Genomic DNA, 72089 nt, shown 5'->3' on the forward strand with positions numbered 1-72089 from the left:
AAAGGATGCGTAAGATATTCCAATTTCTAACTTTTAAGAAGATTTGAATGGTATATTTTACAAGGAATGTTAATGTCAGAAAAGATATTCATAGGAGTTGATTTGAAATGGACACATTGGTAAGGATAATATAGATTATGAGAGCATACATGAAAATCATGGATCTAAAGATAAAAATGAGGTCAATGATATAATTTTAGATATTGTGATGTCTTATAACTGGGTTATCTAGAATATTTTATAGAAAAAAATTAATAACTTTTAAGGTCAAGTATGATAAAAGTTAAATAAATTTTAACTAGGAATGGCGATGGTCTATTTTGTAAGGATTGTAAACATATAGTCCTAGTATTGAAAAAGAAACGTAAATTAACACAAAAGGACTACATGGTGGAGTTTGAAGAGAGACAATATAGTGACATTCAAAATAAAGTAATCAAAGAGTGTGATTGGATAGTGGGAGATAAGGTAGATGCAAATATTGTTTAGAATAAAATTGCTAATTCCATGGCAAGGATAGGAAAAGATGTTATAGGTGAGTCCAAAAGAAGATACTTGAGTAGTAAATAAATTTGATGATAGGATAAGTCCAAAAAGTTTTTTTTTTAAAAAATTGATATAAAGTATGGCAAAATTGTAGAAATATAAAAAATCTTCAAAAATATAAAGAATGGAGAAAAATGCAAAAAAAAAAAAAATACTATTAGTAAAGCTAAAGATTGAGTTAAAGATATTTTATATACTAAATTAGATACAAAAGAAGGAGAAAAAGATATTTATAAACATACTTAAAGTTAGAGAAAAAAAAATACAGAGATTTAGGTGATGTAAAATGTATAAAGGATGAGAATAATTGTAAGAACCCGACCCGACCTAAGTGTATTAAATAAATGAGGAAAAGAGAAGGAAAATTTAAAAGGCAAAAATTTATAGCTAGTCAAAGAGGCTTCTTTGCTCTTTGACGAAGCCTCTTGTTTAGCTCCGCGACGAGATTCGGTACCTCGTCGACGAGGAGATGCCGAGAGATTTTGGGAAATCCTGAAATCTCAGGCTCGTCGACGAACATCCTTCTGCGGCCCGTCGACGAGTCTGACCGGGTCAACTTGTTTATAAATATCTTTTTCACTTGCTTAATGGTTAAGAAACCAAAAACCTCTCTCTCTCTCTCTCTCTCTCTAGAACTCAAATCCTCTCTCTTTCTCTCTCTAAGAATTCAAGTCGTCAGTTGCCAGAATCTACAATTCGACGTTACCACGTGGATTAGGAGGGGAATCTCTACGTTTATAGCATATCAAAAATTCGTTTCGAGGATTTTCAGGTTTTGACCCTAAACCAAGGTGAGGGTCCAATTTCATTTTCGTTTCGGTATATATGTAATAGTAAGAATTGTAGTGAAGTATAATTCTTGGATGTTTAAGTTTTGAGAACTCGGTTCGTAGTTTTGGAGCCGTAGAGTTCATATTTTGGTATTCGGGAAAAGGTAAAGGAATTCTGTTTATAATAGTTATTTTTGAAATTGGGATCGATAAACCTTTAGTTTACAATCGTATGTATGTTTTGGCTACTTATTTGGAAAATCTATTATGTGAAAATGCGGGATTTTCAGGTTACATTTTTTGAGAAAATTGGGGGCTTCGGGTATCATCCTTACTTCTGTTGGAAAATTGTATGTTGTATAAAACTGTAGTATTGAGATGATCATACCTGTATTTGTATTAATCTATATTTCTTGAACTGAAAACAATATGATTTTTGTATGCTCAAATAAGTGTGAAATGAACTGTTGTATGTAAAATGTTCCAGGTTTTGTAAAATAGTTAGGGATGGCTAATTATCATACACAGATGAATATAGGAACATGAGTTCCAAAATTGTTTCAAGTTTTGTAAAGCAGCTAGGGGCGGCTAATTACCATACACTGCCACCATGTCTCGGCTAATTACCATGGGCGAGAGTGTCTGGCTTTATATCCAAGGGTGTGAAATATCACTAGTTTGTTCCGGTTGGTCACCGATGGGTGTGAGTGGACACCGTACTGACAATGGTATCTCTATAAGGCTTCGGTTATTGCAGGGTATCGCGTGCTTGAGTGTGACGACACTGACCGTATATTTGGTATCGTATGTACTGGAACTGAATTATGAAAATACTGGAACGGTATCGTGTTATGTTTTATGTTGAAATAACACTTATATGTCACACACTGATATAGTCTGCTTTCTTCCTTACTGAGAGGTGTCTCACCCCAAATATACAAATATTTTTCAGGTCCTTCGGGTAACCGAAACTAGCATCCTAGTGTCCGGAAGCATGGGTGTCGGTTAGCTACGTTTGGTAGCTATGTAAGTACAGGTTTTGTAACCAGGTTGTCAATGTTGGGTTTTGTAGACACCCGAAGTATGTACTTTATTTTGGGAACGTATATTCCAGTTATGTATAGACTCTGGTATGGTATGATGTATGTATGGAAAGAACATTTCTGCTGCGTATTTGATGTGTATGGACATGTATGTAATTGTGTATAGGGTTTATGTGTACCCCACGGGATCGAACCCTCAATCAGTATAGTATCATTTATGTTTTAAATGATATAGATACAGGTTAAGTTACTAAAATCACACCTAGGGCCCATCCGCAAGTTCGGGGCATGACAGCTTGGTATCAGAGTAAAACCAGGTTGTCAAGTCTTGTAGACTTGGTTAGGCATAGTTATGTGTACATACTAGAGTATAGGATATAGGAAATGGGTAGAGTAGGTCGAGGATTGTTTTGTTGCTATACGGGGACTCATTGGCGGTGTTTCGTGTTTTTTCTGGAATGACGATTTTAGTAAAACCACGTTAAACCATTGATGGTTTCGTGTTAGTGTGGTAGGACAAACCTGGACCCGTGAGAGCAGCAGTTGACATGATTAGTTTTCAATGATTGTGTTAACTGTGTAGGATATAGGAATTCTAACTAATTCCTATCTTATTTTCAAAATGGAGCCCAAGGATAACAACTTGGATAGTACTTTTGAGGGCACTGCGAGTGATGGGTCTCCTTTTGTGCCTCGGGGTTTGACGAGGCGGGTTATGCGGGAGATCAGGCGAAGTGTTAGGAGACGTAAGCACTCTTCTCCTGCTACGGGTTGTACCATAGAGAGGTTCACCCGCATGCACCCTCCGACGTTTACTGGAGGACCCGATCTGATAGTGGCAGAGAACTAGGTGCAGAAGACTGAGAAGATATTATAAGTTTCGTACTGCACCGACCAGTAGAAGGTTCTCTATTCTACCTTTCAGCTGGCAGGAGAAGCGGAAAGATGGTGGATGGCTGTGAGTCTTCTTGAGAAGCACAGAGTTGGTCCATTTGGTATGACTTGGAGCCGCTTCAAGGAGGTATTTTTAGAGAGACACTTCCCGACTTCCACTTGTGATGCGAAGGCTGATGAGTTCTCGAGCTTGACTCGGGGAATCCTAACAGTGCAGAGATATGCTGCCAAATATATTGAGCTATCTTGTTTCACATCGTATTTGATCTCGGGCGAGTAGGAGAAGACTCGGAGGTTCGAGAAGGGTTTAAGGAAGGACATCTGCAGGCTTGTGGGGATGCTGCAGATTCGAGATTTTTCTATTATGGTGGATAAAGCCACCATAGTTGAGGCTGACCTCTAGGGGGATGAAGTGGTATAGGAACAAAAGAAGAGACCAGTATCTTTTGGTTCTCAGACTGATCCTCGACAAGGACAGTGGAAGAAGAAGAAGAACTATAGTTCGGCTTATCACCAGAATACCGAACGACAGTGTGACGACCTGCTTAATTTTCATACATTTTTTACCTTAAATAATACAAATCAGTATAATAAATCCAGCAGATCATGATCAACCTAAACCCGTGGGTACCAAGGATAAAACAGAACACATAACAGAAGCCTAAGCATCAGGAAACATAAAATCATAATATCATAAACACAAAACCATCCATCTCAATAAAGGTATATACATCCCAAAAGAAAGACCTAGGGACATTTCCCACAAAAATCCAACAGTCCCTACCAAAACTTACCCTTCAGAGAGGGCAGATCAATAGTACTAAATCAGCGGAGCTTTACCCGCTCTCCTATCAGGGGCTCCTGAAATGTTTATAAAATTTTGGGGTGAGACACCTCTCAGTAAGGAAAATAAACTAATACTAGTGTGTGACAACATGAGTATTTCCGTGTTCTATATTAAATCATACATAAACATATCAGTGTAACTGTCTGTATCATATCTGGGAAACATATATTCTCATATCATGGCAGAACATACATGATTTTCATAAGCATAACTCATCTCATAAAATATAATACAAAGAAAAACCCTGATAGGTTAGTTGGCTATTGTCATGTATTACCCTCACATGACTGAGTTGTGTGGCCCGAGGTGGGACCTGACAATGGTTGGCCGACCACTGCCAAGTCAAAAGTACAGTCTGTAAGTCTAATGGGTCTGCCAGACCTGGTCCGTACACCAAGGGCGCTCACACTTCATAAAACCACATCGACCATCCAACCTTACGTTATTCCGTATGCAGCGTTAACACAAATATCATAATGAATCATGAACACATAGCATCGGTACCGTACAAGTGCTAGCCTAGACCAAGTCAATCAGGTTCTGATAACATATAGCATATACTGAAACTGTGATACATGGATATTTCATACCATTAATTATCAAATCAATCATATCATTTTGCATATATACGTATATCATGAAAATCATCGGCTTGTACGCCAATATTTCATATTTTACCATAACTCAGCCCGTACGTCGGTAAATCATATCCATAGCTCGGCCCTTATGCCGACAAATCATACATATAGCACGGCATGTACGCCAGCAAGCATATTCATAGCTCAGCCCGTATGCCGGCAAACATATCCATAGCTCGGCCCGTACGCTGGCAAACATATCCATAACTCGGCACATATGCCGACAAACATAATAGGTTTCATACATATGTCAACATACCATCTTTTACAGCAGTATTTCCCAAACATAAAGCATATATAAATATATTTATTTTCCTGAAATCAGATGTTGTAATAACATACATATATTTTCATAAAATCACTAGCTTAGTTTATCCCCTTACCTAATTCCTGAAAAAGCCCCCTAAGAAAACAGTCTTGCACCCGCAGGGTTCCCCAATCAACACCCTAAAAACGACTTTCCCCATAACTAAACTTCAGTATTTCTACGCGTACTACACTTTCACTTTCTACAGTTGTCAAAAAGTTAAATACTGAGTAGAAAGTCTTGCCCTGAATCTAGAATGAATTCCAAACTCGTCCCACCAACGATTCGCTCCGGCAGACTTGCAGAAAACTTTCCCAGGAGCGTCGTGGTGGCTTCAGATCGTCGAACCAGTAGAAAATCGGCCTGAGATCTTAGAGAGAAGGTAGGAGGGGCGTAGAGGAGAGAGAGAGAAGTGATTTGTGTAGGTTTTCGACTAAAAATGAATTTCACCCCTACTTATACACTAGCCTTCGTCGACGAACTCTCTCCTCGTCAACAAAATTCAAAATCACCCAAAACCTCTCTCGGTATTTTCTCGTTGACGAATTACACCCTCGTCGACGAAGACCTATTTACCCCCTTTTAATTTCCTTTTCTCCCTTCCTTTTATTATTTCAATATTATAAATTCTCTAGGTCACTACAAGCAAGGTTCGCAGGGGGATCCGTCTTCCGCACCATACACCAAATGTCATAAATGGCACGATGGTGAATGCTAGTCGTTTTTGGGTAACTACTACAACTGTGGCAAACCGGGCCACATATCCCGAAACTGTCAGCCGCCGAGGAGCGATATGCCTGCACAGAGTCAGAACCATAGGAGTAATCAAATGCATCGGGGAAACTATTAGGCAAACACGGCTCTGGCGAGAGTGTACTCTCTTACTCCAGCAAATGCGGAACACGCTGGGAACGTGGTAACAGGTACCATGTTATTACTTTTGAATAGAGCTGTTGTTTTATTTGATTCGGGAGCAACTCATTCGTTTATATCTGCTAGTTTTGTGAAACTGTGTGGGGTTGAAACCCAAGTAATGGATGAGTGGTTGTGTGTGGCTACACCAACTGGGAGTGTAACGATCTGTAATAAGATGTTGGGAAACTGCCCAGTGGTTATTCAGAGAAGGCTGCTACTAAGGAACCTAGTAGCATACGACATGTGTGGATTTGACGTCATACTAGGGATGGATTGGTTATCTTTAGTTATGCGGTGATTGATTGTTGTAGGAAGGTAGTAGTGTTCAGACCTCCTGGGAAGTAAGAGTATGAGTTTGTGGGATTATGTGTGCGTTCGACGTCACAGATTCTATCAGCTATACAGGTGAGAAGGTTACTCTTAGAGGGTTGTCAGGGGTACCTAGCTTGTGTGAAGGAACCACCTAGGGATGATTTGAGACTTGAAGCTATTCGAATGGTTAACGTATTTTTGGATATATTGCCGGAAGAATTACCCGGTTTACCTCCTGATTGTGAGGTGGAGTTCGCTATTAATCTGCTGTCAGGTAAGGCGCTGATTTCTAAAGCTCCATACTGGATGGCTCCAGCTGAATTTAGAGAGTTGAAGGATTAGTTATAGGAATTACTGGACAAGGGCTTTATCATACATAGTATTTCGCCCTGGGGAGCTCCAGTATTGTTCGTGAAGAAGAAGGATGGGTTGATGCCAGTGTGCATTGATTACTGCGAGATCAACAAGGTAACAGTGAAGAACCGATACCCGTTGCCTCATATAGATGATCTGTTTGACCAGCTACAGGGAACGCAAGTCTTTTCGAAGATCGATCTATGGTTAGGATATCATCAGGTGAAAGTTAGGACTGAGGATGTGGCAAAGACTTCTTTCCGAACCTGATAAGGTCATTACGAGTTTTTGGTCATGCCATTTGGGTTGACTAACGTTCCAACAGTATTTATGGACCTAATAAACAGGGTTTTTCATGAATACCTGGATCTGTTCGTAGTGGTATTCATTGACAATATTCTAGTATATTCTAAGAGTTTGGAAGAGCACGAAAACCATCTGAGGTTGGTACTTCAGGTACAACGGGAGAAGGAGTTGTATGCTAAGCTGAAGAAATGTGAGTTCTAGCAGAGTTAGGTAGTGTTTCTAGGCCATGTCGTGTCGAAGGGTGATATTTCAGTTGATCCTGGTAAGATAGAAGCAGTGGTTGACTGGGTGAAATCGAAGAATGTGCAAGATGTTCGGAGTTTCCTTGGACTGGTTAGGTACTACTAGCGATTCATGAAAGGATTCTCTAAGTTATCTTGCCCTCTAACACGGTTTACCAGGAAAGGTGTGAAATTTGATTGGAATGATGAGTGCAAGTAGAGTTTCCAGGAGTTGAAATACCAACTGGTCATTGCTCTGGTTTTAACCATCCCATCTGGGGACGATGGTTTTGTGATTTACAGCGACGCATCGCTAAAGGGGTTCAGATGTGTGCTGATGCAACAGCGGAAGGTAATTGCTTATGTTTCTCGACAACTCAAGGAGTACGAGAAGAATTACCCTGTGCACAATCTGGAGTTGGCAGCGGTAGTATATACGTTGAAGATCTAGCGACACTACTCTTATGGTGAATAGTGTGAGATCTTCACGGACCACAAGAGTCTCAGATACTTTTTCACACAGAAGGAGTTGGATATAAGGTAGAAAAGGTGGTTGGAACTGATGAAGGACTACAATTTCACGATTAGCTATCACTAGGGGAAAGCTAATGTGTTAGTTGATGCGTTGAGTAGTCAGAGCACGCGTCAGTATCTGCAGTAGTAGGTCAACATCATATCAGACAGGATCTAGATATTCTTGGTGTGGAGTTGGTGGATGGTGATCATCAAGCTTTCATTGCTAGCTTAGTGATCTAGCCGACATTACTTGATAGGATTAAAGTCGCACAGGCTAATGATGCGGAGTTAGTCGAGGTTATAGAGAAAGTGCAGCAAGGGTTGGTTGTAGATTTTAACATCTCCGAAGGAGGTGTGCTGAGGTTTGGGACCAGACTGTGTGTTCCAAACGACAAGGGGATAAAGAGGACGATCATGGAAGAGGTGCATCGTTCTTTGTATACGGTACATCCGGGTAGTACGAAAATATATCGGGATTTGCGTGAATCTTTCTAATGGAGTGGCATTGTAACGACCTGATTTTTTTCCATGCCATTTTTTTTCCACTTAAACATATATAGCAAATCACTCTGTATTATCTGCTAAAAACATCTCTAACCCCAAGAGAGCACTAAGGAAACTCTATTCACATTGCATTCCTAAGCAACGATAAATATAAAACTGTAAACTATATTTACAATACCATAAATTTAGAAAGTCCCAAAATATACATTACAAAACTCTCAGTAACATCCATTAAAAACCCTATGATCTACCCAAATAATCAACACCCAAGAAACACTCACCCTCCAAAAAAGGTAGCGCAAGAACCTCTCTACCTGCGAGCCTGATCTGCTCACCTAGTTGGATCACTTGAAAAATGTTAAGTCAATGGGATGAGACAACACTCAGTAAGAGAAGATATGCTATCACTAGTGTGTGGCAACTGAGTTATACATTTAATATACTGATATAATACTGAAACTGTAAAACCGTTAGTCTGGTATACCATACAGATCACATTTATTATAGTTTAAAATGTAGTTGTATGTCTGAGTTTTCTAATTACACATAATTCTAGTATCATAATAAATTTGTTGTTGTGCTGTAAATCTATATATATAGACAATTGTGATAATACCCTAAGAACTGAATGTTATGATTTAACCCCTCGTGACAGGGTTGTGCGACTTGTAAGCGGGACTTAACTCTGGTTGGTCCACCAAGTAAGTCAATCTAAAACTCTACCAATCATCAATCTGACCCAATGCAATCCTTCCGGGCACGACAACTAGTCTCTATCTCGTCAAACCGGCCTCCTCAACCCAAAATACTAGGGAGACTACAATCTCTTCATAGATACGGTTGATGGAATCCACATTCTATCTAAGATATGTGGTTGCACTATTATCTAAAAATAGCACCGGTGCCGTGCTCTACTGTCTAAATCTGACTGAATATTTTCTCAGGGTCTGATACTATTTAGTATTGGTACTTATAATTATCTTACTATTCTTACCATGAAAATAATCATAACATTTTTAAACTTGTCTGCATAATATGAATTTCTGACTGAATAACAAAGTGTTATGGTTCTAAAGTCATGGCATTCTGAAAAATACTATAAATCATATTTTCTGAAAACCGCATATCAATATTTTCTGCTAATATACTGTAAAACATGATATTTATAAAACTGTATAAATACTATACTAAACTGTTATGAACGCATGCCACTCAATTAAGTAATTAAAATATCATGCTCTAAAGTCTGCATCTCCTAATATAATAATAATATTCTAGAAAAAAAAAACTGAATAATAAACTGGTATATACATAATTTTCTGTTAACTTTCTAAAATTCCTAGCATAGCATATTTCCCTTACCTAACTGGCTGAGAGGGTCGCCTCCAACTTAATCCTCACGCTCACGGCGTACTATCATCAAAACCCTGAAAATGATACACATATGCATATTTCCAATAAATCAACGATATTTCTCCAAGCCTACATACTCGTAAATTTCTTAATTATAATTTACTTGGGCTCCTAAAAATACTTACTAGGGTCCCCAACCCATATCTGCAGGCTCCCGAAACACCCTATTCTTGAAAATATAATACTCAAATTTTACTTCACAAAACTCCAGCATATTCTCATATAACTTAAAATCTAAACTCAAATAAGTCTGATACAACTGAAAATACCCAATTATTCAACTTACCCAAATTTTGGGATGGTACCGAAGTTGGCCTAACCAATGATCTACTCCGGCAGACTTGAAGAAAATCTTCCCAAGAATAGCGTGGCGGCTTCCGATCGTCAAACTGGCAAAAAATGAAGCCGAAATCGTAGAGAGAAGGGGAGAGGGTCAGTTTTTAGAGGGAGAGAGAGTTTCCTACTAGACTTCTTGCTGAAAAATCCGATTTAGGCCTACTTATAGACCTATATTTGTCGACGAGACACATCACCTCGTCAACGAGTCCATGGAGGAAGTTCTTCGCCGAACACGAATACCTCATCAACGAACTTCAAGCTCTTCAAAACTCTCTCTCGGTAAATTCTCGTCGATGAGACACGTGTCCACGTCGACGATCCCTAGAAGAATACTCGTCGACGAGACCTTATAAGTCCTCTTTGAAATTTTTGATTCCTTCTCTTTTTTTATTATTTAATTACTATAAATTCTTTGGGTCTTTATAGACATGAAAAGGGAGATTGCTCGATTTGTAAAGCTATGTCTGACGTGTCAGCAAGTAAAGGCCGAACATCAGAGGTCGACACAGTCGTTACAGCCATTGAGTATTCTGGAGTGGAAATGGGAGCATATTTCCATGGATTTTATCACTAGGTTACCACTAGCACTACACGGGAAGAATTTCATTTGGGTAATTGTGGACAGGTTAACTAAATCTGCTCACTTTGTACCGATGAAGGTTAGCTACTCTTTGAGTAGGCTAGCAGATTTGTATGTACAGGAGATAGTCAGAATGCATGGGGTACCGGTGTTCATTGTTTCAGATCGAGACCCGAGATTCACTTCTCGATTCTGGAAGAGTTTGCAAGAAGCACTAGGTACAAAACTTACTTTCAGTATAGCGTTCCACCCCAAGACTGATGGACAGTCAGAGAGAACGATACAGATCTTGGAGGATATATTATGGGCTTGTGTATTATACTTCGGTGGTAGTTGGATCCAGTTTCTACCATTAGTGGAGTTTGCCTATAACAATAGCTTCCAGGCTAGTATCGGGATGGCACCGTTCGAGGCATTGTATGGTCAGAGGTGTCGGTCGCCTCTGTATTGGGATGAGGTCAGTGAATGGCAGATATTGGGGCCCGAACTTGTACAGTAGACTTCTAAGAAGGTCAGATTGATTAGGGATAGGATTAAATCAGCTCAGAGTCGATAGAAGAGTTACGCGGATGTTTGCCGTCGTGAGTTGGAATTCGAGGTTGGGGGTAAGATATTCCTGAGAATCGCTCTGATGAAAAGGGTGATGAGATTCGGGAAGAAGGGCAAGTTGAGCCCAAGGTATATCGGACCATTCGAGGTCCTGGAATGAGTGGGTCCGGTGGCCTACAGGATTGCACTACCCTTAGCGCTCTCTAGGATCCATGATGTGTTCCACGTATCCATGTTGAGGAGGTACGTGTTGGATCCGTCGCATATGATTAGTTACGAATCTTTAGAGATTAGGGATGCTTTGGCGTATGAGGAGATACCCGTTTAGATTCTGGACCGTAAAGTTCAAAAGCTACATACCATGGAGATATTGTTAGTGAAGGTATTGTGGCGGAATCACGCGGTTGAGGAAGCTTCTTGGGAGTTAGAGATGAAAATACACCGGAAACATCCACAATTGTTCTGAGTAGTAGCTTGGTAGCAGGATCGGTATGGGTATGTATGTATGTATGTATGTAATATTCTGCTATTGTAGTAACGTTGTGTGGTTAGTCTCTAGGAGAGTTTTGTAATATTGTGAGCTCCCGAGACAATGTATGTATTGACCACGGTATTCCTTCACCATAAGTGAGGGTATGTATGTATTTGGGACGAGGCTGTTATGTGGGTTGCCACCGGTTCTTTCTAGAGTCGGGTATGCGTTGGGTATGTAGTTGAGTTGATAAGTGGTAGGTTACAAATTTCGAGGACGAAATTTTTGTAAGGAGGGGAGGTTGTAAGACCCCAACCCAAGTTAAGTGTATTAAATAAATGAGGAAAAAATAAGGAAAGTTCAAAAGGCAAAAATCTGCAGGGCTCGTCAGCAAGGCTTCTTTGCTCGTCGTTGAAGCCTCTTGTTTAGTTCGGCTACGAGATTCACCAACTCATCAACAAGGAGATGCCGAGATATTTTGGGAAATCCTGAAATCTCAGGCTCATCGATGAGGCCACCTTGGCGTCGAAAAACGCCCTTCTACGGCCCGTTGACGAGGACATCGTCTCATCGATGAGTCTAGCAGGGTCAACTTGTTTATAAATATCTTTTTCACTTGTTTAATGGTTAAGAAACCAAAACCCTCTCTCTCTCTCTCTCTCTCTCTCTCTCTCTAGGATTTCAGGTCGTCACTTGCCGGAATCTATGGTCCGACTTTACCATGTGGATCAAAAGGGGAATCTCTACATTTATAGCGAATCAGAAATTTGTTTCGAGGATTTTCAGGTTTTGACCCAAAACCGAGGTGAGGGTCCAATTTTAATTTAATTTCAGTATATATATATATATATATATATATATATGTAGTAGTAAGAATTGTAGTGAAGTATAGTTCTTGGATGTTTAGGTTTTAGGAACTCGATTCATAGTTTTAGAGCCGTAGAGTTCATATTTTGTTATTCGGGAAAAGGAAAGGGGATTCTATTTATATCAGTTATTTTTTAAATCGAGATCGGTAAACCTGTAGTTTACGATTGTATGTATGTTTTGGCTACTTATTTGGGAAAATCTATCGGGCGAAAATGCGGGATTTTCAGGTTACAGTTTTTGGAAAAATTTGAGGTTTCGGGTATCATCTCTATTTCTGTTGGAAAATTGTATGTTGTATAAAATTGTAGTATTGAGATGATCGTACCTGTATTTGTATTTAACTGTATTTCTCGAATTGAAAACGATATGATTTTTGTATGCTTAAATAAATGTGGAATGAACTGTTGTATGTAAAATGTTCCAGGTTTTGTAAAATAGTTAGGGGGGGCTAAATACCATACACTGATGAGTATAGGAACATGAGTTCCAAAATTGTTCTAGGTTTTGTAAAGTAGCTAGGGGCGGCTAATTACCGTACGCTGCTGCCATGTCTCGGCTAATTACCGTGGGCGAGAGTGTCCGGCTCAATATCTGAGGGTGTGAAATATCACCAGTTTGTTCCGGCTGGTCACTGATAGGTGTGAGTGGACACTGTACTGGCAACAATATCACTGTAAGGCTTCGATTATTGTAGGGTATCGTGTGCTTGAGTGTGACGACACTGACCGTATATTTGGTATTGTATGTATTGGAACTGAATTGTGAAAATACTAGAATTGTATCGTGTTATGTTTTATGTTGAAATAACACTTGTATGTCACACACTGATATAACATGTTTTCTTCCTTACTGAGAGGTGTCTCACCCCAAATATACAAATGCTTTTCAAGTACTTCAGGTAGTCGAAACTAGCAGCCTAGCGTCCGAAAGCGTGGGTGTCGGTTAGCTACGTTTAGTACTTGTGTAAGTACGGGTTTTGTAACCGGGTTGTCTGTGTTGGGTTTTGTAGACATCCGAAGTATGTATTGTATTTTGGGAACGTATATTCCAGTTATGTATAGACTCTGGTATGGTATGATGTATGTATAGAAAGAATATTTCCGCTGCGTATTTGATGTGTATGGACATGTATGTAATTGTGTATAGGGTTTACATGTACCCCACGGGGTCGAACCCTCAATCAATATAGTATCATGTATGTTTTAAATGATACAAAGATAGGTTAGGTTACTAAAATCACACCTAGGACCCATCCGCGGGTTCGAGGCATGACAATAATAATGTCTTAATTAGATATGAAGACATAAAAAAGAGGTGGAGAAGATAGTTTGATAAGTTGTTTAATTAAAACCAAAATGAAAGATTGAACTTGGAGGTGACAAATGAGGATAAGACTTTAAAAAAGAGACTTATTTGCAAAATTAGAGTCCTTGAAGTTAAAATGTCATTTAAAAAGATGAAATGAAAGAAATCTATAAGATCAGATAAAATACCAATTGAAGTTTGGAAATGTTTAAAGCATAAAAGAATTATTTGGTTAACTAATCTATTCAATACAATTATAAAAACCAAGAAAATGCCAAAAAATTTGTAAAAAAGTATGTTAGTACTTTTATACAAAAACAAATGTGATATTCAAAATTATAATAACTATCGTGGAATTAAGATTATGAGTCATATGATAAAATTATGGGGAAGTGTAATTGACTTTAAAATAAGACTAGAAACGAGGATTTCAAAAAATCAAATTGGTTTATACCTGTGACATCAACAAGAGAAGATATTTATCTTTTAAGAAATTTAATGAAAAAATTTAAGGAAAAAGAAGAGGGATTTGCATATGGTTTTTATTGACCTAGAAAAAATATATAATAGAATACATGAGGAAGTTCTTTGGTGGGTTTTAGAAAAGAAGCGAGTACAGTAAATATACTAAGGTCGTTAAGGATATGTATGATAGAGTAGTAGCTAGCGTTAAAGGCTATAAGAGGAGAATTTAGAGATGTTCCAATCACAATAGGCATACATCAAGGTTCTATTTTAAATCTTTATCTTTTTACTTTAATGATTGAAGAACTTACTAAGCATATCCAAAATGATATCCTTTGGTGTATGTTATTTGCAGATAATTTTATTTCGATTGATGATAATAGGAATAGAGTAGAATCTAAACTAAAACTTTGGAGAGTCACATTGGAGTTTAAAAGGGTTTAAGATAAGTAGGAGTAAAATAGAATATATGAAATGTAATTTTAGTAATATAAGGAGTAGCAGTGGAGAGAAGATTAAATTTGATAAAAAATTAATAGCACTAATAGATTTAAATATCTTGAATCTATTATGCAAGCTGAAAGGGAAATTGAAGAATATGTAATACATAAAATTAAAACAAGTTGGGTAAAATGGACAAGTGCATCAGGTATGTTGTGTGATCATAAAATACACTTAAAATTAAAAGAAAAATTATATAAGACAGCTACAAAGTCGACTATATTTTATGGTTCAGAATGTTGGACAACTAAGAAACAACATATGCAAAAAGTAAAAGTTACTTAAATGCAAATGTTAAGTTGGCTAAGTGGTATAACATTAAAAAATAAAGTAAGAAACGAGCATATATGTAACAATTTAAACATAGCACTAGTCAAATACAAGACAAAGGAGGATGGCTTAGATGGTTTAGGCATTTGAAAGTCAAGCCTAGTAGAGCACCAAGGAAGAGTGAGTTAATTGTTGTATTTGACATGAAAAAAGGTAGGGATAAATCTAAATAAATATGAAATCTAAAATAACTTAAACTGAGATAGTGAAGAAGGATTTAATAGCACACCTAAAATTTAATAGAGGAAAACGGGTGAATTGGCAGAAAGGATTCATATAGCCTACCCCACTTAGTAGGACTTAAGATATTATTATTATTGTTGTATTTTGGTATGTAAAATTTTCTTTTATTAAAAAAAATGTTATTGTAATGCATGAGGTGGGTAATAAAATCATTGATTTGTACTTACTGATTTCACATAATTGTCTTTATCATTTTAATCAAATCTAAAAATATTAAGTGAATCTTCCATCCATTTGTTATGAGCCTAATTTTAAAAAGTCTTAAGAGGTTTTATTCATGAATTGATTATCATTTCAAGTGTATAATTAGATTAAATTAAAGGGTCAAATAATCCAAGTGCAGAGTGCTGTTTTCCCCAATTTTAACTCTCTTATTCATAATATTAAATTAAATCACGTGATAATTTTAATTGACTAAAATTAACAAATCCTAATTTTTATTATACAAACTAAAAAGACTTGAATAATTTGTAACTAATAGTATAAAGACAAACTTATAATGTTCTTATTTATTTATTTATTTATTTATTAGGCCTCACTTAATGCTCCTGTTTATTTATCAAGTTCAGACAGAGGCCTTGTTTTCGATGACACTAAACATGTACAGATTTGGACACGAGCTTATTTTAAGATTTAATTTGTAGGCATAGAGTCTTCATGTTTTGACCCCATCTCAGTTAACTGCAAAAAAATTGGACGAACAGCTCCCAAATGCTTTTGACCAAAGTGGGAAACAATCCTCCAATTCAAATGTAAACAAAAGAGTTAAGCATATTTACATATGAAGAGGAATCTCCCCTTTAAACAGCCTTCATGGTGCAAGTGACATATTTCAGGCTAACATGCCATTTCATTCTTTCACCAACTTACTTGGACAACATTATTAACAAGGCAAATGCATGGGAAGCCAATGTTTCAACTCAATACTCGACATCTCTACAGAGAAGGCAGGAAATGAGAAAAAGACAGTAGTAGTAGTAGTAGTAGTAGTAGAAGAAGAAGAAGATCACCAACCATAGCTACATACCTTAATAACGCCTGATATAAGATGGAGAGGAACAGCGAAGTATTTTATACCTTTTTCCACTAGAACATTACATGAAAATGAACAGAAACCAAGCCTAACTATAACATTCCACAAGCAGCATAAATTACATTATTCCTACATCTTATTATTTCACTCTGCTTAATACACGGCAGTTCACCACAAAGCAAGCATAAATACAAAGGCTCTTCTCATTGTAAACGCTACTCCACAATTGCAGCGACCATATGATCAATCCTCATGATAAGTTTTCATCAATAATGGTGGACAATAGCAGCCCGTGAACAAACTCACACCTCCGTGTCTTCTCTTCCTTATCCTTGGTTGACATTGGAGAAGACTGGACATGCCTGTCACCAAGAGAAGAAGTGTTACACTTGGAAATGGAAATGGAAATATGAAATGGAAAAAAGAAGGATTAAATTCTCAGCCAAAGGTAAAGAGATGCCATATTGCAGTGAATCCAAAATCCATTAACATGAATGGGCTCACCAAAGTTGCAGAAACATGGAATGAACTCAAAAATGGCTTCTGTTGCCATAATCGCTTCCTTTCCCAAAAATCTAACCCTGAGACACTCACAATACCCCATGGTGCAGTATATACATGACCATTAACATTATTCCAAGCTTATGAAATGAGTTCTGTAACAGGAGAGGCCCAGAAACAGCTCACAGAAAATATCTAAAGCGGAGTGCCTTTTCAGCCCTCCAAGCTCAATTTACAACAATCTGAAATTATGTATTCTATGTTGAAATGCCTAAATTACTGTGATCAATGCACTAATGTTCTCATAGGTCCCTCTACTGGGAATCCTTGGTCCTTGACACTTTAGGACCCAGACATGGCTGAAGTGTCTAAGCATCTTGATGGGTGGATGAGTGCCCTTTTCTTTGGGTGGGCATTATTACCTTCATTCAAGCTTGTCTTTATTTTATTCCACTTTATTTTTTTGCCTTTGCTCAGAATTGAGTTGTGGTGAGGGGTAGGATAAAAATCATCATGAGAGATTTTCTATTGTTTAGTATGGGTCAGAGGATGGATCAAGGGCAATTAGCTGTGGAGTGTTTTGCAGGTCAAAGGCTATAAAGTGGGGCTTGGCCTGTGGCTCTTTGGCGTCTTAAAATTGCCCTAGTGGTAAAATGGTTAAGGCAGTTTCTCTTGGAGGTTAATGCCCTTCTGCATAAGGTGATTGAAATTAAATTTTAATTGCAAAAGAAAGGGCGCCAGTGCTAATTCAATAACAGAGCTACTCATGAAAATCCTTGGTGTAAGAGGATAAAGAACTTTTTTATGGGATAAAATAAATCAAATTGAATTCTTATGGTGATAAAAGGTCATTTTTTAAATAATTATACAACTCAAAATTTGATGTTGCATAATCTTTAAGAGCAACTCCACCTGTGATGCACTCAATGTTCAAATTTTTTTTACACATAATCAGTCGAAAGTCTGGGTAAAGGAGGGATGTTGCATTAGGTGGCTGACAATCGGTGTAAAACTTGTTAGATCACTATGATATGAACTCTTACCGATTATTTGCTAGGATGTCCCCTTACGAATGACACGTTGCACTTATGCCATGCAGGCATAGCAAAAAGTGGGCTAGGTGAGCCCAGAAGTGACACACTGCATTGGTGCCTAGGTACGGTGTCAAATATGCAAGGTTCCCACATCATTCTGCACGTGGGCAAGTGAAAAAGTTAAATCAAGGGACTAGGATTAGATTAGTAACTTACGGTTAAAAGCATGAGGATAGTGGACACAATGACTAGAAGAAAAAATTAACATAATCTACCCTCAAGAAACTAAGTGGGTAGGGGAAAAGGCTATTGATATTGAATAGTCAGGTTTTAAACTTTGGTACACTTGAAAAGAAAAATGTAATAATGGGATCGAAACCATTATAGAGAAAGACTTAAAAGATAGTGCAATAGATATCGAAAGAGTAAAGGTATAGAATCATAAAAATCAAGATGGTCTTAGGCCAAAAGATAATAAATGTCATTAGTGCTTATGCTCCTCAAATAGGCTTAGCAGAAAACCTTAAGAGACACTTTTGGGAAAACATGGTGTTGTACCATGTGGCTCATATTGAGTGGAACACATTTGCAGAGAAAGCATGCTGAAGAAAACAAGGAAGTTGGTCTAAAGAAACACCGTCAATGGTTTGATGGTTACATTGATGGTTTCATCCAGAAGCCAAATCAGGAAGAAAATCGTCGACAGTTTGATGAAACCGTCGATAGTTTTGTTTGGTGCTATTTTTGAAATATGAACTGGAAAAATCAATAGGTTGGGGATTCGAGGCCAATCCTCCACGAATTGATACAATCCTTGTGTTGTATATATATAATGTTGTAACCCTGGTTTTGATCGATAGTGAATTTCAGCCGCCACTTGCTCCCCTGGACATAGGCATTCTGCCAAACCATGTTAAATCCTTATGTTGTGTTTATTGCTTTCATTATCTATGTTTGTTTCCATATTATTCATTGTGATTGCTGCACTACACGATCGTTTCCACACACATTATTGCACAACAATTGGTATTAGAGCTATTGTTAACAATGGCTGAAATTTCTTCTACAAAATTCGACATTGTCAAGTTCGACGGATCAGGAAATTTCGGACTATGGTAGAAGGGGGTCAAGGATTTGTTAGCGCAGCAGGGCATAATGAAGGCACTATACGAAAGGCATGGACGACATCAGTTGGAAGGAACTGGAAGCGAAGGCTGCAGTGACTATCAAGCTTTGTCTGGCTAATGACGTGACGTATCACGTCATGGATGAGGAATCATCGGCGGCAATTTGGTTGAAACTGGAAAGTCGGTATATGTCCAAGTCATTGACGAACAATTTTATCTTAAGCAGAAACTATATGGTCTTAAGATGTTCTGATCTGAGCCAACACATCAACGTGTTCAATCAAATCATCAATGATTTGAAGAGAGTTGATGTGAAATTAGAAGACAAAGACAAGGCGTCAATGCTACTGAATTCTCTACCTGCTTCTCCTACATATGAAAATTTGGTTACTACTCTAATGTGCGGAAAGAAACTCTCGAATTGGAGGAGATCACAAGTGCTCTTTTAAGTTTTCATCAAAGGAAGAAAGTCATCGATGAGAATCTACAAGGTGAAGGGCTTGTGGTGAAGGGTAACTAGGAACGTGGGAGAAGCAAGTTCCAGAACGGACTGAGTAACAATAAATCTCTATCAAATTCCAAGAAGATAAAGGACATACAGTGTATTAGTGCGGGAAAAAGGGGCACATAAAATAAGATTATCCAGAGAAAAAGAAATAGAATGCAGAGAATAAAGAGGGTCCATCAAAATCTGCGAATGTAGTGGAAGGAGACTCAGAGAACAGTGCCGGGATATGCTTTCAGTTTCATCCGATTCAAATCATCTCACGGATTCTTGTATTCTGGATTCGGCATGCTCCTATCACATGATACCAAATAAAGATTGGTTTGACACCTACAGGTTAATAAATTCTGGTTCAATTTTGATGGGTAATGATGCGTTATGCAAAATTGTTGGAATAGAGAATATCAGAATTAAAATGTTTGATGGTGTTGTTATAACATTGTGTAATGTTGGCATATACCAAATTTAAGAAAGAATCTGATTTCATTGGGCACTTTAGATTGTAATGAGTTTAATTACAAATCTGCAAGTGAAGTAATGAAGGTGCGTAAATGTGTCTTAATCGTGATGAAGGGATAGAAATTAGCAAGAAATATGGTGAGTAAATGTGTCTTAATCGTGATGAAGGGATAGAAATTAGCAAGAAACATCTATACAGTGCTAGGTACCACAGTTGTAGGTGGAGCTGCAACTGCAAAATCTGAGTCAGATAGTACAGTCTTGTGGCATATGCGGTTAGGTCATATGGGTGAGTGAGATGATGGAGTTTCATAAGAGAAATCTATTGAAGGGTGTCAAAACATGCAAGCTGAATTTCTGCAGGTATTGTGCTTTTGGGAAACAGAATAAGGTGTCGTTCAAGATAGCCACACACAAGACAGAGGAAATTGTAGACTATGTTCATATTGATGTTTTGGGGGGCAGTAAGGGTAGCATCACAGGAGAACATATGTATTTTGTGAGTTTTATTGATGATTACTCACGAAAGGTCTAGGAGTACTTCATGCGACACAAGTTAAAAAAGTTTGCCAAGTTCAAGTTCTAAAAAGCTAAAGTGGAAAACCAAACCAAGAGGAAGATCAAATGCCTCAAGTCCAACAATGGTACTGAGTACACAGATTCAAAGTTTATGGAGTTGTGCGAACAGCATGGAATTAAGAGACACTTCACAGTACGTAAAACACCACAACAAAATAGTGTTGCAAAAAGAATTAACAGAACAATAGCTAAAAAAGCTTGGTATCTCAGGTTGAATGCAGGGCTTGCAAAGAACTTCTGAGCATAGGTAGTGAGTATGTCAGGTTTCTTTGGACGTCCAACCTACGTGCATGTTTCTAGCGAGGAGAGATACAAACTTGATGCAAAGTCTAGACAGTATATCTTTATGGGGTATCAGAAAGGGGTGAAACGTTTCAAGTTGTAGGATCCAAAGGCAAACAAGGTGGTGATCAGCAGATATGTGGTTTTTGATGAGAACGTCATGTTACAACGTACTCAAGAGAAGAGAAACAGGTGCTAGAAAACTGCAGCAGCAATAAGCATGTGGTGCAGGCGGCACTAGAGACTCCAAGTAGAGATGACAATGTTCAGAATGCAGGGAATTCTAACTCAAGAGACCAACAGCATCACAATATAGCTATACACAGGCCCAGACGCACTATCAGGCCACCCCCAGTTATGGTTTTGATGATTTGATTTCTTATGCACTCATTACTAATAGCGGGGATCCTACTACTTTTCAAGAGGTGATGCATAGTCAAGAGAAAAGTAGATGAATGGGTGCTATGATGGAGGAGATGGAGTCTCTGCATAAGAACTAGACATGGGAATTGGTGGAGCTTCCAGAGGTTAAGAGAGCGATAGGATGCAAATGGGTGTATAGGAAGAAAGAAGCAGTATCAGAAAAAGAAAGAGAAAAATTCAAGGCTCATCTAGTAGCAAAGGGTTACTCACAGAGGAAAGGAGTTGACTATGATGAGATCTTCTCCCCTGTAGTCAGACACACTTCCATCATTGCAGTGTTGGGATTGGTAGTGCATTTTGATATGCATTTGGAGCAGATGGATGTAAAGACGGCGCTTCTCCATGGTGATTTGGAGGAGCTGATGTACATGGCACAGTTAGAAGGGTTCAATCAACCTGGACAGGAACACTTGGTATGTAAATTGAGAAAATCACTTTATGGGCTGAAGTAGTGTCCGAAGCAATGGTACAAGCATTTTGATTCCTACATGATCCGGATGGGCTACAAGAGATGTGAGTATGATTGTTGTGTTTATGTGAAGAGTCTTGATGATGGTTCATTTATTTTTCAGTTGCTTTGTGTGGATGACATTTTGATTGCTACGAAGAGTATGAGTAAGGTCAACAAGTTGAAAACTCTGTTGAGCAAAGAATTTTACATAAAGGATTTGGGTGCAGCAAAGAAGATTCTAGGGATGTAGATTCGCGGGGACAGATCTTCCAGGAAATTGTGGTTATCTCAGCGTAGCCATGTTGAGAGGGTGTTAGAGGGATTCAGCATGGATAATGCAAAACCAATGAGCACACAGTTGGCGAATCATTTTTTACTGTCTACAGCCCAGTGCCTGAAGACAAATGATGAAGTTCAAGATGTCAAAGGTTCCGTGTGCTAGTACAGTGAGGTGCTTGATGTATGCGATGGTTTGTACAAAATCGGATCTAGCACAAGCTGTCAGTGTGGTGAGCAAGCTTCTATCAAATCCGGGACGACAGCATTAGGATGCAGTCAAGTGGATTTTCAAATACTTGAGGGGTACTACAGACTATCCCATCATGTTTAATAGACAACAAAGTGATCCATCAGTTATAGGATATGTGGATGCAGACTATGCAGGGGACTTAAATGACAAGAGATCTACTAGAAGGTATGTATTCACTCTTGTGGGGGGACTTTTTTGGTTAAAAGTCCATGGTTCAGTCTCTAGTTGCACTATTTACTCTTTAAGTCGAAGTATATGACAATGGTTGAGGCTGCCAAGGAAGCTTTGTGGCTTATAGGATTGGTAAAGGAGTTAGGTATTTAGCAAGGTGGAGTCCAGTTGCATTGTGATAGTAAAAGTGTCATTTATTTGGCAAAGAACCAGGTATATCATGCGAAGACCAAGCACACATATGAGGAGGTTTCACAGGATCAGGGAATTGGTTTATTCTAGTGAACTATTGCTTGAGAAAGGTCACATTTCTGAGAACGCAGCAGACATGTTGACAAAGCTTGCTACCACAGACAAGTTCAAACATTGCTTGGACTCGATTAACATCTCTAGACGCTAGATAGGAGGCGTCCCAACCTTTTGTCCCAGGTGGAACTCCAAATTATGTTTTCTTCTTTCCTAAGGGGTGAATATTTGCCAAAGTGGAGATTGTTGTAGTATATGGCTCATATCGAGTGGAACACATATGCAGAGAAAGCAGACTGAAGAAAACAAGGAAGTTGGTTTGAAGAAACACCGTCGATGGTTTGATGGCTACATCGACGATTTCAGGCAGAAGCCAAATCCAGAAGAAAACCGTCAACGATATGCATAGTCCATCGACGGTTACATCAACGGCTTCAGGCAGAAGCTATCTAGGAAGAAAACCATCAACGATTTTTTTTCGCGTTGTTTTTGAAATTTGAACAGGGAAGATCAATAGGTTGGTGATTCAGAGGCAAATCCTTCACAAATTAATACAAGGGTATTTGAGGGATTCTCTAATACCTCTGTACGTCTAGGGGTTAGTATAAATACAATGTTTTAACCCTGGTTTTGATTGATAGTGAATTTCAACCGCTGCTTGTAGGGGCGACAAAACGGGTTAATGAACCGAGTTTGAACAAGTCATAAACGAATAGGGGTTAAATGGGTTCGGGTTGACTCATTTATTAACAGGTGGCTAATAGGGAAACTCAAACCCGCCCGTTTAATAAATGGTTATAAACGGGTCGCCCGTTTAAAAATATAATTTATTTATTTTAAATTTTTTAAACATTTCAAATAATTAGAAAAAAAATTACTCCATTTTATTTATTAAAAACATAAATGTAGAAGATTGAAGAAGCTTGAAGGTTGTGAGCTGTCGGCTGAAGCTGAACTGCTGAAGCCTTGAATAGGAAACATCCAAATAGCAGGAGATCTGGAGAAGCTTCCGCTGACCAAGATGATGGTTGATGTTGCCGACTGGCCGAACACTCGAAGTCTCGAACAGTGCCTAGGTTTGGGGGAGACACCGAAACAGCTGGAGAAGCTTCCAAGGGATGCCGCCGATCATGAGATCTGGGTTCACTGGACTTTCTGGGTGCCGATTGCCGTGGTCGAAGCCTCAAAGGCCGACTGGCCGAACATTCGAACAGGGACTAGGTTTGGGGAAAATGGGAAATTGTGGTGAGGGACTAAGCGAGATTGCCGACTGCAAGAGCGACTGCAGAGGTTAGTGCCAACTAAGGGAGAGGGAGAGGGAGAGGGAGAGGGCAAGGTGAGGTGAGGTCGTGCGGCATGAGGATCACTACCGACTGAGGGTGAGGGAGAGGGTGGGTTAGGTCTAAAATATATATATGCAAATAAACGGGTGACCCACCCAAAACCGCCAAATTTGTTTAATAAACAGGTCAAGTCAGCTTCTATCAGACCCATAGTAGTTAAAAGCGCGCCGCAAGGCGCAGTGAGGCAATGAGTCTGCCGCCTCATACCAAGTGGGGTGAGGCGACCCCAGGCGAGACGAGGCGCAGTGAGGCGCGCCTTGTGTATATTTAAGCCATTTAAAGGAGAGAAATAGCCCAAGCCAAACTCGTATCCCTCATTTGACTCAAACGAACAGAGCCCTAGCCCCTTTCAACCCTTCAAAGCCCTTCGTGAGTTCGTTTGCGAGCCTTTGAACCAGCCGAAAGCCTTCGCGACTTCGTCTTCGAGCTTCAATCAGGATCGTGAGTTCATCTTCGACATTTTGAAGAAGCACGACCTGCGCAACTTCGTTTCGAACCAACCGGAGCCCTCGCGAGTTCGTCTGCCTGCCTTCGAAGCAGTCGTGAGTTCGTCTGACTGTCTTCGAGCACGACGTGAGTTCGTCACGTAGCCTTCAACATTTCGAACCAGCTGGAGATCGTCTTTAAGCCTTCGAACCTTTGTAAGTCTTCTTCTTCTTCTTCTTCTTCTGCTGCTGCTTCTCTTCTTCTTCTTCTTCTTCCTCTTCCTGTTGCATGCTTGCTGCGTGCTGCTGACTGCTGCCTGCTCTTTTTCTTCTTCTTCTTCTTCTTTATATGTAAGCTTACTGTTTTTTAATTTATAATATTTAATTTAATTAATGTAAGCTTATAAATTATAACTAATAACAAAATATTTATTTTTTTTACAGAAATTTAGCTACTGTTTTTTAATTTATAATATTAAGTTTAATTAATATAAGCTTACAAATTATAACTAATACATAATATTTATTTTTTTTACAAAAATTTAGCTACTGTTTTTTAATTTATAATATTTAGTTTAATTAATGTAAGTTTATAAATTATAACTAATACATAATATTTATTCTTTTATTGAAATTAAGCTACTGTTTTTTAATTTGTTTGGAAATGCATTATGTAAGTCTTAAATTTTAAATATATGATGCATTGTTTTTTCAGTTAGGATACAGGATACCAAGTCTAAAATCTTAAATGGATTCTAGTTCTGGATGTGAGGCCTCAGCAAAGAAAGATCCCGCATGGAAGTATGCACATTTGGAGGATCAAAAAAATAGAAATAATATGACTTGCAATTTTTGTGCTAAAGTCACAAGGGGAGGACTATTTCGGGCAAAACAACACATTGTCGGAGGATTTCGAAATGTGAAAGAATGCTCTGAGTGCCCTGCTCATGTACATGAGGAGATTAAAGAGTATATGTTGAAGAAAAATATGGAAAAGGAGGAAAATGAGTTATTGCCCGACTTTGATGATATAGATCATTACGGTGAAGATGAAGAAGATGAAGTTCAAGAAATTGACATTCGTGGCAAGAGAGTGCTTACTAGTGATGAAAGTAAAAGATCATACCAATCCAACTTGAAGAAACCAAAACAGAAGGGGCCTATAGACTTGTTTTTTACTCCCGATCCAAAGAAAGCGATTCAAGCTAGGAAAGAAGAAAGATGAAGCAAACATCAATAAACGAAGCGTGCAAAAAAGAACTAAGAAAAAAGGCAATGGGAGATTTTGCTAGGTGGATGTATGATGTTGGGATACCATTTAATGTTGTACATTTGAGCAGCTTTGCAGTGGCACTTGAATCGATTGGACAATATGATCCTAGAATAAAGCCACTTAGCTATCATGAAGTGAGAGTTCCTTACCTAAAGGAGGAAGTTAGTCGAATGAAAGAGTTGTTGAAGGTCCATAAGGAGGAATGGACAAAATATGGCTGCTCAATTATGTTTGATGGTTGGAGAGATTCAGTTGCTAATAAGAACATAATCAACTTTTTAATGAACTCTCCAAGGGGATCAGTATTCATCAAGTCTATTGATGCTTCTAATATTGTCAAGAATGCAGATAGAATGTATAGATTACTTGATGAGATGGTCGAGGAAATTGGAGAATCAAATGTGATTCAAGTGAGAACTGACAATGCATCAAACTATGTTGCAGCAGGTAAGAACTTATTTTTAGAACTACTTTCTATAGTGTATATATTGTTTATTTTAATATTTTAATGGCTTCATTCCTTGATTTTTCAACAGGGAGATTGTTGGAAGCAAAGAGGCCACATTTATATTGGACACCGTGTGTTGCTCATTGCATTGATTTAATTTTGGAGGATATTGGGAGGATGCCTTCAATTCATGCAACTTTGAAAAGGGCAATTTTTTTTAATGGCTATATCTATAATCATGTTGGCATTGTCAACTTGATGAGACAGTTCACTGGAGGAAAGGAGTTACTAAGACTTGCAGTTACAAGATTTGCAACTGCCTTCATCACCCTTCGTTCAATCCATCTTCAAAAGAACAACTTGAGGAAGATGTTTACTTCTAAAGATTGGAATACTACTAAATGGGCAAAGGAGGCGGCTGGCAAAAGAGCAGCTACTATTGTTTTGATGCCTTCTTTTTGGAGTACCATCATCTATGCTTTTAAGTTAACAGGTCCACTTGTTCGTGTACTCCGTTTGGTTGATGGGGAAAAAAAGCCTGCAATGGGATACATTTATGAAGCAATGGATAGGGCTAAGGAAGCCATAGCTAAGGCTTTTGGTGAGAGAGAGGATAAATTCAAGGAGGCATTTGAAATTATTGATACGAGGCGGGGATGCCAACTCCATCAACCGTTGCATGCAGCTGCACACTACTTGAATCCAGAATTTTTCTATTCAAACCCCAACGTTTTGCAAGATGAAGAAATTATGACGGGTTTGTGCAAATGTATTGGAAGGTTACTGCCAACTATTGAAATGCAAGATAAAGTTTCAAATGAGTTGGAAAAATACAATGCCGCTAGTGGCGTCTTTAGCATTAGTTTGGCAGTGAGACAAAGGAAGACAAAAGCACCAGGTAAAGTGGCATTTGTACTACCTTTTTATTTTTGAAAATTATTTTTGCTATTTACCTAGTAGGTATTCATTTAAATTTATTTTATAACAGCGCAATGGTGGATGGCATATTGATCAACAACTCCAAACTTGCAAAAGTTTGCTGTGAAAATTCTTAGCCTCACGTGTAGTGCTACCGGCTGCGAAAAAAATTGGAGCATATTCCAACATGTAAGTCATTAGTATATCATGGATTAATTATTAAAGAACAAGAACTACCAATCTACTGCTTTTTAGAATCATTATTAACCATATTACTTTAAACTTTTTGCAGCTTCATAGCAAAAGGAGAAATAGGCTATCCTAGCAACGCTTGAATGATTTGGTATTTGTGAAATATAATCGAACTCTGAAGCGTCGATACGACAAACGTGACACCATTGATCCCATCCTCCTAAAGGACATTGATGATAGTAATGAGTGGTTGATTGGTAGGATGGATGGTGATTCTGATGAGGATGATGAACTTGTGTTTGAAGATGATAATTTGACTTGGGATTCTGTTGCTAGAGCTGCTGGACTAAATAACCCCCCGCATCACACTAGATCAAGAATAAGTACAAATATGCCATCATCGTCTAGAGGAAGAGGAAGGGCTACATCTAGTAGTGCAACCAGTGCTAGGGGTCGGACCACAATGTTGGAACTTGTAGATGAGGATGAAATCCAAGTGGATAGTGCAGAGGAGACGGAAGAGGAAAAAGATGTTGGAGAAAACAGTTCTGATGATGAAGAGGAAGATGATGATATCTTCGCCGACTTAGTTGATGATGAGTGATGAGTGATGATTGAGGAGGATTTTTAGATTTTATATTTTGAAATCTTTTATTGTACTCTTTTCTTTTGATGTTGAACTATGTTGAATTGTTGATGCTTTTGGGCTTCATCTTGGCAATTTTATTAAATTTCCAATTTTTTTATTGAATGTTTTGGCATTTTAAATTCTAATATCACTAGATATTCATATGATCATATATAAATTACCCCAAATAGATATTTTACACCATTGTAATAATTGTGCGCCTCACCTTCGTGAGGCACGAGGCTCACGCCTCGGCTTCAAAGCCCCTTTGCGCCTCGGCTCGCCTCGGACTACTATGATCAAACCCAAAGCTGATTTAAATGAGCGGGTCATGGGTCACTCGTCAGGTTTCGACCCATTTTGCCACCCCTAGCCGCTTGCTCCCGTGGACGTAGGCATTCCGCCAAACCACATTAAATCCTTGTGTTGTGTTTATTGCTTTCATTATCTGTGTGTATTTCCATATTATTCATTGTGATTGCTGCACTGCACGATCGTTTCCGCACGTATAATTGCACAACACATGGATAGTATTGTATAAGGGATATCAAGGATTAACAAAAATATTGATAGAAGTAGATTTGATAGAACCTAAACGAAGAAAATATAATAAAATTTAAAAATGAAATGATCAAGGATGGTGTAGACACAAACACTCCTTGGCTTAGGATAGCTAGCTCTATTAAAAAGATAGCAAAAGAGAGTTTATGTGAATCAAAAGAAAGATTCTTGAATGGCAAAAAATGTTGGTGGTGGGATCAAGATGTCTAGAAAGTTATAAAGACAAAAAGAATTTGGTATAAAACCTGGAAAAAAAATGTAAAAATATAAAAAACATTGAAAAGTATAAAGAGGCAATAAAAGATGCAAAAAAAAATTGTTTGTGAAGCTAAACATAGATCATTTAATAATTTATATGCTATATTAATTACAAAAGATGGGGAAAACAACATTTAAACTTGCTAGAGCTAGAGAAACAAGGAGCACAGAATTAGGTAATGTAAAATGTATAAAAAGTGAAGATGATCTTGTCTTGGTGAAGGAAGAAGACAAAAGATAGGGGCGAAGTTAATTAAGTAAGCTATTCAATGAAAACAATGCAAAAGGCTTAATTTTAGAATTGATAAATGAGGAAAAGACTTCAAAATATGAGACTTATTCGATATTAGAGTTAATGAAATTAAGTTTGCACTAAAAATGATGAAAAATGGAAAAGCAATAACACTAGATAACATCCCAATTAAAGTTTGAAAACGCTTAGGTGATTATATGGTCAAAACTTATAAATCATACAACGAAATTATGGGAAACGGTAGTCGAACAAAAAATTAAGGTTTAAAACGAGAGTCTCATAAAATCAATTTGGTTTTATGCTTGGGAGATCTACATTAAAGAAGCTATAATCTTTCGAGAAGATAAATGGAAAAATTTAGGGAAAAGAATAGGGACTTGCATATGGTTTTCATTGACTTAGAGAAAGCATGTGATAGGATACCTAGGGGAGTTTTATGGTGGTTTTAGAAATATATATATATAAAGCTTATGTAGTAGGTATACTAATGTCATTAAAAAAATATACAATGGAGTAATAACTAGCGTTAATAAAACATGTAGAGAGGCTAGAGAATTCCTAATCACAATAGATGTACATCAAGGATTTGCTTTGAGCTTATCTTTTTGCTTTAGTGATAGGTGAACTTACTAGGAGTATTCAATATCAAGTTCCGTGGTATATGTTGTTTGCAAATGATAGTCTTGATTGATGAAAGTAGGGGTGGAGTAGAATCTAAGTTATAATTATGGAGAGAAGCTTTAGAATCTAAAGGTTTTAGGATAAGTATAGACAAGACAGAATATATAAAATGTAATTTCAAACACAATAGGAGGAATATTGGAGAAAAGGTTAAACTTGATGATCAAGAAATCAATAACACTAGTAGATTTTGACATGTTGGATCTATTAAAAAAGCTAAAGGAAAAATTGAAGAGGAAGGAATGCATAAAGTTAAATCTAGATGGGTAAAATGGAGACGTGTTTCGAGTGTGTTATGTGATTGTAGAATACTAAGAAATATCATTCAAAAAGTAAAAGTTCACAAGATTAGAATGCTAAAGTGGATGAGTGGCATAACATTAAAAGATGAACTAAGGAATCAACATATTCGTGATAAGTTCGGCATAGCTCTTGTAGAAGATAAGGATGAGATAACTTAGATCATCATTTGGGCATCTGCAACATAGACAAAATAGTGCACTAGTGAAGAAGAGTCAGCTAGTTAATGTGAGGACAGTAGACGAGATAGAGGTAGACCTAAAAAAACTTGGAATGAGATAGTAAGAATTTAATAGCCCTGAATTTGTCGGAGGAAATTGCCCATGATCAGTTGAATTGGAGAAAAAGGATTCATGTAGCCGACCCCACCTAGTGGGACGAAAGGCTTGGTTTGTTGTTTGTTGTTGTTGTTGTATAATCTTCAAAAGAGTACTACCATGCTTACCTGGCAGCAAGCTTTTCTAGCTATCTTGCACATTGAATTTATCCAATATATCATCAATGTAATTTTCTTGAGCCCTAATACCTTTCTATTCCAGTCTATAAACAATTCAATATCCAGGAGCATAGAGGAAACATGATTGAGATTTTTCATTTAAAAATGGTTTAGCAACCATACTTTCATACTAGACAACATTCCTACATCATTCTCAATGACAAGGAAGGTAAAGGGTAGAAAGAGGATCTATTTGCAAAGCTTAAACTGAAGGGTACTGCACTTAAAATGTAGAAGAGAATTGAAAAGCAATGTGCCTAGCAAAAGAGCAAAAACAATTCTTATCTGCAGATTATGCAATGCAGTTGTACAAGAAATTTTGTAACTTCAATCATACACAACCAGTTTCTATACTCTCTATTAGGATTAGTTTAAGTAATACGCAAGAATTCATTACCTTGCTAGCTTGCAGGTTTGAAGCAATCCATTAGACATAAGTTAGGAGGGATTCATTTGCTCAACTAAGAAGAAGCTCAAAAACATGCCTTAATGGCAAGAGAAAGGGTGTAGCAATATGGAACAAGGAGACCACTTCCTGGAAGTTATCAGGGTCCAAGGCAGCAAAGTTCAGCTGCTGTTTGGGTGTTCATAGGTCAATGAGCTATTACTAATGCTCAAAAGGATAATCAAACCATTGCCAGGCTAATGAAAGTGAAAATGGGAAAGAAACAACAGGATTTGGCCTTCAAAATAGGTGTGGTGCAAGTCACCCCAAGGCAGGTAATGAGTTACAGACTAGGTTCAAATTTGTCTTTCAGATTTGTATTCGAGGGATGACAAAGAAGTTGCAACTGAATTACAAGTTGAACAACTTCTTAGAGAACCCGCAGGGAGGTGAAGGATAGAAGGGGTAATCAATACAAATACATCCTAGTGAAGTGGTTGAGCTAACCAGCCTGTGAGAAGTACTTGGATTAAAGAAGAGTTGAAGAGGATTGATCCAAATATCCATAGAGAGTTTATGAAGACTTTTCCGCCAGAACGAATTTGATTCCAGACCACATAGGGTTGAAGCAGGAGAGCATCCAAGTCCAAATGGAAGGCAAAATATGCCAGATTTACTGCCTGTTACTGTAACAATCACTGTTCGCATTATTGTAGCATAACTGTCCATGATACTGTAGCAGTCTTCTCTTTTTAGCGGTTTTATGTGTTCTGAGTATTTTATTTAGAGTTATTTTGAACTATTCTTTCATAAATAAATACAGAGTTGAGATTAAAACCTCTCCTAGGAGATAGTGCTGAGATTTTAGGCTTTTCTGTAACCTAGTAAAAAAACCTCTCCTAGAGGATGTGGATTCAGTTTTTTTCCCAGAAATTCTCTCTAGCTGTCAAACACCAGGGACTAATCTATTTCTGTTCCCTATTCAATTTCTTATGAAACTTCTCCTATTTTTCTGTTTGTATTGCTGCTGGAACTCTGTTCCATGGGAGGCAATCAACTTTCACATTGCAACCCAGCATCACATTTGCACAAACACCACCAACCAAACAAGATAATTTATCATAAGCAGCATAGTCAAATTCAAACCATGAAACATCATCCAATCCATTTTGTTCCAATAACAGTAAACACGAGCTCTTTCCACATAACACATGTTACACTAAAACCTAGCTAGGGAAAAGAGATGGGTCAGCATAAAGCCACACAAATTTACTAAGGGCCCCTGACAGATGACCAATGCGAATAAGAAACACATGAGCAAATGCTTCACAATATAAAATTCTGATTTGCAACAAACGCAATGATTTGAACTTTTTTCATACATAATGAACAGATTTCATTAAAGGAAAAAGAATGTACAGAAAGGAAAATAAGAAATCGTACTAACATGATAAAGAAGCCCCCAAAAAAAAATAAACAAACAAAAAAATCAAAGAAAAAATGCTAGTGAATCCTGCTGAAAATCCGAAGATTACTTTAAAACAACCCGCAGCAAAAGCTCAGAGAAAAACCATGTATCATAACCTATCTCAGACAACGATCATGTCATCCTCTTGCCCATGAAGTTAAGCACATCCCATTCCAACCAAATCCCCCACAAAACCACACATCTCCACAAATCAGTGACATCTTTGCTCCCACCAAATCTTCTAAAAGAAAAATGCAAAACAAAAAAGAAAAATCTTCCACCAACTCCAAACAAATAAAATTCTCTCCACATAAGCCAAACATCTATTCCATACACTCCGAGTAAATCAACAGTACAAGAAAAGATGGGAAACAGAATCTGACTTGGCAGCATAAAGAACACATGTCCAGGGATAATGCCTTGTTGGCCTCCTACTCTGCAGTAGATAGCTGGTGTTAACTAACAAGAACTACCAACCAAATGACTGCCTTAATCTTAGAGGGAACTTTGGCCTTCCAAATAATACTATGAAGTAGAAAAGACATTATATTTAATCAAATTACCAAAAAAAGAGATTTACAAGGAGGACAGGGGGAGTGGGGGAACAATGACTCCAAATCATACTCCTGAACATCAACGAAATCAAAGAAAAGAGCTCCTCCACCTCGCTATCATTAACATACCTACGAAAATGAAAATCCCAAAGAGATCTATTCCATTAGAGATCATAAAAAAAGAAATGACATCATTATGCACCATGGAAAGATACTGCGAGATCGCCCCAAGGACGCCTTCGGCATCCAGGGATCACAGACCGACTATAGAACCCTCTTCAATAAGTGAAACATATTAGCTGTCCGCTCTCAGGTTAGGCAATAAGGGTCAGAGAAGGGCAATCACTCATTCTTAAAACTAGCATTCTTAAGACCAATGAAAGAGTCGGGCGAAAAAGGAGGGAAAGCTCTCCCTTCCTCGTTCTCCTGTGGCCGGATCCTCCGGAACCACAAGAAAGAGAGGAGGAAAAAAATGAATAAATAAACTACGCAATATCACCCAACCAAATATCCTCCCAAAAACGAATTTGAAAACCATCACCAAATTTATAATAGGTAAAAGTGATGAAGTTAAATCTGTGAAATAAGCCTCAAAGGGCTCTCAAAAGAACATTTTGTGCCCATAATTGCCTCCCAACGGTTCACCTGCTAGCCAAGAATACTTGTTATAACTTGTGCTGAAGAGAGTTCACCTCTGAGAGAATCCTCCATAACCATTTATCATTAAAACAGTGCTTTTAGACACCAACTTACCAAGAATTCCTCCACCTCCAGCCTACAAACAACCTCCTAGCTAACCAAATGATCCCTCCTCTCCTTCCCTTGGCCAAAGAAAATCCCTCATAATTTCCTCAATAGTACTTGTGGCACAACAAGAATACTAAATAGAGACAAATAAAAAAGAGTGACAGTAATAAACAAGCCTTAATGAGGATGATAGAACCTCCTAGAGAAAACAAAGCACCTCTCCAGTTCTCAGTAAAGACCTTACCCAAGAAAGTGCAGCTAACATGATCATACGCCTTTTTGAAAACCAACTTAAAAATGTAATCCCCTTCTCTTTCCTCCAACGGACATCCTCCAACACCTCATTAGCTAGTAAGATAGCATCTAAAATTTGTCTGCCCTCACAAAATCACTATGAGACGGAGAAATAGTATCACAAAACACCAAATCAACCTATACACATGAACTTTAGCAATCATGTTGAGATGATTTCAGGCTTGAAAATAAATTTGGCAAAGAGTGGGATAGCTGGTATTAACTCGAGTGATTCTAGATCATTGGATTTTGGTGGAGAAAGAGAATAAAAGGGAGGGTGAAAGGGTGCTCTTTTTTTCTCTAGGTGGTCATATCACACTCATTCAGGCTTGTCTCTGTAGCATCCATGTGTTCTTGTCCATTTTAGAATACCTGTAGGTGTTGCTAGGGAAATGAGAGAATCATGAAAGATTTCCTTTGGAATGGGGTTGGGAAGAAGAAGGATCATTTGGTTAGGTGGAAGGTGGTGTGCAGGTCCAAGGAAGAGGAGATTTATGCCATGGTAATTTTGTGTCTAAAAAAATCACTCTTTTCGGCAAATAGTTATAGCAGTTTTCCTTCGAAAATTCCCTTTGGCACAATTTATTAAAAGAATGTGGCATGCACAGGATTATTTGGGTGGGTGATTCTGCTCTATCCATATATTCTCCTCATCTTTATCACCTATCCTCATTGCACAATGGGGCTATCTCCTCTTTCTTGATCATAAATGGGGATGACTTTTCTTGATATTTCCATTTTCATGTCACCAAAGAAGGGAGGTGGATGAACTCACAGCTTTGTTGGATTTGCTCAAGGGTTTCTGCCCTTCTGACAAGAAGAATACTTGGTTTTGGCCTCTTCATTCTACAAGCGAGTTTTCTTGTATGTCTTTTTCAATCATGTGATTCACATAGATGTGCTGTTTGAGCTTTATGGTCATATTTTGAAACCCAAAGTTCCCTCAAAGACTACACCTTTTATTTGGTTGCTTGTTCTCAACAGATTTAACACCAACAATCTGTTGCAGAGTAGGAATCTTCTAAGGCTTTAACGCTGGCTGTGAGCTCTCTTTGTTATGATAGTTCCAGAATGAGTTTATCATCTCTTTGCACTTTTTTCTCCTTGGAGGGTTTGGAATAAGCTTTTTGGTTTGTTTGAGGGGAGTTGGGCGTGTCCTGACTCAGCATTAGTTTCTGTTGGCTACTTCCTTTATGGGGTGGACTGTTTGGCAGGAGAGGAAATGGTATGGAGTCATAGAAGTGTTGGATTTTTCTGTTTTGTGGGGTATTTGGTTGGAGAGGAATGATCATATCTTTACTAGGAAAAGATGGTTTCATCTTTGCTTTGGATAGGATTCAGCATTTGGCTTCACTTCGGGCTTTTGCACATGGATGTTTAAATGGGATGCTCTTTTCAGATTTACAGCATGATAGAAAGGTTTCGTTATTTTGATTGCAATTTTTTGTTTTTTGTTCTCTTTCTTTCTTAAGAGGATTTCTTGTGCTCCTTTTTTGTCCACATTCTTTCTTCTTCAATAAAATTTCCTCTTTTTCTATCCAAAAAAAATCTGGTGCACACTAGTTAATAAACAGATAAAATCACCTAGCTTATTAGACTAATTCTTCTCAAGCATCTATGTTACACAAATCAAATGATTAATTTCTCATATGCAACTCATCTGCCAAAAAGGTGGTGGCAATTGTAGCAAGCAACACATATATATCAATTTTGGACACATGGGTTACAAGCTAAGAGGTGTGTTTGTTGCACGTGGAAATTCTAATGCATGCATATGCAAGTTGAGTTCAAGTACATTTTTGTCCTACACAAGTAGTCACCAAAATAAATAAAAAATGGAATAGGATGATATAACTCTGTTCAGAATTGAATAGTTTTTTTGCTATTTTATGATTGGAAATGAATCAAATAAATAATCTTGTTGAGCAAACTAAATTTTCAGATATTTGTATGGAATTTAGATTTGTTAGAGGAATAATATTGGCCCAGCTAAAGTTGGCATGTATCAACAACAATGCTGATTTTTTTTTTTTGAAGAGAAGTTTGTGCTCATATGTTTTGCCCTCACATAATTTGATAGAAATTTCAGGAGTGAAAATAAGTTTTGCATTTTTTCACTAAACCGCCAGCTTTAGATCATAGGACTTCAAGTACAAAAATCTTCCGGTAAGCATTTTTTTAGTGTGTTTTGCCCTCATATCAATCTTATCAAAATTTCATTGTGAAAATGGCCTTTTTAGTTTGATAGTTTCTCATTCTAGGACAACATAGTATAAAAATTTTTCATCATGAGAGATCAGATAATAATAATAATAATAATAATAGTATCATTGAGTAAAGTAAGCCAATGAAAGGGTATTTTCATATTAATAATTTTTAAACTACATAATAGTATTTTCATAGAAACAAAATTGAAAAGGCAAGGATATTTTTTGTTGGCGCAATGTTTTATACACGTGAACGTATCCATGCTTTTACAATAGTATGGATATATTCAAACGAGTTTCATTGAGCATAAATCATGACCTATGTTGACCACAGGAAACATGAATAATTTTATTGAATTTGTGCCATCCAGGAATAACTACTTTTGCCTTCAATCCAACGGCCAACTTCTGCCCAGGTAGGAATACGTAAAGAATCCTCATTGATAATATTTTATAAAGACCAAAACAGAAAAAGGAAAAACAAAGATTGTTATTGCACTTAGTAGCCATTTACCATCATTCCAATTTTTATTAGATTCATTCCCACTACTCCTCAAAGAATGCCATATAGATACTCAAAGCAAGCTCAACAATATTGTCCATCCTTCAAGCACCATGGCAAACTCACTCCATAGTACCCCTCACGACTTCATAAAGATCAAAATATGCCAACCAAAGAGTAGTTTTGCATCAACATAATCCTAAAATTATGTCAATCATGCTAAAATTAACTCCATATGTCCCACTTTTATTTTTTATCCCACCTTCTGCCTTTTGCTAATTGAAGACCCTAATACAAAGTTTGTGTCCTAAGAAATGAAGCCTCAAGTAGCTAAAATCAATCACTACCTTAGTCCCGAGGATTATGCTCACAGCTCACATTTACAACATTTTCAGCAAATACAAAGATTAGCATTGTATCTTATTTCACATTAAGGAATAAAATGACACATATAAGCATGACAAGCTCTAATCTCAAAGAAACATATCTCCAAAAGAGTCCTAAGTTTTTTCCGCATACACCACAACTTGCCAGGTGCCTTGATCATTTTATTGGAATCCTTCATATTAAAGCAATGGATTAAGGAATGGAAGAGATTAGATTCACAAATAACATGGATCATCTCTCCTCCTTTAACATGGGAGGTCCAAGAATTATGGATAACAAGGGAATGTTTAGTTGTGGATAACCTTTTTCATTTTCCACTTCAGTTTCCAAAGATTTAAAAAATGCAACTTTGTTTTCCAGTGTCCAACATTTACATAGAAAATCCAGAAAACAATGTCAAAGTGACTTTCCAGATTTTCTATACTGGAAAACTGGACAACAAGGTGGCATTTTTGCATTTTTTCTGGAAAACTAGAAATAGAAAATAAAACTGTTTTCCACAAATGAACAGGCATTAAAATTCTGTCCAATTTCCAACACACAAAGGGCCAACTAATAGGCAGTTTACAAGTGCCATCTTGAAATTCCAAAACGACTTTAAAATAAAGGGGTTGGCAGGTATAATTCTTGCTTATCACCAATAAGCCAATCAGTTTTAAGTTTGAGTTTTCTCACCTAATTAACAGACAAATGGGCATGAATCTGCAAATTCAGAAGCCATCCAAATTTTAATCTACACAAACATATCAAGTTCCAGCTCCATTTTCCCAATTAAGAACACCACTCAGTATAATTTAAACTTAACTAAAACATAGAATTTTTATTTGAACCCATTTATAGAAATTTTTTTTTCTAGTATTTTCAGAGGAAGGGAACAAAACAAAGTGCATGAATACATCCTAGTTAGTATATCAGCATTCAAGAAGCTCAAACTCCCTGGCCAATGATCAGCAAAGCAAAATTATAAAATACTGTTTCACATAAAAGCGTGAACTTAAAAAATATAATGGCATGCTTATCAAAAGTTCATTCCTCTGCAGTATTGTAACCCAAACGGTCGCTACTAAGATCCTGTTAATATTAACACGCCTCCTAAAGCATAACTAATCAAAACAACATAAAATGAAGACATAAATTTTCAAAATAAAAAAAGTTTAAAAACTTAATTCCGCACCTTTCAGACGTATTTTCATCTGACTGTTTCTTGACAGAGACTGTTTCAGGCAAAAACTGAGGCTGAACACTGACAGGATAATCGGCCATAGGCAAAATAAATGATGACAACAATGGATCAGGTGCAGCATTGGATGAAGAAACCATACAAGATCCCCCAAAAAGGGACTGTAGATTCCCTTCTCGCAGCTCCTTCCTCAACAAGGAAAGCGTTGAATGAGATCCACCTTTACGTGATTTTCTCTTACGCTGCAAGTAACCTCTAGTTAAGGAAATTAGACTATAAAATCAAAATCATCACAATGGGAATGCATGACCAATCTAGTGTTAGCAATACAAAATTACAAACAACAAAAGCAACCAAAATATCTCTGGAACTGCACACAGAGTCACAAATTTTGCACTCATAAAAGCGAGTCAAGCAATATCCAACTTAAAAATATGGGTGGTGTATCCTTTCAAGGATAAGCATTTGGTTAAACACATCCACAGAAAGAGAGGGAGAGAAATCAAGTAAAAGGAAAATGGATTACAAACTACCCCCACTCCCCAAAAAAAGGAAAAAAAAAAAGAGAGAGAGAGAGAGAGAGAGAAGATGAAAAGAAAAGAATGGAAAAAGAAACAAAGGAAAAAGACTTCAATCAGTTAATAGCATAATCATCATTCTAATTTGCAAACACATCATCTTTTCAGAGGCAATTTGTTGCATCATGATGAAGCCTGACTTCCAGTTCCAGGAAAGTGTCGAACACAAAATCAAGAAGAAAATTAGATCCAAAGCACAAATAAAACTAATACCATCCCAGGGGAAAAGGATATCTTAAAAATATTTCCATGTTGCAGTGTTATGTGCGCAACCATATCAACCCCCACTCTCATTGTACAAATTGGACACACCTGCAACCAAACAATGGCTAATTGTGAGCAAAAGTTTCAGCAAGCACATCTCTCACTTAGAAGAAACTTCTATCATATTATTTGACCACAACAAGCTCACTAAGAGAATTCATTTAGCCTCTATTCGGCCTGAGTGAATAACCACTCTGATCAAGGTTTCCAATATCATTTTTTTGGGCATCACAAATTTTCTCATTACCTTTTTCATTCTACTTTTGGGGATGGGGATGGGGATGTGGTTGGGGGGGGGGGGGGGGGGAAGGGAGGGAAGTAACCCCTCCAGTCCCTTCCCTACAATACCAGCAAATTTTACCGAAATTATCTTTTGTCAGCAACAACACATTCTCTCATATAGCACTAAGCAATAAAGAGTGAAAATATACACAACTACTAAGTAGTACATGACAAAGATATCCTCAGGACCAGTTAATGGAGCAAATCAACATGTAGAAGTACATTTACTACATTATTAGCATCAAAAAGCATTGGAATAATAATCATCTGTTGCTGGTGAGCAATAAAAAATCCACAAATTCTTTACAGCTAACCCTTAATAGTATCAACAATTAATAAAATGGTCATGGCCATGCTCATGTAGACCTGCACAAAAGCTTTGTCAAAATGTATCTTTTAGTAGGGAACCAAATGAGAGAATTTCTAAATGAATAGTCATTAGCATCAACATTTGAAAAAAAAAAAATTTATGCATCATTAGCATTAATAATCACATATGCCTGAACTCAAAAAAGCAATCAAGAATTTCTCAAATGGTCATGAATAGAGAAGGCAGAGGTGATACCCCATTCTTTGCCTCCACAGGATGCTCGTCATCAATATGGCAGCACAATCCCACTATATCAAAATACTCCGTACAGAATGGGCATGGAAACTCCTCCCTCAGTTCCTCATCTCCATCAATTTCCTCAAATCCCATGAACATATCTACGCCAAAAAAGAAATCCATTACAAAAAAACAAACATGTACATATGATGATACAATCACACCCCAACCCCTGAATTTCAAGAACCTTGATCATAACCAGCTGGCTAAGAGAAGTAATGAGAACTGTTCCATTCAACTACATTACACAAATATGGCCAGAAATTCTGGTTTTATGGGGTTTCAATCAATGAAAATTCCAACATTTTAATGCTTAATTTTTTTCCTTTTCATCAACAAACAGGCGGAGAATTTTGTTTCATTGGCACTCAGATAATGTTATTCCAAGCTTCCAAATAACAGTTTCTTTTCGGCTCCCTAATTTCTCTGAAACTCCAAAATGAAGGATTTCATCTTGCCGGTCTGAAATAAAGGAAAAAAAAAATCTAAAATTCAAGGTTCTAATTTCTTTTGTTTTCCTTCATTTTCCCAGCAACCAAATCGATAATACCATCGGAGGGACCCAAACAAAGAAAATATAAGCTCAAAAGTCTTTTTTTCCCCTTTACAACAACCATATGGAGAATTTTGTTTCATTGGCTATCAGATAATATTAAATCAAAGCTTCTACCTATTAATTTCTTTTCGGCTTCCATATTTTCCCAGAAAACCCAAATGAAGGATCCCATTCTGTTGATTAATATATATATAATTCAAGGTCCTAATTTTCTTTCTTTTCCTCCAGTTTCATACAAACCAAACGGTGGAGTTATTGTCCGAATGTCTCATACAAGAAAAATTTAAGCTCAAAAGTTCTGAACTTCAATTCCCTTTTTTTTCCCTTAAGCGGTATTGTGTTTTCCCGGTCCCAAATAACCAAAACTATAGCAATCAAACACTGGCCTTCGTTCCTTTGTTTTTTTTTTCGTTTCCCCCTCCGTTTCATGAACTGACCCAAACGGCGGCTAAAAGAGAAAGAACTTGGAGCTCACCAGATCGCGAAAGAAGAGCAGATTGATATCGCTTTGAGGCAGACAAACGAGCACTCCACAACGATTCAGCGTCCATAGCTAATGCACTGAAAGGTCCGAGACACCTTTCGCGATGGAAGCACTCTCGAGTCTCCGATGAGCACTGTTGAGCTCGATCCTGGATTCAAAAGAACGCCTGAGACTCCGATGAACACTGGTCAATTAGCGTAGAGCTCGATCCAGGATTCACGAGAAACCCTAGGAATGATCTGAACAGTGAGAGAGAGAGAGAGAGAGAGAGAGAGAGAGAGAGAGAGGGTTTTGGGGGAGCTTGACTCTGCGTTCTTCACGTTGCGCAGGAGCGTCCTTTTGGTTTCCACGTAAATAAAAGAAAAAAAATCCGAAAACGACGGCGTTTCCGGGAGGTTGTGGAACAAATAATAGCAATTGTCGGTTTTGGACAGCTCGAATAAGACACGAAAAAAACCAAACGGTTTTGTAATAAAATCCGCACGGTGGCTCGGTGTATTACATACCGTGGCCTTTTTTCAATCGCGCGGTTTAGTCAAACGATGTCGTTTTCGAGAATCAAAAAATATATATATTATAATAATAAAGCCACTTTGAAAAAAAAAATGGTTGTTATAAGCAAAATTTAATACTCATTTATTACATAGGAAAACTGACAAAATAAAATAAAATTACAAGTTTTAGTGATATCATTTTCTTTTTCAAAAGGATTATTAATAAATGATAGATATTAAAAGATGAAATCTCTTTGTAACAAAAATAAAGTCAACTCTTGTATTAAAAACTTGTGATGCTACTAAAAATAAAAATTATATTTCCTAAACACGATTGTCATTAAATGACGTATTAATTTTTTTTTCTTTGATTCTAAAAAGTTTACTTTTTTTACAAAATGAAAATGATTATAACTATTCATTACAGGTGCAAGTAATTGTTAGTAATCTTTTTTCTACCAAAATATATATATATATATATATATATATATATATATATTCTTTTGGTGATGACATTGGTCGTCCTTAAAGATTAAAATTATAATTTCTAAACAAAATTTCAAAATAATATTTTTCAAAAGGATAATTAATCAGATCTTGATAAAAGTGTTCGTATTAAAGATTAACAGTCTTGCTTCAATTAGGGCTGGGCAAGAAAAACTAAAAAACCAAACCGAACTACAAAACCAAACCAAACCAAACTGAAAAATTAATTAATTATTTTTTTTGGTTTGAATTTTTTTATTTATTCAGTTTTGTTCAATCCATTCAATGTTTACACTATTTATTTACAATTCTTATTAATATAAATAATTAATTACTTATTATAATTTCAAATACAAATGAGTGGAGTGACAATAGGGGAGGTGATGTATGACGGGAGAAGGTAACCTAATCCTACTAGTTTCAACTGTCACGCCTCGAACCCAGTAATGGGACCCAGGGGTGAATAAGTAATTTAACATGTCCATGTATCATACAAATCATCAATGACACAGCACCACAAATGAGGGTTCGACCCCGTGGGGTTCCCGTACACCCTATATACATTCATTACACTACAGATACATAAAGGAAAAAGGTCTTTCTATACATAATCCGTACCAACCAGAGTCTATACAAAAGAAATCTAGGTCTCATAATACAAAACATAACCCGGGTGTCAGCGAAAACCACAAAAGACAACCTAATACAGTCCTAGTACTTACCCAAGTACTTCCTGCAATACACCGACCACTACGCTCCCAATACAAGGATGCTAGTTCCGATTACTCGAAGGACCTGAAAAATATGTACGTACAGTAGGGGTAAGAGACATCTCAGTAAGGTAGATCCAAATTGTATCAGTGCGTGACATTTGAGTGTTATCATGACATAAAACATACACAAATCAATGCAATTTCAGTATTTACACAAAACAGTTCCAGTACAGTGCATTCACGCACACACACATAATCAAGTAACCTAGTGTCGTCACACCCTTTGGCCCGAAGCCGGCCTGCATTACACGGCATCCCTGGCACATGGCATAGCCCTAGGCTCCCATGGCATCGTACCGGTACAACTGATGGATCCACACCCTTCGGTGATCAGCCGATAAGGCTCACGCCCTCGGATATAAAGCTAAACACTTTTGCCAAACATGGCAGGTGTTATTTCACACCATCGAATATAGAGTCGAACACTCTTTCAGTACTTGGAACAATTCGGAACCTAGTTCCTATTGCATTTCAACAAAACACAATCATGCATGTTCACATAACCAAACAAACCACACCCATTTGGTAATCTAAAATCATGATTTTTCAAGCATATACAGTTTAAACAAGTAAAGGCACGGTCATCCCTATAACATAATATATATCACAATATATTAACGATTTCCAAACAAAACCAGAGATGCAACCCAATGCCCCTTTTTTCCCAAAACTGTAACATGAAAAACTCATAGTTTTATCCGTTAGATTCCCCTAAATGAGTAACCAAAACACACACAGGACCGTGAACCACGTTCTACTGAGTTCGATTTCAAAAATAACCAACATAAACAAAATCTCCTTACCTTTCCCAAAATGACCAATCCCAAACTCTACGATCCCTAAATAGCGAACCAAGTTTCCAAAACCTACAAATCACAGTACAGAAAGTACTCACAATTCGATTCCCTACAAAACTACCGGAACCGAAATATAAACTAAGCCTTACCTTGATTTTGAGTCAAAACCCAAAAATGCCCGGAATGAAGATCCGATCCGCAAATCTTGTAGAGAATCCTTCCCTGATCCTCGTGGTAACGTTGGATCTATGATTCCAGCAACGTACGGCGAAGAAAAACTAGAGAGAGAGTGTCTTTCGAGTTCTTAGAGAGAAAGGGAGAATATTTGATTTCTTAGTGATTAAGCAACCCAAGTGGATATTTATAGCCCTTTGACTCGGCCAACCTCATCGACGAGATGGCGTCTTCGTTGACGAGTCACTAAAGACAGTTCGTCGACAAGACGGAGACCTCATCGACAAGCCTAAGATTCTCGGTTTCCCAAAACCTCTTAGCTTTCCCTCGTCGATGAGCTCCTGCATTTCGTCGCCGAGTAACAGAAGGCCTTCGTCGACAAATCACAGTTCGGGTTCTTATATCAACCCTCACAAGTAAGCATACACACTCAAGACACTTTAAATTAAGAATTCAATTAATCAACATAAACACAATAAACCATGTTATATTTCACATGTTTTAGGATTTTAAAAAGGTGTATGATGTTGTTTAGAAATAAGTCCCAAGAGTTCTTTCACAAAGGTATTAAGTTAAAATGCGGAAAGATGTTATTTCAATATTTCAAGAAAGTACCTCAATGATTAACACAACAATATTCCCAGGGTTGATTTAAAGCTAGCAAGTATATTGCAATCTCTGAATTTAAAGGGCTTATCAAATTTGGAATTTCAGGTTCTCAAGCAATGGCTTAAAATATAAGAAGGGAATGAATGGAGTTGCTGGATAGTTTAGTGGTCTCTCACCACCTAATCTCTAGGGAGAACGATCGTAGCATCTTGCCACTCAATCACAAGGATTGGAACAAAGCTTAGACAAGCTTCACAAAGACAGAGTCTTTTAATTCAATATCAATATATCCTCTTTGGCTTTTTCTTACAATGATACATGACATATTTATAGACTTTAGCAAGGGAAAGGGGAATACAAGCAATGACTAACTAAGTTGGCATGGGGGACAAAGAAAATAAATACTACAATTCCTATATAAGCATGGGAGACAAATAAAAACACACAACTCTCAATGCTCCAACTTACAAGACTCACAATTTTCTAACATATTAATGACTCTAACAAGTTACTAAGCACATGCAAGCAAGGTTGGTTGCAATTTTACATATTAAATAAAATTCAAAAAAAGCTTAATCCATGTGGGGCCATATGGGACTCGAGCTTGCTTGTTTTGGTGTTCAAACTACCGTATTTTAGACTAGGTTGCACCCCCAAGGCTCTTGGTCGCACTTTTGGTTGAAGTTCTTAGGATTTTCTCAGTGTGCAGGCGACCTGGTTGCACCTCATGGTGTCCTGGTGGTGACCTGGTCGAGACTTTCAGGAAAATATGCGAACTGCTGATGGATAATTTCAGCCGCAAACACACTTCAGTATTTGGAGCATAACTTTTTACATAGAACTCCAAATAAAGCGATATTGGTATCAAAAGAAAGCTAACAAAATTTCCCATAACTTGCGTATTCAAATTTTTTGAATATGGAAAGGTTTTGATAGAGAAATTTGTACATCAATTCATGGATTTCTACAAAATAGTTATGAACAAAAGGGTCATTCGGAGGTCGTCCATGCATTAACATGTCGGAGAAGGAAATGTGGACTTCCGAAGGTCGTCCATGTGTTAACATGTCAGCGAAGGAAATGTGGACTTCTAGAGGTAGACCACGTGTCATAACATCTGAAAAGGACATAGGTACAGCATGTCGATCCCCATTAGGAGGGGAGAGACTTTATAGAGATAGGGTGGCTCACCCCCTTCAAAATTTTTGATGTGATACTCTTTGTCTCCCTTTATTTGTAAATGTGTGAATTAGCCTCTGTCCCATACTTGTTCAGTCATCCCACATCGGAAACTCTCTTAACATTTGAGTTGTTCAATTGTCCTATATTGAAAACTCTCTTGACATTTGAGTAGTCTCTCTTTTGACTACAAATGCAATATTCTCTCACACATTTTCCTATTCCATGGTTGAGCTATACATATTCCTAGCCCCACGTAGAGGAGTCCTCCAATTAGACCTAGCAAAATGGATAAAAATTCCTTAATCTGAATCGAATCTGACCCACTAAATTGACTCATAACTGATCCACACATTGAATGAGTCGAATATGATTTGAACTTTTTTTATCCGCCTCTAAATGAGTCGGTTGGCGAATTTAGAATTCTATCGAATATCTGCCTATCCGCTAACAACTAATGTTTAAATTAATTAATAATATGATATGCTTATACTTATTAAACATCAAATCAATTAGCATACGCTTTATCGGTCAAGGCCTAGTCTCACATTCCTAATTCTTGCACTACTATATCCGTCTCTAATACTCATTTTTTTGTAATCAAAATAAAAGTCTCTAAATTCATGATCTGAAAAATATTAAAAAAATTAAAATTTTTTAATTAGTTATTAAATGCTTAATATATTAATAAATTATAATTTTAAAAACAACTTCGGTTATTGTTTTATAAAATAAATTCTTCATTGGACAGTAAAAAAATTATATTAAGGAAGAGATTGACGGATTATCCACCATCTGTCACGGATTATCCGATCCGAACTGCCATAAATCTACAAATTAAATGAGTCGGATATGGATTGTAATATTTGTCGTGACGTTCTCGCAGAGTAAAAAGGGGCCCTGGGATGGTGCGAACTGAAAAAGGTGATTTTAATTTTCGTGGAAAACATGGTGTGATGGAGTCGCCACTAACATTTTCAAGTTTGGTTAGAACACTTGATTACTACCCAATTAAGGGTACAATCGGTTTGTGTTACCAAAGCAGGGATCTGGAGTTTGGTTACATGAGAGGAAGGTATTAACACCTAAATGCCCGTTCTACAAACGGTACCTAATTAATTGACAACTATCCCAAATTAAATTTAATAGCCTTTTTATTTTACTCCTCTTAAATAATTTACCAAATGCACGTGCAAATGAATAAACCACACAAATATTTACATAATATACATATTCCCTCAAAATCGGGGTACATGAACCTTAAAAAGTTTATACCTTTTTGTTGCAATCATAGGGATATGAAAAATCGAGAAAATATTGTACAAAAATATCTCCCATAATTGCAAAATTTTTCAAAATATCAAATAGTATTTTCCAAATTTTTTTTAGAGGTTTTTAAACTTATTCGGGATGAAAATTTTGCAAAACAATTTTTTGGACCTCGAAAACATTTTTTGGATTTTCCTCTAATTTTTCTTTTTTTTTTTTTGGATTTTCAAACAATTAAATAATATGATACAAAAATAAATAGAGAAAATAAGAAAACCGGTGTGAAACTGGTTCAGTGAGTTAACCGTGCAAGTGTTCGCGGCGGTGTGTTAAAGTGGGTGTAAGAGTTAGTGAGTGTAAGTGTGTGCATGAGTGTGTGTAAGTGTGTGTAAGAGTATGTGTATGGGTGTGTGTTAAAGTGGGTGTAAGAGTGTATTTGGGTGTGTGTTAAGTGTGTGTATATGTGCAATAGTGTGTGTATGAAAAAGTGGGTGCATGCATGTGTGTTAAAGATATGTGTAAAATGTGCGTGCATATGTGTGGGGATAAATGTGTATAAAATGTGTGGATAAATGCGTGTAAGAAGTGTGTGTAAATGTGTATGGAGAAAATATATGTAAATGTGTGTGGACAAATGTGTGTAAATGAAATGTACGTAAATGTGTGTAAGAAGTGTGTGTAAACAATGTGTGAGTAAAGTGTGTGTAAGAGTGAGAGAGTTAGTATATAAATTAGCGAGGGAGTTAGTATACAAGTTAGTGAGTTAGTATACAAGTTAGTAAATGAATCAGTAAGAGTTAGTATATGAGTCAATAAGAAAGTTAGCATACAAGTTAGTATAACAGTTAGTATATGAGTCAGTAAGAGAGTTAGTAGACAAGTTAGTATAAGAGTTAGAATATGAGTCAGTAGTAGAGTTAGTATACAAGTTAGTAAGAGTGTTAGCGAGTTAGCGTGTGAGTTAGTGTACAAGTTAGTATAAGAGTTAGTGAGTTAGCATGTGAGTTAGCATGGGTTAGCATGAGAATATGTGAGTTAGCATGGGTGCAAAGGTGTGTGATAGTGTGTGCAGGAGTCTGTCTATGTAGTGTGTGTGACAGTGGGTGCAAATGTGTGTGTTGTGTGTGTAACAGTGTGTGTTGTGTCTTCACGGATTCCAACTTAATGACCACTCCAAATAACAAGAAGATCAAATTAATGATCAATCATGGCTATATCAAACCTAACTACTACCACCACCTTGGCTTCAATAAACTGGAGGCAACGTGGAAATCAAGCAAATCCTCTTCACTGTAGCGCCTACCTTCAAGCAATCTTGCTCCTGGAGAGGTTCCTCATTGAATTCCCCATCATCAAGCTCCAAGAAGCTACATCTCTTTGTGGCATTTCATCAAACGTCTTTCATGCAAATCAGATTTTACAATAAACAACAATTAGAGGAGAAAACCGCAAACCAAAATAGCAAGAAACAATAGTGCTAAAGATCGATTCTTCCTCTCATTTAGATTCTCTTTAAAATGTTACATGACTTCAGGAGTGGATTTCCATAAGCTTGATCAGACGTCTACTTCATGACTGGATTTCGGAAAGCCCTGGCAGCAATGTATACGGTGGAATTTTGTGGTATTGAGCGCTTTGGGTGATTGTCGTGTGGCTATGGGAGGAGACGGGAGTGGAGGTGAGGATGCTGGAGAGGGTGTCCGTGGAGATGGTGTGAGGGAAGAAGAGGATGATGAAGAGCTACGTGTGTGAGTCCTCATAGCTACAATTATGTACAAGAGAGAGAATGATAGTGTTGGGGTTGTCCCACATCAATTGTGGAAGGGGCTTGGTGGTCTGTTATTAAGTGTGAGGAAAAGCCTCACCCCATGAGCTAACTTTTGGGGTTGAGAAGGCCCAAGACCACCCAACACTGGTATCAGAGCCCATGGTTTCTTCCTAGGTTGCTGGGCATATGGTGCTACCAATTCGGTGAGCCCAATTCATGTGGAGTTTGGAGCCCGATCCCAAATTGTGAGGAGTTTGTAGTCCGATGTGTGAGGGGGAGATTGTTGGGGTTGTCCCACATCAGTTGTGGAAGGGGCTTGGTGGTCAGTTATTAAGTGTGAGGGAAAGTCTCATCCCATGAGCTAACTTGTGGGGTTGAGAAGGCCCAAGACCACCCAATAGATATTGGTCGGCTGGAACTGTGCATGTAATGTTGTTTTTGATGCCCTAATGGTTGTGCATGTGCAAGGGAGAGGGAGAGAATGGGTATCATGAAAGAGGAGGTGTGCATGGTGAAGCCCAACGACTGCAAAGATGGTGTGGTGCTCGACTATTAGTGGTGTCATGAGAGAAGAGGTGTGCGTGGTGAAACCCAGCGGCCGTGATGATGGTGTGGTGCTCGGCCGTTGGTGGCGTCGTGAAAGAGGAGGTGTGCGTGGTGAAGCCCAGCGATTGTGAAGATGGTGTGGTGCTTAAAGTTTGCTGCGATGGCCGGCTATGGTGTAGGGTGGCAGCGACGGTGGTGGTTCTGCTGGGTGTAGTCTGGTGTGGTCGTGAAGTTGTGGAGATGGTGGTGATGCCGGTGTGAGGGAGAGAGACGTCGTGGGGAGTGGATGATTCAGATGATGTGAGTGAACCGTGGAGAAAATGAAGACTCCCCTCCAACTGTGCCATCTCTGTGCGTGAACGAGTAGCCTCTTATAGGCTTTTTTATCTTCTTTTTTTTTTTTTTTATCTTTTTTTGTATACATAATATACATATACATATACATATATATGTGTGTGTGTGTGTGTGTGTGTGTACTCATTTTTTTGTGTTTTTTTATGTATTTCTCTTTTTGTGTTTTGATGCATTTTTTTTTCTTTTTTTTCGTACTTTTGTTAATAATAATAATAATAATAATAATAATAATTTTGTTATATTTGGCCCAGACAAAATGGGGTGTCTACAATATTCTCACCCTATAATTCGCTACAGATTATCCGATCCGATTCGCTTTGCCAAGTCTACCTCGAATACATAATTTAAATTATTTTAGTATTACGCAAGTGTTGCAACCCAACCTAGGTGAGCCTGAGACGAGTTTGAGTTGATATGTATGCATATTAAAATTAATTTTATATTAACAAATTTTCAATTATTTTAGTTGGGTATTTTTATAAAATCAAAATTGAAATACTAAAATGAATTGTTAATAGTTCAGTCCGGTTAACCAATGGATGTTAGTCCAAAATTTGGTTAACTGATTTCGGTTAATCGTTTTAAATGATTTGGTTTTGACTCGCATTTTCTAGTAACCAAAACTTTGGTTGGGTTAACGGTTCGAGAGTAGTGGTTCGGTTAATTAAACCATACCCACCCTAGTTTGTTCGGTTAATTAAACCATACCCACCCTAGTTTTAGTGATGGTCATCTCCTGCATTGGAAACATATGCCATCGTTAAAAAAAATTACTTGTTTTTTTTCTAAACACATATTTTCTAATCATATGTTTGGAGAGGTCTTGATTTTAGATTTGTATTAGATTTGAATAAGATGTAATATAAAAATTATATTGAAATTTGTCCAACCTAAATCCAAATTCAAGGTTCAAAATTCATGCTTCCAAACACAATATAAAACTTTATAATAACTTGTGTTTTCTAAGTACAAAAAACATTTAACACTAAAAATTAGAAAAAAAAAAAAAATTTCAAAGGGGAAGTGATTGTGATTGCTTGTAAATATTTTTTTTTTCAAGACAAATAAAAGACACTTATTTGACGATGCTATTTTAGCTACTTGATTTTAAAATTATGTTTTCTAAGCACAAAATTACGAAGTGCATGAGAAAAAAAATTGTAAAGGAAAATTAAAGTTTTCAATATTAAAGGCTCAAGTTAAAGTCTTTTTTGAAAAAACAAAAAAGGAAATTATCTCGGGTGAAACTTATGTCGCCAATAAAAATAGAAAATATATTTTTTCTTAAATTATAATAACTTGTATTCAGTATTCTTTAAGTACAATGTCTTACTTTAAAATGGATAATAACTTTTTTACAAAACGGAAGTGATTGTGTCTTTTCACAAAAAGGCTACAAATAAAGATTAGTGATCTTTGACAAAAATGTAAATGGGTTTATCTCTTTTAATGACAACATTTATCAACACTAAAAATCAAAATTATTACAAGAAAATAATGTTTTTTTAAAAGAAACTAGTTTGTTCTTTTTATAATAATATTATTGCTAAATGTTTCAAGCTTTTTTTTTAATAAGAAAATTATGGTCCTTACTTGCAGTAAAACGTACTTCACCACTAAATATAGGAACATTTTTATTTCTTCTAAATTACAATCGTTTGTGTTGACTTTTTGAATCTTATCCTATTTTGATAATGACAAATCACTGCATATCATTTGTGCGTTAAGTATTTGAACAGGTTTAAGTTTCAAAAGGCACAAATGATCGATATAAAATGGAAGTCATGAAGTACCTAAACGAGCACATATCTTGGAGCATTCCATGGATATCCGAAAAGTAAAACTTGAAGACCTTATATTTTTCAGTTGTAATGTTTTTTGATTTCAATTGTGCATGCATATCACTTAATTTGAATTGAAACTCTCATATAAATTGAATCATTTTACAAACGTGCAAAAATTATTTCAAGTGTAAAAATCATTTTTGGAATGAAACTCCAAAACAAGTTTTTCAAAAACCCCTTCATGTTTCGTCCGTCGCATTGATGAGCATTTTTCTCAATCAATCCATTCTCATCTTAAAAATTGTTCAACACAAAAGTTGTGAGATTTCATCTTAGCTTTCTTTTGATACCAAAAACATTCTATTTGGAGTTTTCTAGAAAAAAGTAATGAGCAAAATACTGAAATGTGTTCACAGCAGAAAATTCCCTTCATGTTTCTGCCACCTCAATGATGAGTGATTTTCTTAATCAATCACTTCTTATCATAAAAATTGTTTACCATGAAAGTTTTGGAATTTTCTCTTAACTTTATGTTGATACCAAGAACGTCCAATTTTAAGTTTTGTATAAAAAGTTATGCCCAAAATACAGTAAGGTATTTGCAACCTCTCGGGAAAGACGTAGAAACGGCCGAAAAACGACTAGTTTTCAAAATAAATATTTTTATAATACCCAAACGATCATAAAACGGTCGCTTAGGGTATTTGCCTATAAATACGGAGCCCAAAGCATTTGAAATCATCTTTGCACATATATTTTCATACTCTTACATATTTGGGCATTTCTTACTCTCATTTTCTCAAAATCAAAGAGCACTCACTCTCATTTACTCTCTTCATTTTGCAAAATCATTTATTGTTCTTGAGTCTTTGAAGAAGCATTTATTGTGCATTTATTTTCACAACAAAGATCATCTATATTTATTTTGCAAAAAAAATTCTGAGAGCAAAACCCTAACTTCTCCTACTCTTATGTTGAAAAATATTTTTTGAGAAATTTTTATTGGGCTTGAATCTTTGAAGCATTCATTATACATATTTCACGCAAAGATCGTTTACTCTCTTTTATTGCAAAAACCTTCTTAAGAGAAACACACAAAGTCTATTAAGCTTAAATCTTATCTTGTGAGAGTGTATTAGATTTTCATTGTACAACTTAGCTTTTGAGAAGCATTTCTTTGCATGCAAAATGTCTTATTCTCATTGTATTTATGGTTCGGGTATAGAACCGTGTCGAGCATGGGGTATCACTTGAAGAGGTTGCTCTGCCTAGAAGGAGTGGTGTAACGGGAGGCTCCGCCCAAGTGAATGAGTGTATAGTGGAATAATGAAATCCTCAAGTGGGTTGTCTTGAGGCGAGGACGTAAGCGGAGATAGTTGAACCTCATAAAAATCGTCGTGTTTGCTTCTCTTTCCCTACACTCTTTAAATTTCCACTTGTGTATGTTTATGTTTATATTGTGTTAAGAATATTATATATGTTTTAAATTTTATTTATATTGTTGTGATTGTTGTATATGCTTTGAATTTATTCTTTATAAAGATTGTAAATCAACTGGATAATTAGTTAAAGTTTTTAAAGTTTCCAATTCACCCACCTCTTGTGATTACACCAAAAATCGCAATTTGTTCAAATTTTTATAGGTCACATTAGCCCAAAAAATCTAATTGATCCAACATGAATGTTTAGATGAAAAGTCAATTTTGAGTCAAATAGTTGAAGAGCACCATTTGGATCAATTTGGGTCAATTTAATACTTAAATGAGTTGTTAGGTCAAGTTGAAAACTTAATTTTTTATTAAAAATATTAAAAAATATATATTTATAAGTAAGATTAAAATTTAATAAATATGAGGGAGGTAGATCCTCCCAAAGGCTCTCTCTCTCTCTCTCTCTCTCTCTCTCTCTCTCTCTCTCTCTCTCTCTCTCTCTCTCTCCATTCATTGACGAGATATGGAAAAATACCCAAATCTATACAATACAAAATTCTTTGTGTTTCAAATTTCATATTACTTGCACAAACATCCAAACACAGAACACAATCATCGCATTCAATTAAGAACCTTTCAAAATAAGCATTCACAAGCCAAAGCCTGAAAATACCAACCCTAGTCCTCCACAAATCTAACATCAAAGTTGAAATTGAAACCCAACAACAATGCAAAATTGAAACTTGAACTCCCCACCAATCGTTGACATTCTTAAATCCCTCTCCTTATAATTCTTGCAATAGTGGATGACACCTAGCTTTGCCCCAATTTTTTTAGTTTTTGCAATGGAAAATGAGATTTGGCATTGTCCTTGGGTGTAAAAAGTTTCCTTTGATGAGGATCCCCCACACTCATCTCCTGACATAACTCACCCTTAATCATCATTAAGGCCCTACAAATTTTGATTAATTATCATTAATTGACCTTATCAGAGACCATAGAAGAAATTAAGGGGAAGGAAAAGAAACAATGGAGGGCATCACCCCTACCTACTTCATTTCTTATGTAAAGGAGTATTCCCAAAAGTTCATTTTTACTTCGAAATAGTTATTGCTAAATCCATGAATACAGGATGAGCTTTCCATGCCATTCGTCATGTTATTTTTATTTTGCTACATGCTAGCATGGTTGCATTTTAGTAGTTTAAAGCTTTGCAAATATATTGAATTGAGGTAAAATCAAAGTTATCAAGTGGAATTGATGCAATTTGATTTGTCTAGGTCAGTTCAGATAGCTCGACTAAAGTCCTCCTTTTTTTTTCTAATAGAAAATATCACTTTTAGTTTAATTTTTAACTAAAAAGAAAAAAAATAAAAAAATAAAAAACTGAAAATAAAATTCTAGAAATAGAAAAATCAAAACTTCCATAAAAAAAATTAAAATCATAAAATTCTCAAAATTTTAGAAAATAAAAAAAAACTAAAATTGCATAAAATTGTATAAAATTTAAAAATAAATAAATAAAAATTGTAAAAAATCATAGAAAAATGGACTTGCTTTTGGACAACTCTTTATGTATTGCATTCTACTTTCACACTATTTTGCATGCTTGGAAACCACTTTTATTGCATTTGTGTGTTTATGCATGCATGTGTGCGGGTCCTTAATAATGGTGGACGAGGGGTGGGGTCTTGACCTCACTTCGTTAATCTGACGGACAAATTATCTAACAAAACCCCTTATATTGTCTTATAGGTCTCGTTAGACAATCTAATTTGTGCATTGCCATTTCTTTTCTATTTTATGTTTCTTAAAAAATCAACTCAACAATTAAACTCAAAGGAAAGGCAATAATGTCCTTTCAATATTTAAAGAGAAGGATAGTTGAAATGAATTAGAGAGAACACTTGCAAATTAATCCAATGACAGAGTTCGAGAGTGGGATAATTGCGCTTTTTTTATTAGATTACTTGGGTGAAACAAAATTTGTGCTTTTGAATGACAAGGTCATAAAAAAAATTCAATATTACCTATGTGGAAGCTATGTAGATAGCATTAATACATTTTCCTAACATAACCATACTCTCAAACTAAACTCTAACTACACAAATTGAAACATATTCTTGTTAAGTTTTTTTTTTTTTTTTAACTAAAATTGTATTATTCAGGTGGCCTAACTACAATTGGGAAAAATAAAAACTAGTGGTTTCCTTGTTAATACATTAGCCATTATCTCTTCGTATTTCCTATTTTCCTATATCACCACTTCAATCAAGGTGACAGACCCCCTAGTTCACATGTCATGACAATTTGGTGCCTCCAATGGAGGCACTAGAGATTTGAGCCATTAACTAAATTTGATTATCTCACACTGAATCAATTTTTTTTATAGTTTGATTGTCTTGACATTTGCCTAATGGATGTTTGCTTTAGAAACTTGATGATAGGTATAATTGTATATGCTTGTTCAATACTTGCATAAGTCGTTAGTAGTTTTTGGTGATACATCAATGTTTTCAATACGTTTAGTTTTATATATTTGTATGCCCTCTTTAGTTTACATACTTGTTTCCTTTATGTTTCATGGATGGATGCTTGCATATGCTAAATGGTTGATTGATGTACATGATGGTTTGCAAGTTGGTGGTTTTTAATATCTTGAGCATAGAATCATACAAGCCCTATACATGAGCTCCACCCTATAGGATTAAAAAGGATTTAGTAGTGTTAGCACTATTGAAACACGAGTCTTTGTGTAAGGTACGAAAAATTCCATTTAGCTTGCATTCATTTTGCTTGAAACCTATAATGGGTAAGGATTAGAGACTCTACCACCTAATATGGGTGATGATAGTGACATTCTAAGACCCTTTGATCAGAAGGATACAAAGTACGCCTTCCACATACACAACTATAGTTCCCTTATCTAGAATAGAGCTTAAGGTGCAACCATATATTGAGGAACTTTTAGGTTTGGGAGACAAGAGCTTCATTCTTTATTGCAAACCCATTCCTTTTCACCTTTTTGTGTTTATTGTTTTCTAATAATAGGGATTAGGGTTGTGCAAAAGTTGGTTCAAATCGATAACCAATCAAACTGAATTAGTTCAATCTACATGATCCTATTTCGAATCTAAAATGGTCTAGTTCGATGTTATTTTTTTTAACTAAATATCATTTGATTTGGTGATTGATTTTGGTTTTCAAAAAATTGAACTAATTAAACTGAATTGTTTGTATAAAATTAGAAGAATGGATTATGCTATGTACATGTCTCAACCCAAGTCCATTCACTTATAATAGTTGGGTTAGGACTAACTTTTCCTCCTACTTCCTCGATTAATTAGTAATTGTCACTATCACACCCTTAAAGCCTTCATCTCCCCTTTCAACAAACACATTCTCTACTTGCTCCTAACCTATTTATCTCAATCTCAATGTCTCATTTCACCTTTATCTCACTACTCTAAGCCTTTTAAACTCCTCATTCGACTAAATCGACTTTGTTAGGTTATTCTCCTCATTCATCTCAGGTAAGAAGTTAAATAGTATGTCCACCCTTATTCCTCCCCAACCTTGGCTTCTCATTGGCTTATTCAACTTAGACAATTTGTAACGACCTCAAATTTCTCACAATTTTATATATATATATATATATATATATATAACCATACTTATGTAGCGGAAACATAAGTCATACAACCATATATACTAAACAATATTAAAATTCAGTACATTCAGACCATAGCCATATACAATAACTTCCTCCAGTATCATCTACCCAAAAAAATACAAAACCTTGTCACAAACTTACCCTACAACTAGGGTAAGTAAGTCAACTCTCTATCTGCGAGCCTAATCTACTCGCCTAGCTGGCTCACCTGAAAAGTAGTAAAGTAATGGGGTGAGATGACGCTCAATAAGTGGAAATATGCTATTACTAGTGTGTGGCAACCGAGTCGTAAAACTATAATAATAGTCTTTAAAACTGCATGATCTGGAAAATTTGTAAAACACATGTATAGTAACTTAACTTATTTGTATCATCTGAACTTTCTATCATTCATACTGCTATATTATACTACATACGACAAAAGCTGTAAAACTGTATACATATACATATACATATACATAACTATGCTCTTTTCCTAGGACTCTGTATGTCATGATTTGACCCCTCATGATAGGGTTGTGCGGCCTGTAGGCGGGACTTGACTCTGGTCGGCCCCCCAAGTAAGTCACTATACTCTACACTACCTCAGTCCGGCCAAACTCCATCCACTTTTAAGCTTGGGACTAGTTACTACCTCATCAAACTGGCCCTCTCAACCCAGTGATCTGGGGAGCTACATCCTCTCCGAACACAGTTTGACGATACCCACACACTATCTGAGATATGTGGTTGCACTCTATTCTGTATATAGCAACGGTACCGTGCTCTGTAACTGTATTTGTCTATAATCTTTCCACAGGGATTTGATACTATATACATATATACTATACTTTTTTTACTGTTTTCATTATGTTTCCAAAATAACCATAACACAATTAATCGGAACCGTAAATACTGTAATATCTATAGCATCTTGATGCTGTAACTATATAATCTGTCTGTACTTTCTATCTGTGTAATCTGTCTGTATACTTTGAGTGTTATGGCATTTAGGGAAACATAATTGTAACGTCCCTCAATTTCTTAACATAAAATATCACATAATAAATAAAATGGTCAACCCGAACCCGTGGGTAGCAGGGACACCTGTCAAACACAACGAAAAACCTAGCAGCAGTAAACATAAAATCTCAAACATCCAATTATAAAACATAATACCAGACCATTCTATACATCCTCACATACATCAAAATATCTCTAGGGTCAAACACAAAATAACTCTGACGCTATTACAAAATCTTACCCTTCTCACAGGGTAATCTCACTAGCTTAACGGCGGCCTTAACCCATCGGTCTCTCAGGGGCTCCTGAAAAATTAATTAAGTTTGGGGGTGAGACACTTCTCAGTAAGGGAAAATAAACTAAATACAGTTGTGTGGCAACATGAATATTTAATGCATTTATACGTATATAGTACATTTCATAATTCCATAAACATCATCATCATATCGTACTGGGTAAACATATATTTTCATATCTGTTAATAATTCATATCATACATAAAATCATCTGTTATAACTGTAGTACTGAAAACAAACCCAAGATGAATAGCTAGTTGGTGTCATGTATTACCCCCCATGACGGGTTGTGCAGCCCGAAGGCGGGATCCGACAATGGCTGGCCGACCACTGCCGAATCAAATATGTCTGTAAGTACGATGAGCCTGCCACACCCTGGTCCGGACTGCCAGGTGGACGTCCACACTCTACTGAAAGCCACATCGACTATCCATCTCCCATCCCCTCGTGGGATGGTTAGCACTAATCTGACGTAGATATCTGATCTACACATATAGTTACGGTACCGAGCCCCTGAACTGAACTAAACTAATATCTTAATGGTGATAACATATAATACATGATCATATATATAACATCATTACGGCCTCGTGCCGAAAATATAGTAATTACGGCCTCGTGCTGAAAACATAAATACGTGGCCTCGCGCCAATAACATAAATTTGGCCTCGTGCCGATAACATAAATACGGCCTTGTGCCGATAACATAAATACATGGCCTCGCACCAATAACATAAATACGGCCTCGTGCCGATAACATAAATATATGGTCTCGCGCCAAAATTGTTTCAGGTATATATATTCTAAAAATACTTCATTTATCACATAATCGTCAAAACTATCACAACATAACTCATATTTTCATAATACCTGAAATCATGCTTTGTTCGTAAAATCTTTCACATCATAATACATTTCACATAAAATAATATTCATGCCACACATATGCTGTTAAAAGTCATACTTCATATTCTAAAATCGTGAATTACTTACATCTCATACATACATATACATTTTAATCATCATAGCAGTATTTTCCCAATCGTACATTTCATTCGTAATACACAATATAACATATGCTTTTCTGAAAATAAATTTACTCATAATCAATAATAATTTGTATGGAAAATTACTACTTTAGTTTATTCCCTTACCTGACTACTGAGAAATTCGTTAGGACGCAAAATTTCACGCCCTTGGCGCTCAAAATTCAACTCTTGAAATTTACATTTTCCCCAGATTAATTAATTTATTTCTCCAAAATAATACTCATCTAGCCTTCCCTAGGCTCCATATACCTCAAATTAATATTTAAACTATTATTTAACATTCCCACTTAATTTTCCAAGTTTTGTCTGTGGATCCCAAAATTACACCCGCGGCGCTTACCCGAGCCCTAAATTCCAGAAATCCTACTTCAATCCTAGATGCTTAATATTTTAGCATTTCTAAATTAATGCTAATTAATTAAAAATAAGCCCCTTAATAACCGCCGCACCCCAAATTTGGGGTTTTGGCCCGACACCCCCACGAAAATTTCGTCCCACTAGACTTGTAAAGAATCATCCCTAGATTCTCGTGGTGGTATCCGTTCATCAATTGGGCTTATATTTTGTAAGAAATTAAAGAAAAAAGGAAAAATGGCTTACCCCAAGGAATACTCTTACGCCGCTCCTACCACCGATCCGTTTCGGTAAAAATGACGGCAGCGGCAAATGGAGTCCAGTGGTATTTTCGAATTTTCGATCGGGCGAAAATCCATCACGAAATTGAGGAGAGAGGGAAGAGAACGTGAGGAGAGAGAGAGAGAGATTTTAGAGAGTTGTAGGAAAGTAAAAATAAAAAAAAGAAAAGAAAGAAAGAAGAAGAAGAAGATAGGAAATGGGGGGGGCTGCCTGCCAAATGAATTCCTAAAGCTTCTAGCTTCAGGAATGATAATAATAATAATAATAATAATAATATATTTAATTAATATAATAATAATAAATTTTATTAATAAAAATAAAAATAAATTTTAATTAATTTTTTTTCTTTTTCTTTTAGATCCGATTAATTAATTAGTTAATTATTTATTTATTTATTTTTTTAATTTTTTAATTTTTTGGAAATCAATCCACTAATTTTTTTATATCTCTATTTTTAGGGTTTTTTACAATAACATTCTGTAAATACTATGTATATTGATCTGAATAAATATTTGTGTATGTATATATATATATATATATATATATATATATTTATCTGTGAAACTATTTGAATAAAAACTGTATATGTACTTATATGTGTCTGTATAATATCATATACTGGAAAAACTATATAAAATTTTACATTAAATAATATCTACTCAGGCCACTCATACTTTAGAATCTCATATTTTGTAAAAGCCACATAATAACTGGTATACATGCACATATGTAAAATTCCTGTTAATATAATCAAATCTTTTAGCATGGCATATTTCCCTTACCTAGTTTTTGAAAAGCTCTCACTGAACTCTGGCCCTACACCTGCAGGATTCTCCACTCAACACCCTGAAAACTACATCTCCCAGAACAAAACATCAGTATTTTCCTATATACAACATTTCCTATAACTACAGGGAAAACAGATTCCAGATAAAAACATCTTACCCTGAATTTGGGACGAATTCCAAACCAATTCCACCAACGATCAGCTCCAGCAATCTTGCAGAGAACTTCACCAGAAGCGTCGTGGTGGCCTCGGATTTTCGATCCGGTAAGAAACGGGGCCAAAATCGAAGAGAGAAGGAGGGAGAGGAAGATTTACTCCATTTTTTTGCAAATTAACTAGGGTTTTCACTATTTATTGGCCCGAATTCGTTGATGAGACACGTCATCTCGTCGATGAGTTCTTAAGTAATTTCATCGACAAACCTTACTTCCTTGTTGACAAATTTCAGACTACCCAAAACCTCTCTTAGTATCTCTCGTCGACGAGACATGGTTTCGTCGACAAGGTCTCCTTATGTGCTAGTCGACAAGACCTTGTGTAAATCTTTTTGAGTTATTACTTCCAAAGTGCGACGTCGTCGACGAAATCTGCTGTCTCCTTCTGTTTCTTTTTCCATTTCCCTCCTTCTTTATTATTTAAATACTATTATTTTTTAGGTCATTACACAATTAGTCTTGGACAATGCCGAAATGCTCAACCTTGAATCGTATTCATAGGCACTATTTATTTTATAAACTTTTGTGTGATGCTTGACACTTATTGGCACTTGCAATTTATGTTAATGATTGTAGAATAATTTGGCACTTATAGCTGTAGGAGTTGCAATCATAGCATCGTAGGGAAATTCAATCGGTCCAATTTTCAACACTACCAAATAGACTAGTTTGGTTGGTCCAATGATCGTTTTTTAAAGTAATTCAATTTGATTTGATTTTTTCTTATAAAAAATTGAAAGTTTTTGGTCCTTTAATTTTTTTGATTTAACCAATCGATTGCACAACCTTAATAGGGATCAAGGCATCTAAAGAGAAGAGGGACAATGAAACTATTAGTTTGAAGAACTCAAAAGTGCTTATGGAAAAGGAGGAGAAGTAAGAATATTACGATTGATGGCATTGGTCATTACTGTTTGAATAAATTACCTAGGCCCTTAAAGAAATTTAAATTTCAAAAGGTCTTATATAATGATTAGGTGTTCCTAAGTGAATTTTAATATGTTATTCCTCTAATCATGTGTTCATTGGGGTGCGACACTAACAGTAAGAAAATTGTTTCTATGACGCCATTAAAAAAAGCTCTCCTCTCTCTATGCAAAGCTAATTGGATCTTCAAATAAATATGTTTCCAATGATTTATCTTCTATAAGGGATCTTCTAATTTTACTTTGTCCGATGACGACAAAGCTTTGCATGACATGCTTCTTGAAAAGGAAAAAAATAAAGATGTTGTTTCCCTTTTTTGATGATGAGACTCCTGGAACTAATAAATATAATGTAAAGTTGTTAAAATCTTGCTAAAGAGTTATTGAAATTGATTTTTGTCTATAATCAATTATTCTTGTAATAACCCGAGGAATTTTTCAGCTCCTCGTCGACGAACATAGGGGATTCGTCGACGAGGGTATAAGAGGAGCTCGTCAATGAGGACAAGATTCGTCGATGAGAAAATACCGAGCTAGGGTTTGGGGATTCTGAATTTTGTCGACGAAGAGAGAGGGCTCATCGATGAGTTGTCTTCATGACCTCGTCGATGAGATGACGTGGCTCGTCGACAAAAGCCACAGTATAAATAGTTCTAAATATGGATTTTTGGCAGATTTCACGCAAACAAAACTCTCTCTCCCTCCCTCCGTTCGGTTCTCCTTCCTTTTCTTTCAATTTTTGGGTCTGTTTGCCATCGGATCGACGATACGAAGCCACCATGACGCTCCTGGGAAAGTTCTCTACAAATCTACCGGAACGGATTGTTGGTGGGGCTGAGTTAGAAACCATCCTAAATCCAGGGTAAGACTTTCTACTTAGTATTTGGTTTCTTGACAGTTTTAGGAAGTGTAATATGCGTAGAAATGCTGAACTTTAGTTCTCGGGAATGTTGTTTTTAGTATATTGAACGGGGAACCCTGCAGGTGCGGGGCTGTTTGTTTTAGGGGCTATTCAGGAATTAGGTAAGCGGATAAATTAAGCTAGTATTTTATGAAAAATATATATATTATTACATCATTTGATTTCAGGAAAATAAATATATTTATATATGTTTTATATTTGGGAATACTGCTGAAAATGATGGTATGTTAAATATACGAAAAACCTGTTACGTGTGGCATGAGTGGAAATTATTATGAAATACTGTGTTTCTCGAAATATGATAAAGATATGGATTTTTATAATGGAAAATCGGCATACGGGCCAAGATTTTAATATGTTTGCCGACGTACGGGCCGAGCTATGTATATGATTTGCCCGCGTAGGGGCCGAGCTATGGAAATGATTTGCCAGCGTACGGGCTGTGCTATGGATATGATTTGCTGGTGTACAGGCCGAGCTATAGATATGATTTGCCAACGTATGGGCCGAGCTATGGTAAAATGTGAAATACCAGCGCACGGGCCATTGATTTTCATGATATACGTATATATGCAAAATGAAATGATTGATTTGATAATTAATGATATGAAATATCCATGATCACTGTTTCAGTATATACTATATGTTATCAGAACCTGGTTGGTTTGGTCTAGGCTAATACTTGCACGGTACTGATGCTATGTGTTCATGATTTATCATGATATTTGTGTTAACGCCGTTGTACGGAGTGGTGTGAGATTAGATGGTCGATGTGGTTTTAAGAAGTGTGTGAGCGCCCCTGGTGTACGGATAAAGTCTGGTAGACCCATTGGACTTACAGACTGTACTTTTGACTTAGCAGTGGTCAGCCAACCATTGTCAGGTCCCGCCTTCGGGCCACACAACCCAGTCATGTGGGGGTAATACATGACAATAGTCAGCTAACATTCTAGGGATGTTTGTTTTGTATTATTATTTATATGATATGAATTATGCTATGGAAACCATTATGTTCTGCCATGTTTTGATTATATATGTTTTTCTCATAAATGATATATATACAGTTTTATTGGTTATGTTTATGACTATATGTATACCATAGAAATGCTCATGTTGTCACATACTAGTGTTAGTTTATTTCCTTTACTGAGAGGTGTCTCACCCCAAAATTTTATAAACATTTCAGGAGTCCCTGATAGGAAAGCGGGTAAAGCTCCGCTGACTTAGTATTGTTGATCTACCCTCTTTGAAGGTTAAGTTTTGGTGGGGACGGTTGGATTTTTGTGAAAAATGTCCCTAGGTCTTTCTTTTTGGGATGTATATACTTAAATACAGTGGATGTAGTAACTCTAGTATTGTGATGGATGGTTTTGTGTTTATGATATGACGATTTTATGTTTCCTACTGCTTAGGCTTCCGTATTGTGTTACTGTTATATCCCTGGTACCACGGGTCCAGGTGGATTATGATCTGCTGAGTTTTGTGATATTGGTTTTAATATATTATGGAAAAAAAAAACTTATGGAAATTAAGCAGGTCATCACAGTTTGGTATCAGAGCCTAGGTTGTTAGGTTCTGTAGACTTTAGAATGCAGCGGAAACAATACTAGAGTATAAGAAATGATTTAAGGTTTTCTTCTACAGTCTAGAGGCAGGATTTTCGTGATAATTTTTGTGTTTTTTCTGGGGTGACGATTTCAGGAAAACCATAGTAAGCTACTGTCGGGTTGTATTCCTAGAAGGTAGAACTGGGGATTAGAAATAAGTTGGGAATGTTAAGATAAGTGGTGAGGTTAGGTGGGTAAATTATAAGGATAGAATTTCTAAGTTGCATTTGTTGTTTTCAAGATGGATCTAGGAGGAAGTAGTGCCCATGCGAGTGGTAGTGATGGAGCAAGGCCATTAGGTGCAGCTGGGACCGACTCTGATGCAGTATTATGTAGCGTGGCTCAGCAGGTTATGACTAGGTTCGCTAGGAGCTCGAGGTAGCAGGGTGGTCCGTCAGTTGGCCATGGGTGCACTATCGAGAAGTTCACGAAGATGAAACCTCAGGCCTTTTCGGGAGGAGTCGATTATGCAGCTGCTGAGAATTGGATGTAGGAGACCGAAAAAGTCTTGACTGTGTTGCAGTGTACTGAGGAACAGAGGGTCCTTTTCACCACCTATAGATTGACAGGAGAGGTTGAGAGATGGTGGACTACTGTGAGGCTTTTGGAGCAGCAGAGGACTACGCCGATAGCCATGACTTGGGATCGGTTCAAAGAATTGTTCTTCGATAGATATGTTCCATCTACTGTCAGGGAGGCTAAAGTATAAGAGTTCTTGAGTCTGAAGCAGGGACAGCTATTCGTCCAGCAGTATGCGATGCATTTCATCGAGCTCTCTCGTTTCGCCCCTTATATTGTTCCTGATCAAGTGAAGAAGGTGAGTCAGTTTGAGAGAGGCTTGAGGCGGAGTATATTCAAGTAGGTGGTGGTGCTGCGGATCCAGGATTTTGCTAAGCTAGTCGATAGAGCAGCCTTGGCAGAGATTGGTGAGCGTTTGGATGTAGAGGAGTAGAGTTAGAGGACAAGATCTGCATCTATGAGCTACTAGCAGGGTCCTAGACATAACCAGTGGAGGAGAGGTAATCATGGCAGAGGGCGGAGGCAGGATACTGGAGGTCATGAGGTTCAGGTGGTGCCGAGTCCTCCTGTCAAACTTGTGATAGGAGGCATTGGGGAGAGTGTCGAGCTGGTGGTGTGGTCTGCTATCGCTGCGGCAGACCAGGACATATGGTGCGAGATTACTTTACACTACCAGATGCAACTTCAGCTCCCAGACCATACCGTAGAGGTTATTAGGTGCCACGCGGGGGCCAGCAGAGGAATACGGCTCCAGCCAGAGTGTTTGCGCTGATGCCAAGTGACGCTGAGACGGCGGGTGACGTGGTCACATGTATGGTTGTTATGCTTTCTTTTAAAGTTATTGCATTGTTTGATTCAGGTGCAACACACTCGTTTGTGTCTTCGGGGTGCACTAGACTATGTGGGGCAGAAACACAATTGTTAGACATTGAACTGTTGGTATCTACACCGACTGGGTCAGTAGAGAGGTGTAGTAAGATGCTCCGAGGTTGTCCAGTTGATATCTAAGGGAAGACTTTGTCTGCTGATTTGATAGTGCTGGACATGCATGGGTTTAATGTTATATTTGGCATGGATTGGCTAGCAGCTAATTTTGCCAGCATAGATTGCTGAGCACGAGAAGTGATATTTAGACCTCCGGGGAAAGCGGAATTTAGGTTTGTAGGATTGCAGGTGCAATCCCCGCCTCAGCTAGTTTCAGCTATCTAGGCCAGGAGGCTACTGCTGAGTGGTTGTCAGGGGTTTGTGGCAGTTGTGAAGGAGATGTCAGAGAATGAATTGAAACTTTCTAGCACACCTGTAGTAAATGAATTTACAGATGTTTTCCCAGATGATTTACCAGGCTTGCCACCTGATCGTGAGGTAGATTTTCCTATTGATCTACTTCTAAGTACCGCACTGATTTCCAAAGTACCTTACCAAATGGCACCAGTAGAATTGGCAGAATTGAAGGATCAGTTGCAAGATCTACTTGATAAGAGCTTCATACGACCTAGTGTATCTCCGTGGGGAGCTCCAATTTTATTTGTGAAGAAGAAAGATGAGTCTATGAGGATGTGTATAGACTATAGGAAGATTAATAAAAAGACAATCAAGAACAAGTATCCTCTACCCCGTATCGACGATTTGTTTGACCAGCTCCAGGGTACACGAGTGTATTCGAAGATTAACCTCAGATCTGTTTATCATCAGGTAAAAATGAAGCAGAAAACGTCTCAAAAACGACTTTCAAGACTAGGTACGGGCATTACGAATTTCTTGTTATGTCATTTGGTTTGACGAACGCTCCTGATATTTATGAACTTGATGAACAAAGTACTCCATCAATACCTAGACCAGTTCGTTGTTGTTTTTATTGAAGATGTACTAGTCTATTCGAGGAGTTATGAAGAACATGAGATGCATTTGAGGTAGGTTCTGCAGATGCTACGGGAAAAAAAGTTATACATCAAATTCAGTAAATGTGAATTCTAGCTTGAGAAGGTCGTGTTCTTGGGGCATGTTGTGTCTGGAGACGGTATTTCTGTGGATCCTAGTAAGGTTGAGGTCGTAGTGAATTGGGCTAGGCCGAGGAATGTCTAGGAGATCAGGAGTTTCTTGGGGCTAGCTGGGTATTACCGTTGTCTTATAGAGGGATTCTCAGCACTATCGGGGCCTTTAACACGACTGACTAAGAAGAATGTTAGATTTGAGTGTGACGACAGCTATGAGCATAGTTTCTAAGAGTTGAAGCAAAGGCTAGTCACAGCGTTGGTGCTGATCATCCCATCAGGGGGTAAGGGTTATACTATCTACAGTGATGCGTCCTTGAAGGGACTTGGCTGTGTATTGATGCAGCATGGTAGGGTGGTAATGTATGCTTCTAGACAGTTGAAAGAATATGAGAATAACTACCCTACGCATGATCTTGAATTGGCTGCAGTTGTACACACATTGAAGATTTGGAGGCATTACCAGTATGGCGAGTGGTGTGAGATCTTTTTCGACCATAAGAGTTTGAAGTACTTTTTCACGTTGAAGGAATTGAATATGAGGCAGAGAAGATGGTTGGAACTTATTAAAGACTTTTACTGTACCATCAGGTATCACCTAGGGAAAGCAAATGTGGTAGCTAATGCGTTGAGCAGAAAATCCAGGGAACCAGTGCTGGCAGCTATGGAGATCCAGTATCCGATCATGATGGATATGTGGAGAGTCGGCATTAAGTTAGTTGAAAGTGGTTCGCAGACTTATATTACCAGCTTAGTAGTGCAGCCTACTTTATAGTAGAGGATTAAAGCTGCTCAGAAAGAAGACCCATAATTAGCAAAGGTGATGGATAGAGTGCATAGTGGTCGGGGGGAGGAATTCAGTGTTGTAGATGACAAAGCTTTGCGGTTTCGTTCCAGATTATGTGTTCCTGCCAATGTGGATATTAGGAGTAGGGGTGAGCATACGGTTGGTTCGGCCAAATTCAATTAATTAACCGAATTAACCGAAAATTTTGGTTAAAGAATATTGTTAACCGAACTGACCGAACCATTGGGCCTCACCAAACCAAACCTGATCGAATTTCTTTTTTGGGTAATTCGGTTAACCGAATTTAACCGAGAAATTAGGGAAGGGGGGAATCCAGGAAGGTGTATCCAGAACAAGGGAAGGGGGAAGTCAGGAAGGTGTATCCAGATTCTAGACTGATGTGGAGGAGAGGTGGTTAGGGAGACGATTGAGCTTGACGCCGATGAGAAGTCGGGGGTGGTTCTCGGTGAATTGGTCTGTGCACGAGAGAAGAAAAATGAGAATGAGAGGGAGCTTGTGTGCTGGTAACGATGGTTGGCGACGGCGATGGCAATGGGTGCAGGTGATGGCATCGCGTGAAGATGGTGGTGCGGAGCAGTGAGCTCGGGTGAGCGAGAGAGAGGCAGTGACTCAGTGAGGGCCTTCCGACTTCAGAGAGTAGTGACTGTGTTGGTGATGATGGCCGATGACAGCGAAGGCGATGGCGATGGACACAGACAAAGGCATTGCGCGAAGATGGTGCCTGGTGGTGCAGAGTACCGAGCTCAGGTGAGCGAGAGAAAGGCAGTGAGGGCCTTATGAGTTCTGACTTCTAAGACTGAGAGCAGTGAGAGTGTGAGACTGAGAGTATGAGAGGGAATAAGTGAATAATCGGATTTTAATTTACTAATTTATATTTAAAATTTAATTAATTCGTAAATCGATTAATCGGTTAACCGAATTAATATTCTCCATTCACCGAACCGAAACTTGATTAACCGAAATATTGGAAAGCATAACCGAACCGACCGAACCAAATTTTTTAACTGAACCAAACCGACAAATTTCGATCGGTTAATTCGGTTTTCCCCGAATTATGCTCACCCCTAATTAGGAAGGCCATTCTAGAGGAGGCTCATAGATCTTTGTATACAGTTCATCCTGGTAGTATGAAGATGTACAAGGATCTGTGAGCATCGTACCGGTGGAGTGATATGAAGAGAGAGATTGCCGAGTATGTAGCGCAGTGTTTGATGTGCCAGCAGGTAAAAACTGAGCACTAGAGGCTGGCAGGTCAGTTGCAGCCATTATTTATCCTTGAATGGAAGTGGGATCATATATCCATGGACTTCGTGTCAGGTATGTTGATGGCGTTACACAGTCTGAATGCGATTTGGGTGATAGTTGACTGTCTGACTAAGACTGCCCACTTTTTACCTATCAAGATCAACTACTCTCTTAATCGTTCGGCAAAGATTTACATTCAAGAGATAGTTCGTTCTCATGGGGTGCCAGTATCGATTGTGTCAGATCGAGACTTGTTTTACGTCACCCTTTTGGAGGAGCTTGCAAGAAGTTCTAGGGTCTCAGTTATCGTTTAGTACGACGTTCCATCCTCAGTCCGATGGGCAGACTAGGAGGACGATACAGATATTGGAGGATATGCTCCGAGCGTGCGTGGATTTTGGGGGTAGTTGGACTCAGTTCATGTCGTTGGTAGAGTTTGCGTATAACAATAGTTATCATACCAGCATTGACATGGCACCATTTGAGGCTCTATATGATAGGAGATGTCGTTCTCCTTTGTTTTGGGATGAAATGGGTGAACGGCGAGTTGTGGGGCCAAAGCTAGTACAACAAGTGTGTGATAAAGTTTGACTTATTAAAGATAGAATCAGTGCAGTTTAGAGTCGATAGAAAAGTTATGCTGATAATCGCAGCAGGAATCTGGAATTTGATGTGGGTAATCATGTATTTTTGAAAATAGTTCCGTTGAAAGGGGTTATGCGATTTGGGAAGAAGGGTAAACTTAGCCCTAGGTTTATCGGCCTATTTGAGATTCTAGATAAGTGGGGCCGGTTTCCTAAGGCTAGCTTTGCCACCTATGTTGTCCAGGATCCACGATGTATTCAATGTTGCTATGTTGAGGAAATACGTCTCAGATCCTTCTCATATCATCAGTTATGGTGAATTAGTGCTCAGTGATTCACTGGTATATAAGGAGGTACTAGTACAGATTGTGGATAGGAAGGTGTAGGAGTTACGTGACAAAAAGATTCCTTTGGTAAAAGTTTTTTGGAGGAATCATGTGGTATGACTCGTTCTGAGTTATGCTTCCAAGTGCAGAAGTGTCAAGTTGTATCAAGGATGAGTCCAGGATCGTATTCCACAGGGACCACTGAGTATCAAAGTATTTGTGAAAGTTTAGTGAAATCCTGTTGCTGTAAAATATGAGTTGAAAATCTTTTTGGTCTTTCATGATTTTGAAAACAGTAAACAAAGAGGAAGAAGCTTGAGTAAACTATTAAAATGAAACTGAAATTTTATCAATTCTCCAAAAATGTAAACCTACTAACGCAATCAAATTAAACAGATTAACTGAAACAATTTACCAAATACTCGGGTTACGGGTCAATGTTTGCTTGCTTCCACCATTTACTAATTTCCTAGGCCTTACTCCTCTTCTTGTTAATCCAATCAAGGCATTAATAAGATGAAATTTTGTCACTAAAGATCGAGTAAATTGGCCACATCCAAACGGAAGAAAATAAAAAAAACTCTTATTACGCATCAACCGAATGTCGTGTAAATTAGTTGATGAAAATTCTAGATTAAATCAAGGTTTTGATGTGCCTAACGTCAACAACAAAACAAGAAGCAAGAGCTAGCGATTTATCAACGATCCCTTCAATTTTCGGTTTTAACTAAATAAAAGTTTAACAATGATATCATAGGATAACTAATAAACCATGGAACGCAAACGACATCGACCCACACCCCAAGTTACCGAACTTAGCCACTCATGCTTGCAATAAAAAAAATGGAAATCCTACGTCTAATCAAGTAAGTATCAGAATTCACGCTAACTAAAGACACTAACTTTGAACACGAAATTAAACCACGCACCAATAAAAACTCAATGAAACACATACGTAGACAATAAAAACCGAACCTTTAGCAAAAATTACGAATAAAAATAATTAATTTAAAACGAATAAAATTCACTGCTAATATTACTTGAGAATTCAAATAAATAATTGAAATACAATAACATTCAAAATCAATTTTTTTTTTCAATTAACTTCACTAAATAAAAAACATTGATCATAACCACTTTAATAATAAAAGAAGACATAAAAGAAAAAAACAAAGGGAGAGAGAGATAGAGAAGGAAAAGAGAAAAAAGAAAAATAGAGGGAGGAGTCACAGCTGGCCGTTTGTAACTCTGTGGACAGCCGTGGAGTCTGCTGCCGCTGGAGATGCTGGTATGAAGTGAACAGCCGTGCAGGAGGGACTTTGGGCTTGCAGAGGAGCTGGGCAGGGGGTGTGCTCGGCTGGCAGTGATGAAGTTGCAGAGGGGGCTGCGGGTAGGAGTTGCAGCAGAGGGAGCCTGAGGAGTTTCAGCGCTACTGTGCTCTGCTGTGTACCTGCTGCAGAGGAGGCCAAAGGGACGGGAAAGGATAAAACAGGGGAAAGAGAAGAATGGTGCCGCAGGGGGGGGGTCGTGGCTGCTGGCTCACGGCTGGTTGGCTGGAAAAAAAAAACATGAAGAAAGGTTGGGGAGAAGAGGGGGAGAGCAAGACAAGAAAAAAAAACTAAAATAATAGAAGAAGAAGAAGAAGATGAGGAATGAAGAGAGGAGAGGAGAGGAGAACAGAGGAGCCGTCCAGCCTCCTTAGAAGCAGCGCTGGGGAAGTTTAAAAAGAAAAGAAAAAAAAACCCTACCCAAATTTTGCCAACCCGACCCGGCCACACATCAAATTCCCTTTCATATATATATATTTTTTATTTTTTTTATTTTATTTGCTATCTGTTCATCGCAAATTCTGCTCTTCTGGGGCCCGTATCTCACAAAACTCAAAACACGAAAGTTGTAGATGATCCTTTCCTCTTTCTCCAAAAATTTGAATCGTCTCAATCGGAGCTCGGACGGAAAAGTTATGCATGAAATACGAACAGGTGTCGGTTTTGTTTCCCGGGATTTTTCCTGCGACAAAAAATTATCAAAAATTCATAAATTGTGCAATGAAACTCAAGAATACTAAATTCGACACTTTATTAAAATATTAGACTTAATTGGACATTTTAATTAAAAATATAAGTCGTAAAGCCCGGGTTAACACGCCCAATTACGCAGTTTTGACCCGTAATCATGGTAGAAGAGACTTCTTAAGAATCCAAGGAACAGATGAAGTAGAAGTATCCACAACTATTTCAAGAAGTTTAAGTAATTAGGTAATATTTCTTTTGCAAGTACATGTAAAAAGTTTAGTTAGTAAGTGGCCTTTTAGTTTTGGGAGAATTTTATTTTGTATGTATAATCTCCCAGGACTTGGAATGTAACCACGGTATTCCTCCGCCATAAGCGAGGGTAAGTAATAAAATAAGTAGATCGTTTTACCTTTAAGGGATGATAAGTTATATAAATAGTAAATTTCGAGGACGAAATTTTTATAAGGAGGGGAGAATGTAATAACCCGAGGAATTTTTCAGCTCCTCATCGACGAACACAGGGGATTCGTCGATGAGGGTATAAAAGGAGCTTGTCGATAAGGATAGGATTCGTAGACAAGAAAATACCAAGTGGGGGTTTGGGGATTTTGAATTTCGTCGACGAAGAGAGAGGGCTTATCAACGAGTTGTTTTCATGACCTCGTTGACGAGATGATGTGGCTCATCGACGAAGGTCGCAATAAATAGTTCTAAACATAGATTTTTGGCAGATTTCATGCAAACAAAACTCTCTCTCTCCCTCCCTTCGGTTCTCCTTCCTTTTCTTTCAATTTTTGGGTCCGTTTGCTGTAGGATCGAAGATCCGAAGCCACCACGAAGCTCCTAGGATAGTTCACTGCAAGTTTGCCGGAGTGGATCGTCGGTGGGGCTGAGTTGGAAACCATCCCAAATTCAGGGTAAGACTTTCTACTCAGTATTTGGTTTCTTGATAGTTGTAGGAAGTGTAATACGTG

At 37.3% G+C, this 72089-nt stretch overlaps 1 protein-coding gene across 3 annotated transcripts; it reads right to left on the reverse strand.

Moving 5' to 3' along the window:
* Positions 1 to 16284: 16284 nt before the first annotated feature.
* Positions 16285 to 41232, reverse strand: LOC131153225 (protein DEHYDRATION-INDUCED 19 homolog 3-like). Of its 3 annotated transcripts, none has more exons than XM_058105394.1 (5): positions 40843 to 41232; positions 39770 to 39912; positions 38893 to 38970; positions 38075 to 38328; positions 16285 to 16635 (listed from the first exon to the last, which is right to left on the reverse strand). In XM_058105394.1, the coding sequence occupies exons 1-5, from the start codon at positions 40916 to 40918 to the stop codon at positions 16524 to 16526; spliced, it is 663 nt and encodes a 220-aa protein (XP_057961377.1). In that variant the 5' UTR covers positions 40919 to 41232; the 3' UTR covers positions 16285 to 16523. The 3 variants fall into 3 exon arrangements, with proteins under 3 accessions (XP_057961377.1, XP_057961375.1, XP_057961378.1); XM_058105392.1 differs by having other exon boundaries at positions 38075 to 38322; positions 38872 to 38970; XM_058105395.1 differs by lacking the exon at positions 38893 to 38970 and having other exon boundaries at positions 38075 to 38322.
* Positions 41233 to 72089: the final 30857 nt, after the last annotated feature.

The sequence above is a fragment of the Malania oleifera genome, chromosome 4 (assembly GCF_029873635.1).
Source record: "Malania oleifera isolate guangnan ecotype guangnan chromosome 4, ASM2987363v1, whole genome shotgun sequence".
NCBI classification, from domain to species: Eukaryota; Viridiplantae; Streptophyta; class Magnoliopsida; order Santalales; family Ximeniaceae; genus Malania; species Malania oleifera.

Bases quoted from the DNA above. Each gene is read 5' to 3' on its own strand.
- LOC131153225 (XM_058105392.1), bottom strand. From the start codon at position 40,918: ATGGACGCTGAATCGTTGTGGAGTGCTCGTTTGTCTGCCTCAAAGCGA. The intron at 38,323-38,871 runs GTATTAGTTTTA...GGTTACTTGCAG, and splicing joins TATCCTTTTCCCCTGGGATG to CGTAAGAGAAAATCACGTAA. The intron at 16,636-38,074 runs GTGCGGAATTAA...TCTTGGTGACAG, and splicing joins GATGAAAATACGTCTGAAAG to GCATGTCCAGTCTTCTCCAA.